Source organism: Argiope bruennichi, chromosome 6 (assembly GCF_947563725.1).
Source record: "Argiope bruennichi chromosome 6, qqArgBrue1.1, whole genome shotgun sequence".
NCBI lineage: Eukaryota > Metazoa > Arthropoda > Arachnida > Araneae > Araneidae > Argiope > Argiope bruennichi.
The window spans coordinates 115,643,690-115,711,768 of NC_079156.1; the positions used below are offsets into that span (position 1 = coordinate 115,643,690).

Here is a 68,079-nt window from a genome sequence, read left to right on the forward strand (position 1 = left end):
GCGGAAAGCAACTTCCTACGTTCCAGCCGGGTTTAAAGTAGTTTTCGGAAAGCAACTTCCTACGTTCCAGTCGGTTTTCAAGCGACACGTTGAAGCGACTTTCTACGTTCCAGCCGGTTGAAGGGTTAAAATGAGACCAGTTTCATGAAATTCAAAATCGAAATGACCCCAAAATTTTTCATTCTGAATTCCGAAAAAACCGTACAAGCTACAATCTGTCGAATTTACCATAACATCGGCTTTAGAATGAGACAACCATAAACCATATAAGTGTTTTATTTCAGGAGAAATTAAACACTTATATGGTTCATGGTGTTTTCGTTTTCAATTCATCATAGAAATACTCTCGTGGAGCCGAGGAAGAATATCGACTATCATCCCAAATAATCGCACACTTAACTCCACTATATTTGCTACAGTTCACCAGACACTAAGGAAGACTAGTTCATTTAGTAAGATGTTTGAAAAAAGTAAGCTAAGGAACTTACTTAAGTAAGGTAAGTTAGGACTTTTATCTAAAGTATTCGACACTTTAGATAAAAATCCAAATGTGAGTTCCTTACAATTTCTAGTGAAGTTGGAATTTCACAGTTATAGTAATGAATATAACGGCTATAATTGTGAAACTATAATTTCACAATTATAGAATTTCACAAAGTATAGTAATGAAAATCTCGCAAGAAAGTTTTTTTTTACACAGGTGCAAGAATTAAGGAGGTAAGACTTTCAAAAGTGAGTAACGTTTTGCCGTTGGCTATCATAAACAAATATCGAAAAAAGGTATTTCCTGATAATGATACATGGACAAGTGAGTTACTTTTTACTCGAGATGGCATTTCCAGTTAGCACATTTGGTATCATTACGCATACAGAATCCTCATATAGCGCGAAACTCTTCGCTCCAGACACGATTCAGCTTATATGTTTGGCTTGGAATGATTGACGATTTCATAATTCGTCCATACTTTTCCAGGGTCATTTGACTAGTAATGCATATTTGCAATTTTTTTAACGTCCTCTACCAGAATTACTTAATGTCATTCCAGCACCCAAATGACGGGAAATAATTCTCCATTGATCATCCATATACATTCTTCAATGTGTATGGGTGATGTTCAATATGGATGGGTGATGTGTTCTTCAGCGTGTTTGGTGTCATTATACATTCTACAACGGCAGCTCAGGATTTCCTTAATGAGCATTATCCAAGATGAGATAGTCGTAGAGGCAAATTTTTTGGCAACCTACATCGCCGTATAAGACTCCAATGGATTTCTTTCCTTGAGGTTTTCTCAAATAAGAAGTTTACCACACAGAAGTTGCTAGTTTAGAAGACATAAGAACTCAGCTCGATGAGGAGATATTAACACTTAAGGGTGAGCTATTAATTAAAAAAAAAGCTGTTAAATCTACTCGGAAAAGAGCAAAAGCATGCATTAGGTGACAACCAATTTCGACAGACTCTTTAAATTCATTGCATTGTTTTAAGTTCAATATCTTTTTTGTATTTTTAAATATTTCTTTGTGAAAAGTCATACTACTTTTTTCTTATTGTACTTTTTTTACCATTCTCAATAAAAGTGCTGTTTTTCTTATTTCACTTTAAGCCTTTTTTTTTTTTTTTGCTCCTAAATTAAACAGCAGGATGAAGGTAAATAGTAAATTAAAATCAGGAGTGACAATGGTATTTCTTAAGTTTCTTTTTTGACCAAAGCCGATTATGGTGCCAACAAAGGAATGTTTCCCGAAATAAAATACTTATATGGTTTATGGTGGACTTATTCGAAAGCCGATGGTATGGAAAAACTTTTGGTTAATTAGACAAATTGTAGATTGTTTGAGTTTTTCGGAATTCAGAATTAAAAAGTTTGGCGAAATTTCGATTTTGAACTTCGCCAACATTTCAGGGTTTATTACTCGGCTTTAAATCCATGCATTTTCATGAAACTAGTGCCATTTTAAAGGATTGCAACTGTTATTTCAGAATATATGCTTACTTTGACCGAGGTTGTGCCCATTTTTTTTAAATTTGAATTTTTTTCACAATTTTGAGCAAAGTTTATTTGTATTAACTTACAAACGGCTGATGATGAGACAGAATTGCTATTGTTTTATGATCCTCTTGGGTTCTTCTATCATGCTCTTTCGTTAGTCAGAATTGATCAAACTCACACTGTATATATAAAAAAATCCATATTATACATTATTTTCAAAATATTAAAAAACTAATTGTCTTCAGTAAAGTGAGCATTTTGTTTTTATATATTTTAAGCTTTTATAAGTACATCCTTTAAATTTATACTACTTTATTGCAAGATTTATGAAATTAATTTTTTAGAATATTTCACCAATTGGTTTGAAATGCAAGAATCAAGTAGTTAATTAATTTTAACTAAGCTCTGTCAATATTCAAATTGTATATTGCCATTACTCATTCACAAGTGTACAAAATTTTAAATCTCTTAAGCGAAAATTTATTTCAAATTTCAATCTTTCAAATATGAAAGGTTAAATAAAATTGTTTTAAAATAAAATAGATCGTTCTTCTTATTTTCATTTCATGGATCATTCTTCATATTCATGGAATAATAATAATTTAGGTGACTTATTATAGTTAAACAGGAGGGTTTTGAATGATACTTATATAAGAAAGAAACTGATGTTACGCAATTTGATCCACAGAGAAAAAGATCTGGAGGTCTCACCTCGAAGTTGGATAATTGTTATTGCATAAGAACTTTTTTCTCATAGATTTTAAATTTATAAAACTAATCACTCCTTATTTTTAATTAAAATTTCTTTTTCAAATGAGCTTATGTTATATTTATTAATATTTTTGAGCGATAATATTTTTGCCATGTAATAAGTGAATTGTTTTCAATTATTTTTTTCTTCAATAAAATAGGACAACATTATTTGGGTTGTTTGTTATTTATTACATGATTACTCTGTAATACTAAATATATGTATTTTATTTTGTTAGAATTTGTAAAAAAATTCTGAAATTAATTTTCACTCTAAAAATAACTTGGGTAAAATTAAATTAGAATAGCCAAACCTGATATATGAGAATGATTAAAGCTAGTATAAATACAGAATAAAATTGATTAGAAGTGATCCAAATTGGAATAAAATATTTTAAAACTCATACATTGCAGTTTAAAATCTACTGATATATATTATAATTAATAGAAAGTGAAAATTTATAATCAATAATAGAACCTAATATAAAATGCAATTCAACCACTGTAAAATTTCAAATTTGTTCTTTAAGTAGTTTAAAATAAGCATTTACCTTACATATGAACTTTAAAAAAATCATTTATGGTGGAATAGAATTTTTTTAAATAATTTGATGAAATTTCATTATGAAGGGTAAATGTAATTTAACTAATCTGAAATATGGTAGTAATGTATCTGAATTTCACTAGTACATAACAAGCAGGGATGGAATTTTTTGTTTTTTATATAAGAAGGGAAAAATAAATGAAAAAAAAATAATTTCAGATAACAATTTATTAGGGAATATTATCTCAAAACTGAAATGGCAGAGCAAAGTCAATATAATAAATGCAGTTGCTTTGTTGACTTCCGCATCATGACGTCACGAAGAAAGATGACGTCACTGTCCCGCATAATAGGTCCAAGTCGCCAGTAACAACAGAGATGGCGCTACTGTCTATGGTAAAGTGACCATTCGTACTGATTTTACCAGTACAGTACTGGTTTTCAGGGCATAAGTCCTGGTTAGTCATTAAACAAAACCAGTACACGAAAAGTACTGGTTTTAGATTAGAAAACATTAAAACAAAAAAGTAATAAAATAAAAATAATAAAATTAGAACTGGCAACCCTGATAATTCCATGTGATATCGTCAGGTGTGCAATGAGCAGGACCGCTACAACGTCATACAAGCCAGTGGTGGTCTGATGTACTAACTACTGTGATGTACCTACCTTATTATTATCATGGCGGCAAAACGACGAAAGTGCGTATTTAATGATGATTTAAAATTAAAATATACATTTATTAAAGAAAGTAATAATATTGATCCTAGTGAAGTATATTGTGAAAATGTATAAGTACGTTTTCTATTGCAAATAGTGGAAAAAGCGACATTGAAAACCACATAAAAACAGTTAAACACAAACGAGCAGTGTCAACAGCAATTGCAAGTTCGAGTATGACATCATATTTTAAGAAAAAAGAATTTGAAACTGCAGCTGAAGGTTTGTGGGCATATCATACAGTTATGCATAATCAATCTTTTCGATTAATGGACTGTACCTGTAAACATATTAAGGCATATTTCGATGCTAAATTCATATGCTCTAGGACCAAATGCGAAGCTATAATCACCTATGTACTTGTCCGTTATACAAATCAAATACTGGATGAAGATTTGAGAAACGTAAGTTTTATATCAGTGTATTCAGACGCCTCAAATCACAAAGAAATTAAACTTATTCCTTTACTTGTCAGATATTTTTCATACAAGAATGGAATACAGGTAAAAATTATTGAAGTAAAGGATTTGCCAGGAGAAAAGTCTGACATAATTACCGAATATATTGTAGAGGTCTTAAAAAAACATAATTTAGAAAGCAAGATATTAGGGTTTTGTGCCGACAACACCAACACTAATTTTGGAGGCATGTGAAGAGCCGGGAAAAATAATATTTTTACCAAGCTAAAAGCTACTTTGGACGGACGGGACCTTGTGGGAATTGGTTGCTCAGCGCATCTTTTAAACAATTCTATACAAACCGCAGCGGACTGCCTTCCAATTGATATACAAACTTTAATTACCAAGATTTACTCTTACTTTTACATTTATACTGTGCGCGTCAGTGAATTAAAAGAATTTTGTAGACATAGAATATTAAAAACTTTTGGGTTACAGTGCTACGCGGTGGTTAGCGTTACGACCAGCTATTGAGAGCGTGTTGGAAATATTTCCTGCATTAAAATCGTATTTTGCGTCTAATGAAAAAATTCCGACAATTATTAAAAATTATTTTGAGAATCCTGAAACCGAATCTTGGCTTTTCTTTCTCCATAATGTGTCGTCAATGTTTCATAACACGGTTTTAAAGATAGAATGACAAGATATTTCTATGTTGGAAACAAATATCATTTATAAGGACCTTAGAACCAAAATTGCTGACAGGAGAGCAAGTGTGTTTCTGCCCCTGCAAGTTCGACAAAATTTAAAAAAAGCTAGAAGACGGCTTAGTTAAATCAAATATTTTCAAAGAAAAAGTGGTGGAATTTTACAGCACATGTTTTCAGTATCTGGAAGAATGGGAAGGCCATTTTGAGGGAATCGAGAAGTTTAATTGGATTACATTAAACATGAAACCTACGCATCAAATGGTTCAAGTATGCAGTGACTATTTAATTCAACATTATCCGATAATAAATTTAATTGAGCTCTTAGATGAAATCTGTTTCATTCAGCGCTACACCACAGATGAGAAACTTGGGCATTGGAAGCAAAATTGTGTTTTGGTATCAGATAAGTGGATTGAAATTTTTAAAACCTTTAAAGAAAATGATGTGTCCAATAATATTGTCAGATTGGTAAAGTATTGCCTCTGTATGCCAGTAACTAAAGCACCGACCGAATTTGTTTTTTCTTTATTAAACAATATCTGGAATAGCTAGAAAACCCAATTGAAAGTGGAAACTTTGAAATCCTTGTTGATTGTCAAAAATAATTTAAATGCAACCTGTATGGAATTCTATGAAAATATACAGGAAAACAAAAATTTGTTAAAAGCAATTCACTCCTCAGAAAAATATAAAAAAACAAACTAAATTAAATAACTCCTTATGTTTTATTATGTTATTATATTAGGTATGGCTTATCATGTTATGTTTTTTATGTTTTATTTTTATATTGTAAAATAATATTTTAGTTTTCATATTTCTTGTGTTTAAATAAACGCAACATTTTTTGATATCTAAAAGTTTTTATTTACTTAGGTATACAGGTTGGACGTTGGGTGAATTTTTGATAAAATTTTATAAAATTTGGGCATGGCTGGTCAAAATTCATGTTGTCCTGGTTTCAGGTTAAAAAAATGGTCACCTTAGTCTATGGCCATGTTAAAAAAGTTGCCATTAGTGTCTATGAGTGTGAGACCTCTGGATCTCCTTCTCTGTGGATTGATCCTAGTTAAAATTTGTTTAATTTTTTTGATATCGAATCACTCAGTTACAGCTATCTTCAATCTGCATCTGCCAAAAGTTAAGAACATCGAACCCTTTCAACACAACTTTTATTTGTAAAGTTTTGATCGATATTTAAGAAAAATTCTTTAACCCAATGCATATACTTTTGAAATTTTTATTCTGATTCCTGCTTGAAAATTTGAACTTTTTGTAGGTGTGTGCTACTCTTGACTAGGTTTTTTTTTTTTTTCAATGGTCTTCACTAATCTTCTGTTTTTCTTTCTTTTTTTCTTTTGTCCCTCTAGGGACTTTTCTTTCTTTTTATCTTCTCTTTATTTTCATTTTTTTAAACTCGAAAAAATGAGTCTCTTACGTGATATTTATAAAACCTCCTTAAGGAGAATTTGACACCATAGCTGTTTTAAAAAATGCATTTACATGCTCAGAATATTAGAACTGGGTTTTCTAGATTTAACCAGTTAATTGATTTTGACGAGTAGACTCGTCATGGAAAAGGTACAACATTTTGCGTTATGACGAGTTTATTCGTCATGGGTAATAAATAGTAATATTGCAAAATTTTTACAACACAATTTAGATATGCATCTTCTGAAGTATTCTAAACAGTTAACTGGTTAAATTCTAAACTACAGAATTCGACTGTAAAATCCCAAGAATCATTTAAGTTCTAAAATACAGAATTTAATAAGAAAACTCCAAGAATCTATTCCTTATTCTAACATTGATACTCTGCTTACTAAGCCCCCTCCTCCTGTAAGGTACTTATTGTGTAAGGACCACACAGGCGTGGAGATTCAGAGTGATGGCAGCAAAGATATGGAATTAGCTCCACTCTAATTCTGAAAATGACATCAAAATGTTTTAAGCAAAAAATTGAAACAATTCAGGAATTTTTCTTGGAGAAAATAAAATAATAGTTATTGACGAAAAAATAATGGCGATTTCCATCTGCAAAAATCTAGCAATAAACATAAATGGTCAATTTCTGAGAGAGACAAAGCCATTTAAAAGATATGCAAGTTGAAAAAATTGCTCCAATTGATCTGAAAAATAAATTTAGCGGATTAAGAAATGAATCAGAGAAAATCGTAAAGCCGCATATCCTACCTGTAGTATTTAAAAGAACAGACAACTACAAAGACTCAACATAGATACATAACATTATATGCAAAGCTAAACTAAAAAAGTAATGACGATTTCCCCCATCTTTGCTGTGAAACAGCTGAAGATCATTAACAAAAATATTTTGATGATGAAAAATCTGAATATTACTTAATCTTGAGTAAGGCGGGAAAGAAAACGCATGGAATGTCAATCGTCATCAAAGGCTTACCGATTGACATTCCATGCGACGAGAGAAAAGAGGAATTGATCAAAAAGGGTACATGGTGAACCGTGTAAATCAATTTAAACAATTTAGAGCAAAGGACTTCTTCCTATATTTCTAGTACATTTATTCAATTCTGAAAATTTATAAAACATTTACCACGAAGAAACCATTTTCTATAAATTGTGGTTAAGATCGAGAAATACCTAAGAAAAACCGTGGGTCAATGTTTTTAATGTCAGTCATTTCCTTCTCAGTCTTTTGAGACCGAATTCCAAGATGAAAGTGAGATGTGCTATTTGCGCAAAAAGCCACGATTCACCAACCTGCCCCAGAAAGTAATTAGCCCCCAAAAGAAATGTGCAAATTTCAGAGGCTCTCAGACAGCATCTTATAGAGGCTGTCCTAATTTTCCAAAATTGTATCCAAATAGAGAGATACAACAAGACAAATCATTCGCCACGCTATTAAAAAAAAAAATCCTCTGCAAACTCCTCAAGCAACAAAATTCCACGTCGTACCAACAATTCAAAATGCAACTGAGGATGGCTGCAGTTCACTGATATAAAATATAACTCACAGGATATTTTCAAACTTCTTAATCACCAAAAATCCATTGCTTTAGCTGGCCCCTTATATCAAAAACATAAACAAAAGAAGACAACTTAATAAGAAGAATGACATTAATAAAATCTGATTAAGAGATATCCCCCCAAAACAAATTATTTACAAATTATGTATTTTATACCCATCCCATTACCAGTTAAACATGAATCCCCTCTTGTTTATTGTTTGTTTGTTCCTGAACGCCAAGGGCCTGAAAAATAGAATTAGGGGACTCCGAAACTTTGCCAATAGAATTAACCCAGGCATTATTGCAGTTCAAGAAACACACCATCGCTCCACAGATGTGCTCAAAATTCCAGGCTACATATCTTATTCCAACCCCAGCAGAATTGGTCGAAGCATTAGGGGCACAGGTATCCTCATTAAAAATAACCCACTACCTAGCTCTACCCAACATCAAAGCCATAATACTGAAAATTCAAATCTCGGGCTCGAAACACTCCTCCGACGTCTTTTGTGCATATATGACTCTTCTTTCACTTTAAAAATCGAAACTTTAGTGCAGAGCAATTACTCTACAATAAAGTAATACTACGACCAAACCAATTACTTTAACGTTAAGGCGAAACATCGCTCCTGGAACTGTGAAAGAGCTAACAGACAGGGAAATAACCTCTTCTCCTTTATTAGAAAACTTACAATAAAAATTGTAGACCCAGACCGCCCCACAAGATACTGCAAAACTATTGTATCTGCTATTGGTATCACCTTTATGAGAAATCGGAACTTTGTCATAAAAATAGAAACTCTAATAATTCACCTCCCAATTATGCTCCATATTGATATAAATCAAATAAATGAACAAGAAATCTACAGAGACCGTCCGAATCTAAAGCAGTGCAGAAAATACCGCATTGCTAATGATAATTACCCTTACGAAATTAACTCAGCCCAGGAAACTGAAACGGAAACCAAACGTCTTACTGAAGAAATGATTAACACATTTCAAACAATGATGAAACAAGTGAAAATATTGTTTGTCAACGGATTCTAAAACCCTTTATTTTTGGCGCATGTGTTAGGATGGGTTTAATACGTCAAATAGGGGTGAGAGGAAAGATGAAAGGAGGAGATGTTTGCATTTAACAATAAAGTAAATTCAAATTACTGCGTTTCAGTATCCTGAGATGACCACTCACTAAGGGATAGGACGAGGAACAATGTGCGCATTTCCGGAAATTACCATATTGTTATATGTAAAAATCTCCTTTCATCTTTTCTCTCACCCCTATTTTGTCAAATTAAATACATCCTAACGCATGCGCAAAAGCAGGAGAGTTTTATGAATCCGTTGATAAACAATACTCACGGACTTAGTGGCGTATAAACACTACATTTGCATAGCTCATAATATTGTCAGAAAAAAAATACTAATTCCCCATAGAATATTTCAAAGCAATTTTTATTTATGGCAAGGAACATAAACCTTAAATTACAATGAATAAATAGAAGATTTTTTTGTTCTTAAAATTTGCTAATTCATTTTTTTACGAAATAATAATGATTTTTTTTAATGTTAAAATGCTTCGTATTTTATATGTTATTGAATTTTTGACAATATTTTGAGATGAACAATGGGGAAAAATCGAAAGTTTACTCTATTAAAGCATTTTATTTTCATTTAAAGAATTTCTGTAAATATGAAACGTCTTAATAAAATCATTAAGGAACTTTTTCTTAAAAATATTATTATTTTAAAAAATATATTTTGTCACTTGAATTAGCCATATAAGAAAACAGTAACGCAATTTTGAATTTGAATAAAATAATAAGTCAGAAACCACCCGACATTCACATACAAGTGAAAAAAAATTGAATGAAAAAGCATGTAATAGAAAAGAAATCAAAATCAAAGAATGACGAAATATTCTGGAATTGCACTCATCATTCCGCTTCTCATCCCTTAATGAAATAGAATCGTCAAAAAGTAGTAGTCTCAGGATACTGAAACGAAAAGTATCTGTCATTGAAATCCCATCCGAAATTAGTCCACTCTCAATTAGTCATTTCTGAGTCCATTCTCAAAAAATAGACTCAGAAAAAAAACCTAGCAGAGAACAAGAAATCATATGGACAAAAAGACAACAGAGCGAGAGAAAAAAAACTTAAAAAATATGTTGGAATATCATAAAAATAAATTTTGGAAATATAAAATCGAAATTGTAGCCACAGAAGACCAATCAGTATGGCAGTGGACTAGATATTTGACAGACAATAAATTCAAAACGCATCCCCTTTGTCAACATTATTGCTTACAGCGACGAAGAATTAGCCTGTGAACTCCAAAACCGATGCACCACCCAAGTATTTCGAACAAAAATAATGATAAAACAGTAAAAAGAACAGTCAGGCGGTTTTTTTCAAATGAACTGAAAAAAAAAAAAACTTTGAAAACCGTGTTTTCCATATGAATTAACAGATGTCATAAAAACTATTAAGAAAAATAAAATCTGAGTGAAGGTGGGATCAGCAATAAAATGACAAAAAAAAAAAAAAAAAAAAAAAAAATGAAATCTGCTATTTTAAATTTCATGTTATCATGTGAGAACATTATTATTTTTAAGTCATTGTTTCTCTTAATCAATTTAAGTCATTAACCAGTTTAAACCGGTTTGGTACAATCACATGACTATCAGATTAAACATGCGTCGATATTTAGAAAATGATGGTGGTTTTTTCCCGTCTCAAAATTGTTCAAGCTCTAAAACTTTATCTCGAGGGCATTATTTTTTAAAATTTGGTTTGGAATAATCACGTGACTATTGTTTTGCGCAGTCGTCAATTTCTAGAAAAGCGAAGGGTTTTTTTTTGTTTTTTTTTTTTCATTTCAAAATCGAGCACCAAGACTTTTATCAGCTACAAAAATTGAAAATTTAATATATATATATATATTTATATCTATATATACATAATTTTCGACTCGCTGTTTCACGTTCATTCCCATTTTCTTATCTGTGCTTCTTTGGGCGATAATTTCTTAAGACCCTGCCCTTTATTGGCCAGACAGAAGAATCAGGTACATGGCGAACATTCGAGTCAAGTTGTAGCTTTTGCTGGTTTTGATAAGTTGCCAAATGTGACAATCTTTATCATTTTCTAATAACCCTAAATGCGAAAAATTGATTCCACAAATGCGACAAATCGTCAATTTTCTGCCCGCGCATTTTGTGACTTCAAAAACCTCAAACCAAAACAACATCATATTTTCACGTGATAAAAAACACTTCCCAATTAAAATGTTCTTTAAAATTACCAAATTAATCAATGCAATTATTTTCCCAGCTGCTTGACAATTGCCGGGCTTATGGATCATAAAACTGATCCAAAAGCCCGGCAATTGTCAAACACCCACATAACCCAACATAATCTACCGATCAATCTTCTCTTTTCACTCAACAAAGTGGCAGGAAAAATCATTCTAAATGGATTTAAATCAATTGTGGAAAACCAACTTACCCCCTATCATTTTGGATTAAAAAATAATAATTAAACTATTGCCCAACTTAGTAGGGATTGCAACCCTACTCTGGAGTAGGACAAGATAAAATCACGTGACTTGTGATTAGAATTTTGCATTCGCTGTAACCGTATTCACCATTCTTCATTATATTTCAATGTTAGATTATTTCTCTCTTTAAACTATTAAATTTTAAAGTTTATTTAAGCCATGGATCACTTTTGCTGTGCAGTTGGATGCATAGAAAATTCTTCTAAGGATAGTTTGTATCATTTCATGTACAATAAACATATCCATTTTAAATGAAATTAAAATTATATTACTTGGAAAACACTCAATGATTTCGATGCTATAACTGAATAATATATCATAGTTTGGTTTAGTTATTGTATTTAATTTAGTTAACTTATTATTAAGCTCCATTTAAACTGATATAACTATGTTATATTGTGCTACTTGCTTTATTTTATTCTCGAATGTGTTGCATGTGATTTTTTTTCGCCAATAGAAGTGTGTATATATATAAACATTATAGACCGATTAACAATTGTGTAATTATTTTAATGCAAATAAAGTTCCGTATTACTTCCAATATGTAGCACCTTTTTTTTTATCATAAATATTCGAATTATGTTATACCATGAAGGATATTAAATCATCATTGTGAATGAAATAGTCAAATTGAAACGTATATTTTATTGAGAATATTATATAGTAAAATTTCATAAATGTTCAAATTATCATTGCATGTGTTTATAAATTTTAAATAATATCTGAAAAGAAACTAGTGGATATTGTAAAGATAACAAAATATTAAAGAAAGAAATGCTATCTTTACAGATAAAAATTTTGTCTGAATGTCGACATTTATTAATAACTTACGGTATGCGCGTACCCTAAAATCACAGTTTTGGTAGGAATTTGAATTTCTTTATTATTTTGTATTGAAGTCAACACATTTAAGAGATTACAAAATTGATCTCTTTTGCGGTAGTTAGAAGCAAAGTTACTGGCAAAATTGTAAACCAGATGTGAATTTTTTTAACTGATACTAAGCCATAGAAATATTAAAAAGGTGTCTGAATATCAATTTGAGTTCTTACGCTGAAGAATTGTCAAAATATAACTCTAGTTTACCTTATTTTATTTTAAAATTACCTTTTTTACGTTATAATTCATCTCTAAATTTTGAAAAGCAATTTTTGTGTGGCATGTTTACTTTATAGGACAATTTTCTTTACCGATGCTCCGCCAAAAGAAAAACTTACATTAAAATCCTTTTTTTTTTAAGTCTTAAGTCACTTTTATAATCTGTTTTTATAAAAGTAATTTTTTATCTATTTGAGATAATGATAGAAAGTATTTGAACATGTAATATAAAATTAAAAGGCATTTTTAGGTAAATAAAAGAATTAAAATTTGTACTTAATGAATAAAATCCAGCCCTTTAATATTAATAAAAAATTAAAGTAAAAAAGTAAACATAATATAAATCAACATATTCGGTTACTGATGTTATGAAAAAGAAACTATCATTTGCGAAATCACTGTGTTTAATTTTCGAAAAACGATAATCTCAAAACAAGAAGAAGGAAAAAAAAAAAAAAAAAACTTTTTTAGGAAATGCTATGTCGACCAGACCCAATGTTGGGAAGCAAAAGGTTGCACGACAATATTTGAGTACGCCAAGATTTGCGATATGGCAGCAAAAAAAGGTATTCTTACTCTAAGATTCCTCACATATTGGGTGCGCTTGTTTCGAGAAGAAATGAGCGCCTGGTTACCTTCATTTATATCTCAGATCTATGGTCTAGATACTGGAGCAAAACCGTTTGGCAAAGTATAGACTAATGGACTCATATATAAGCTCATCCAGATGGGAGTTCCGGAAGCCCTCACTAAGCTGCTTGCAACATATCTTATCAACAGACAATATCAAATAAAAATGGGGAAAGCACTTTTCAAATCCTTACCTATTCAAACTGATGTAGTCCAGGCTTGTTGCTCCATAGAAAATTATTTGTCTTAATACTTTCTCGTATGCAAAGTATAAATAGAAAAGGTGTTGTACTTTTCCAAAAAAAAAAAAGAAAAAATTTAACTCGAGATTTTGATTAATCTCAATATTTTAAAACCTCTCTGAGTTTGGAAAATACATTCTTGGCATTATATCTGTTTGTTTGTCTATGACAAATAAACTCAAAAACGCTTTTAGCTTGATGGATGAAATTATGTATATGATTACCCTAAATGTATAGATGTTCATCTTATTTTGTGTCTGTCTAGCCGGATGCACAAATATAAGTTAACATGATAATGACGAAATGAAGATGTTAAAATTCGGTTCAAAGATTTAACATCCAAGTTATAGATATCTATCAAATTTAGAAAAAAAAAATCAGTCAAGGAGTTGACTGTTAGTGTGATTTTCATTTTAAACACAACGACTTAAATAAATCAAATTTGGTATATGATTTTGAGACAACAGTTGTAGTTTCTATCAAATTTTGGTTTCGATCGGTTTGAAAAAAAAAAAAAATTTGTCTGAAGCACAAATAAAATTTTTGGCTACTATTAACCGCCTACGGGGATAAATTGTGAAAAATCGCCAAGGATCAAACGATAGATTCAGTTAAAATTGCTAAATTCACGCCAAGGATCAATATTTTGTAATTATTGTTCACCAATGCCATGTACGTTTTAGGGAGACCAGCAGATTACTATTTTTATGTCTAGATGGAAAAGGATAAAACGGAAACAAGACGGGAAAAAAAAGAAAGAAAAAAAAAAGCGAAAATTCGATAAAATGTTTAGATATTTGACCAGACGCGGAAGCTGCCTGTTTCTGTTATCAGGGGCAACCTGAAGTGTTTTCGTTTTGAACATCTACATTAACTGATCGATATTATTCATTAATCTTCTAAGAGAAGTTGGTTAAAAATGTTGTTTTGTTGGACATTTTCAATGAGCTAAGTAAGTAGATTGAAATGCTTAAATTTTTTTCTGATCGAAGTTTTTAACATTTTATGTGTAGTGAATGTTTTTGTAAAATATTAAATAAATCACAGGCGATTTTAAAAAATATTACAGTTAGAATTTAATGATTATTTTACTCATTGCCATATAAAGAAGTATTCCCAGTAGTATTCTTGATGCAGTTGATAAAGCATGAAACTGTTAATGGATGTTTGTTAGCTATTCAATGCTGGCTAAAGTAAACTAAGCACATTGTTATTTTTGAGTTATAAAATTATTATTTTTCAGTTATTAAATATCTACACTACTCTGGCTCTTTCTTATAAAATTCTAGATTAGAATATACGTTAACATTTTGAAGGGCGGTAGGATGACGCTTATCCCATCAATTTTAAGAATTTTTTTTAATTAATTTGTTCTTGTCATTTTATCGCAAAAAATTATTTTGATGAATATCCGGATGTTTCATATATTTTTCAAAAAAAAAAAAAAAATAGCTGATAATTAATTAGAAAATTTTAAAAATGATTTTAAATCGACCCCTTTTCAAACTATGAAATTCTTTTCACTTTCTTGTCTACTAAGTATAGAGAAAATATAGCCGTGTTTCAACGACCCGTGAATCTTCAGGCGAGGCACTTTCCCCTGTTTCCCCTCTCTTGTCTAGTTTACCGACAAATTGTCGGTAAACTGGACAAACATCAAAGCACCCCAGTAAACCGCAAGAGAGGGTAAAGGGGAGGACACATGCCTCGTCTGCAGGCGCACAGGTCGTAGGAACGCGGCTTATTATAACCCTCAAAAAATTCGAATTCCATGGTTTGAGCTCCCCGAGTTCGACAAACACATTTTTGGCATTATGTCTGTCTGTCTGTCACAAAGACAACTTCAAAACGCGTTAAGCTAGACGGATGAAATTTGGTATATGGTCTATACACCATATTTGTAAATTCTATTAAACTCTTAGCAAAATCCCTTCAGTAGCAATCTGTCAATTCGAATATAAGTTAGCGCGATAACTACAGAATGAAGAGAGCTAGTTAGATAAAATTTGGTGCACAGATTTAACATCTTCTCTGTAAATACCGTTCAAACTTGGAATTAAATTCAGGAAAAGCTTTACTGTTTGTCAGCACTTTCATAAGCATTTTCACGAACTCAATTTTGTCTGTAATTTCACAAATATATGAAACTTGATATGTTATTTTGTGTCTTCAAATTGTCATTCTGTGCCAAATTTTGGTTTCAATAAATTGGAAAAAGTGTCTAAAAACAAATTCGATTTTTGGGTACTATTTAACCGTATGCCAGGGATTAATCGCTAAAAATCGCATGTTGTTGTCCCGTCTAGACAATTACTTGCCATGGACCTAATAGCATTTTTCAGCCTTTCTACGCATGCGCTACTTACTGGCCGAGTCTAAAACCGGCATTAGTTGAGCAGGGAGAAAATAAATATTTAACAAATGATTTGTCTTCTTCAAGAATATTAAAAAATATATCAATCAAATCTAGATTTGTATTCAATACAAATGTTATAGTATATAAAATTTTGAATTAAGTCTTGTAAGTTTCATTTTCATCGGATTAAATTTCGGCAGCTTAGGGAATGAGTTGACGGATAATTTTGATGAGAATGCCCTTGAATGTGGTCGAATATTAAAAATTTCAACTTTTTCACTTTATATCTAAAAGATTTCTAAATTCATATTTGTCAAAGATTTAATGAATTTTAGATATATTCTTTTCTATTATAAACCAATAATATAATAACAGATAACTCTTTAATTATGATAAAGTTGAATGTTTGTGTGTATGCCTGTCTGTGTGGTGATGCATGAACAAGCTACATTGTTTTTCTAGAAATACCAAATTTTGCATATATATTCTTTGGAAGGTGAGAATGTGCACCTCAGAATTTTTTTTTTGAAATTTTAATTAATTAAAAATTAATATTTTCTGAAACTCCAAGTTCTCAATTGTCTTAAAATAATGATTTTCAGGATTTCATAACTCTGTTAGATTTTGCCACAAAAGACAATTTTTTTTTAAATTTAAAAATTATTGTGAAGAATATTTCATTGAATGTGATTCCCTACAATCGAAAGTCTGCATAAAATTTAGACTTCAGAATTATTTCAGACGCGTTTTTATGACTGAAACAAAATAAAACCTTATTATTTATCTCTAAAAACTGAATTCAAGGATGAATCAAGGACATATTTGTTGACTAATTCTTTATGATTATGTAAACTATGAAAGTTATTCTATAGTGCATACAAAACTTCAATGCTGAATGATTCTGCTTTCTATACTTATATATTTAAAAACATGTTTTGTTTCAGCAAGAAAAAAAAAGTATTAATTGTTGTTTAATGACTTCCGTTTCAATTTAAAGTTCAAATTTTATGATAGCTGACAGAAAGTATAACGATACCACAATGCAATGAAAAGAACAACTAAGGCTTCTGTAATAGCATGAGTTAGAAAAATTTATCTATTTAAATTATTCTATCAAAATTTGCAACTAAAAAATATTTTGCTGAAGAAGCTATTAAAAGACCAAATTACATAAGATATTGAAAAAATTTAGGGAGCATTAATCTCTGCGAAACAGCTGGTGGCCAAAGGCGGCTAATTTTGAATAAAAATGTTTAGCTTTATCAAAAAAGTTTTTGTATTAGTTAAAGTTTAATTACTTCCATTTTTCTAAATTAATTTTTAGCTGAGATGACAAAAACTATGTAAATTCTTAACACATTAATAAAAAAAAAAATGTAAACATTTTAAAATAGTACGAATATCATGTTTATAAAAATTTGAAGTTTAAATATATATTTTGCTGATGAAATCATTGAGAGGAAATTACATTCGATTTTTAATTGAAAAGCTTAGCAAGCATTAATACCGGCGAATCAGCCAAGTCACCAAGACAACTAGTCATTATGAAAATTGTTTTCTAGTTTTAGATAACTTGATTCCCCCCCCCCCCTCTCGAGCTCTGATTTCAATTTTTGTTTCAGTTTGAACCTTCGATTGACTCAGAGGCCGCGGTGGCCTGGTGATAAGGTTCCGGCTTCGAAACCCGAGAGTTTCAGGTTCGAGACCCGTTTCCATCGAATAATCGTCGTGTAACCGGGTATGGTGCTCGTTAAATCCGTCGGAGCCAAACGTCCGTCCACTGGTTTGGGGTTGAAGTTTGGAAAAAGGGGTGACAGTTCAAGTGTCGTCCCCGATCTGCAACTGCTTTTCAAAATTACGAGATCCATCCCAAAATAGCCGTGGTGTTACTTTAAAACGGGGCATTAATATAACTGAACTAAACTTTGATTGATTTAATAATTGATATTATGACAGCAATTTTAAATTTATACTGTATAATCTTTAAATCCATACATGATGAGATTTTTAGATAATGTTTGAGGGAGACAAATTTCAGCTCTGTATACAAAATCAGAAAAAATTCAGAAATAAAACTTTCCGAAAGTTTATGCTTGTGAGACATACAAGGCTAATCTAATTTAACTTTTACTATTTATGTTGCATTCTTTTAAGATGGTTTTCTAATTGACTTCATTATTTTATCATTATTATTTTTGAAGTTGAACGATCACAAGAAAAAGATCAAGTTCTTAATTAGGGATAACACACTGTATCATTCATAATTCATAAATATAACGTCATAACAATTTTGCTTTTTTATTTCTCTTTTGAAATAATTGAATGTTTCACACATTAATCCAAAGTATATTACTATGATACGAAAAATGTCCATAAGTTTTTCACTTTACTTTTAAGTGGTGAGCGAAGTGGAGTATTGCGGATCTGCATTCCTGTATTCAGACTTATTTTGTAACCCATATATATTTTTCTCACGTTCAGAATTAAAAAAAAAAAAAATTTTAAAAAAAATAAGAAGAAGAACAAAAATTAGAATACACATTAACTTGAAATTCCATACATCACTAACTATTTTTAAATTAATTAAGAAATTTGCTTAATTTTCAGTTCTCTATTATTCAATTTCATAATAAATTAAGCTAATCCAAAGAACCAGCAAAAAGAAATTTGCCATTTATTTTATGCACTGAATAAAAATTCGAATCAATTTCCTCTTTAGGTACTATTCCTAAAATACAATTAGCGCATTTAGAACTGAAAAAAACATATTTATTGAACAAACATAAAAACAAATGATTTTATAAAAATTCCTTTTGAACACAAAATATTCTTATAATTTTCTTTCATATTTCTATGCATTAGTTGATTATGAATGGCATCAATTTGAAATACAAAGGAATACCATCTTCTAAAACGTATCTTTAAAAATAAAAAGAAAAAACGATTCCTATAGAACAATTGTTCTGATTCCTAACTTTGGACTTAAAATCTGATGATGACAATACCACTCATTTGACATATTTTAAAAAAAATCATTTTTTCACCTTCTACGATTTAATTTTTCAACGTCATATAATTTTAATCTCTTAACAGTTTTTTGTAATTATCACCAAAAAAGTACCAATTCATTTTAATTAAGAATATTTTCCAAAATGTATTTATTTATTTTCATTTCAAATTACATAACGCAACATAACAAACACGATAAATTTCATTCTAGAATATGATCTTGTTATTTAAAATTAATTTTAGCATAGAATTGATTATAGTAATCTATTGCTATAACTAATGTTTTTCTATTTAGCTAACTTTTTTAATAATATTTCTGTTATTATTATTAGAGATAAAAGATATCATTATTAAATAATGAAGACTCCATTTCTTTTATCGATAACTTATAATGAGAATTTACATTAGATTTTTTTTTTAAAAAAAGAACTCTTTTTTCAGATATTTCGATGACGGAAAATAAATGAAAAGCCAATAATGTATGCAATTACAGTTTTCAGTTATTAAACATCTGTTATATATAACATCTAACATATTATTAAACATCTGTTTCCTTAAAAATATATTATACTAAATATTTTTGGACGGAATTTTCTTAGAGGTTATCAATAACATTGAAAGGAAATAAATTTTCGTTTAGATCTCTTGAGTCACTTTAGATGGCGCAAGCGCAGAAAGGCCGTACGATTTGTGATACGCGTACTACAATTCTGTGATGTTTGTGCAATTTAAAGTGATCTTCTAGAACATGCGCAGTGTAGCTATATGCGTCATTTGGCCTTCATATCGGGAGAGTTTACAACGACATAAGTCAAATAGAAATACTTTCATTAAAAATTAAATCTAATTTGTTCTAAGAACAGAAAAAAAGTGAACGGACCCTCATTTTTCCTTCTCAAATGACGGATTATCTGCAAAGAACAACAATGACCATAAAACCGTAAGTTATATTTTTAAAGTACCATGAACATGTAGTTAGATATTGTTTAGAAACATATCTTTTAGATATATTTTTCGTAGAAGAAACTTCTATTCTTTATAAGCCTTAAAATGGCTAATCTGGGTCTGTCTAGGTTTAAGAATTATTCCCGCTTGCTAAAGTTGAATTAATTTGGAGCGATTTCTCGCAAAATGTAATCATGCTAATTGTTTATTGCAACCATAAAAACCATTTATTACCATTTCTTACGGCAATTCTTGATGACAGACTTTCGATGTGCATTTTAACGATTGGCACGAGTTTGTTTTGTTTGACGTGAAACCGGACACTAATACTGATTCTTGACCTATATATTTATTTTGACAGCAATCTGTCAAGTGTAATGTCGGGAAGTATATGGAGAATAGAAGAACCCGATCTAATGAAAATGAAACAAATGATAAAACTTGAATTTATAGTATTATAATTTAATCAAAATTCGGCTAAACATTGAAAAGCTAATCAAGGTAAGTTTAGTACCACATGCTAATATACTAATTGAATTCGATAAAAAAAAACAAAAAAAAAAAAACACTTTCGATTTTTGTCTATCCATACGTTTGCTTGAAAAGTGTTAAAACTAGCTCATGATTAGTGATTTAGTCATTGATTGCTTGTGATTTTCATCAAAAGATTCACCTGTGTAGCATGTTCATACTTACTTGCTTTTGAGTAGAATTTTAAGAAATGTTTGTTAATTTATCAGAAATATGGTCACAATCTGCATTTCTCCTCATTATATATATATTTAACTGAAAATTCTCATTCTCAGGATATCTAAAAACAAACAAAAAAAATCATGCAGCTTTTAAAGTAATATTGATCCAGGTTTTAAAATTAATACTTTCATATCACTGAAACATAAATTTAGTATGATACTTGTTTATCCAAGAGGGAAGGAGTTTGAAAATAGTTAATTTATTTGTTACTTGAATATTTTTTCATAATTTCTCAAGAGAAGGTTAAACTAAACTGTTAACGTCATAAGATGTGTGTAAGATTTTTTAAACTTGGAAATTTATTTAGTTTTGAAAATTCTGCTCAAAAACTGTATTTTCTTATATATATAACTATTAACTAATCCAAATGTATTGTTTCTAAAGTATTTTAAAAATGCATCTTGAGCAAGTTTTAAAATAATAGTTTCATATTGAAACAAATGAGTTTTTTTTTTTTTTATCATCAAATCATAGTTAAGTTATTCTCGCTGGTTCTCTCATGATAAACCTACTTATTTGCATGTAATTTTTATTCTTCCTGGATTTAATTCTACTTTTAGATGAAAATTTGAAACTTTAAATATTTTTAATTAATATATATATTTACATACCTGAACACATTTCTTAGTGCATGTCCCCTGCATAGTACTTTCCTAGATTTGCTGATTTTCTGAACAGACATGCATCATTTGTTTTTAACCATGTCTCATTTTGAGTTAGAGTAATTGATTTATTATCCTAACTTAGTTTCATTGCTTATACTTTTTTGTTTGCCTTATACTTGGGTATGATACTTCCATACAGTTGTGTTAAGATGTCACATAACTACACAAACATCAACATTTCAATATCAATATACAATTTAATTACAAGTGAGAGTACTATAATCACAATCCTATTGTGTATCATATAATGCTTATAAATGTATTTATTAATGCCTTTAGAATTTACCGGCAGGTATTTAAGACCTGCTAAGACATTAAAGTTTATAATAGATAGGAGTTCCCATTTATTAGCTTTTTCATACCTTTTATTTTAAGGATTTTAGATCTGATTAGAGTTTATATAGTGAAATTCTCTGCAGTGGTCATAAAAATTCTGTTTTAGACCATTATAAAATGTACTATTCTGGATAAGTTTTATTAATGAAAACTTATTTTAAAGACAGTAAATATATTTGAAAGTGAATGCCCCTATTTTCAGTGTTTATTCCTTTCAATCATAAAGCACAAATATTCAAATATAAATTTTAGGAGGGATAACTGTTGTTGATATTTTATTTATATATTTTGTCACATACATATTTATCTACTTAAGAAAAATCTGGAATTCTAATTTCTTGTAAAAATAAGTTAGAGGCTATGATATGCAATTATAATTTTTTTTTTTTTTTTTTTTTTTTTTTTTTACATATGATAAAGTAGTTTAAAGTTATTACTGATTCTGCATCTCATGAAACATCAGTCCTATCTTCATAAGGTAAAGGTTTTTATCTTCATTATACTAACTAGCCTTTACTACTCCTTGATCAGAAATGATAGGAGGATTAGAAAGCTATTGTATTATTAATATGCAGTTAAACTGGGCTATCTAGTCTCATTTGACTTAAATAATTTGATACTCTAATAATGAGTCCCAGTATCACTATATGTAATTGATTATTTTTCTTTTTGTTTGATGAATTCTATAGAAATTTTGCAGGAAAACTTCATTTGTTATTGATGATGTAAGTTCAAAATGTGTAGCTCTGATCTCTAAAATTACAGCATCTTTGATTCTATTTTCTGGAAGTAAGGCAGTGAGCTTGGTTGCATTTCTTTTAGCGTGTCTTAAGTAAATAACATTTTAATAATATTAATCAAACTGTTGTTCCTCGCATTCAAAAGTCCCATAATCAAGTAGAATATTCCATTAATAGATTTTTGGCTATTTAATGACAAGATAGTAAAATTATTGGATTCTTGAATTCTGAATCCTTCCAATATATTATTTTTGTCTCCATTTTCGTAATTCTTTCCTCTTCTTTTTAAGTTGCTGAAGAATTTAGTTTATTTCTATTGATTTAAGACTAAAATATTCATTTAATAATTCATAGATCTGATAATTTTATTTCTTTATGCTTTAATTTACTTCTAAATAAAAATGTGGATCTGTCCATAAGATTTTATAATAACTCTAAAATTGTAATATTACTAATTCAAATTATATCTTTTTTGCTTTGTTTATATTGCTGCAGCAATTACAACAGCAGGTGGATGATTTTTTTTTTCATTTCATCTATGATTGTTGAAAATAGATTTTATAAGAGGCCAGTTTTCTTCTATATTTTGAAGTTATGTGGGTTCTTCCCATTTACTGTACGAGAGCTGGTGAGTAGATAAAGGGATTTTTACAAATACAATATGCAGGTCTTTCCATGCGTTATTACATCATTAGTGAAGCATATTTTGTATTTTCTAGCAGTGATAATATGTTAATATTCTCAAATAATAATTGGTCATTGTATTTGCTCCATCTTATACCTCATCATAACTTTTGATTGTTTTTATTTCATCATTAGATGAAAACAACAAAATGATCTTCAAACACAAAAAATGATCTTCTAGCAACCCTAATGCTACTTTTTATAATGGTTGAGTTGTACATGCACTACAACCATTTTATGAAAAATGTTAAATTAAAAATAATAAAAAATATCTATTAAAATTTTACTTTATTTACTACTAATAAGAAATTTCAATGTTATTTTTAATGTGGATATAAACAGAAAATATTTATTCTTTTGCAATTTTTAACTGCTGGCATTCGCTTTAAGAAATCGTCTAGTTCTTACTTTTAAGAAATCATCTGAATTTTTACTTTAAAAATCTTCTGCAATGGAATTCCTTGCAGTTCTTATAATTCTTTTTGTGCTTTGACTGCTCCCTTGATAATTCATTATGTCGCTAATTGTTCAAGAATGGATATCTGGTGAATAAGATGGCAGGAAGTATTTTGAATCTGCGGAATGGATGAAGGGTGAGTGGAATTTTTTTTGTCTTTTATGAGTTGATCAAGTTGATAAAAGCATGCTTGTTTGAAATTTTGCATGGAGAATTTTTGATTGCTTCTTCCACCCTTCTTTCTTTTCTTTTGATTATGTACTGTTCCTGTTATCCACACAGTCCTTATGTTCAATGTTTTAGTGAATCTACTAGGTTCCTGCTAGTAAAGTCATAGGGTGTTTTTTTTTTTTTTTTAAGTTAAAAAATCCTGCCCGGTGCCTTCTTCAGATGTCAAAGGCATCATATGCTCTAAATTTTGCTCTCTACGCAACAGATTGCCACAGCCAGTTTGAAAAACTTATTTCAAAATTTTTAAGATAAATAGCAATAGTGATCCCAAAGGTTTAAAAAAAAAAAAAAAATCTGATGAAACAATGCTTATTAGTAAAGATCATAATTTTAATGCAGAAAGTGGTAACCATAACTGTTTTGTGTAAGTGTTTATTTATTTTGTCCCCTATCTTTATTGGCAACTTGGCATCCTTGGCGCAACAAGGGACGCACTAAACTACCCTTTTACCGCTTTATTTCTTAAGAAAATTATCCATAACTCTTTTCATTTACTTTGCAAATCCAACTTTAAACAGAATATTATTGGCTTTTTTTATTGAATAATAGAAGTTTTCAATGAATAAAAATGTTCAATTAATCAATTTTTTAAAGACTTTTTTTACCATTTATCTGGGACATAATTTTTTTTTCCTTCTCATACTCTAAGTAAAAAAGCTAATAAACTTACTAGCTCAAAATTTATCTTGTGCAATTCATTTTTTTATTATGAGATATTAGTTTTACCTGTCAATCAAAAGAATACTTTCTTTCAAGATTTGATTTTGCATTCATTTTTCATTAATATAGTAACTATTTATTGTTGCATTGCTTGAAAAATATGATTATTTATACCTTTATTATTAAGTAAGTGCAATAGTGATATATTTAGTAAACTTGTATTATACATCTAGTGGCCAGTGCGGTTAATTGGTTATTAATAATAATTGATAATCATTCATTCTGATTAAACTTTTAATCTTTAAAACTTTAAAATAAGTTTTTATGAATATGCGACAACCACTATTTATAACAAAAGATTCAACAAATTCATCTTAACTGAGCTGACTACTTAAACATGCATAGGGTATTCAAAAAAATGGAACAAAAGATTATTTTTCTAAATTTTGCTCCTACATATACTTTAAATTACAAAGTTTTGTTAAATAAAGTTGGGCATTGTATGAAAACTCTTGTCTTCTGTAGAAATTGATAAGAGCAGTTAAAATTTAAATTTTATTTTGCCACCATATTGTAAATTAGTAAAATATTTTTTCTTTTATTCATCTATGCATTCAAAGTATTGTATATCTTCCCATAAAACTAGCAGGGATTGGCTTATTTTTAAATTTAGATGATGACATTTATTTCAAAAATATGAAGTTATTGAATATAGAAAAATTGCTGCATGCAAATATTTGTCCAGTTTTGAATGAAAGTTGTTAATTATTCATTTGTAGTGTTGCATATTTCAACAAATTCAACTTTGACTTCACAAAGAGAAGAGAAAGTGAGTTTTTAAGATATTTCAAATAAATAGTTTTCCCAAGGATCCATGCCTGGTTTCTTCTGGTTTTCTATTATAAAATCTCTTAATGATACACTGAAAACCATGTCGCCTATTTTAATGCACAAAACAATTTTAGTATGGTTGATAAACCGAAACATATCAAGAAATGCTTTTCTGGTGACCTTACTGAAGTTTCGTCTGCTGATCAGGCCGGCAAAATTATGCAATTACAAAACATCTCAAGTCATGAACTTCAGTCTCCTCACATAATTGTCTGGACATTTCAAGTGGCATTATCCCTCAAAGATATTTGCAAAGCAATTCTGAACCTTCAATATTAAAAACTTGAAACCCCAAAATGTCGGTGCAGTGGAAAAAATTAAAATTAAATAAGATGAAAAGATCCTCCCAATAATGCACATTAAATTAACAAGTAATCAGTATGTCATTCCCAAATCAATTAAGATTACATATGGCAATTGTCCAGTTTGACCTGTAATTCCAAATCTGTTACATTGCTGTAAATGTCAGAAATTTGTCATACTGTACAAAATTGCTTTGGTAAGCAGACATTTGTTTAGTGCTCAGAAATTGGTTATAGCAGTAAAATATGTTCAGCATTGTCTATAAAGTGCTTTAATTGTAATGTCAGTCATTCTGCTTTCTCTAAAACCTGTCTGTGTTAGATTCTAGAGCTAGAAATTCAAAATGTCAGAATAACTCATAATATACTATTTGTCAAAGCCTGTAAAAGAATCACCAGTAAAATTCCAATAAATGGTTAATCTTATTCATCTGCTCTTAAAACTTCCATCAGATATGCAGACTGAAATATCTCCTGTCTGGGAATATAATAATGAAATATTTCTTATTTAACAGGGGATGATATTATTTCTTTCTATCCTAACACATACAAACTACGGGGCTTGCTGATTATTTCATCTTACTAATACAAATTCTTTAACTATCCCAAGTAGTATGTTTCCATTTATCAAGATTCCATCATATCATTTCAGACTTTGTCATTTTTTAATGCAATCTCTTAATAACAGATTTCTTTTCCTGGTCTACTTTCAAACTATTGTTTTTACAAAAAGGTAAAAATTCTTTTTCTTCAAAAAAGGAAAAGAGAGAGAGAGAGCAAAAGAGGGCTGAATTTGATGCCACTGAGTAACCCCATTAATGCTGGAAAAGCAAATGATTCTCTTGAGGCACATTCATTTGAGAATGGTTCAGTGTCTGAGTGTGTTACTCCACCACTCTCAAAAGAGCAGTTTTCATTCTCCCCTCCCTCTTTACCTTTTATTTCTTATTTCAGCTTCCATTATATTGGTACATTTGTTTCTTAGAATTGGTGTGGAATGAATTTTTGAAAAATTCTGATCTCGGAGATATTAATTTTTACCAACTTGATTGCAAAAAGTATTTTTAAAATCTGTCATATTTTTACTCTATTTTTGCTATGTTCTCCCTAAAGCAAATATTGCCGATAAAGCTTCAGGAGGAGTTGCATTCCTCATTTCAAGTTCCTATGCCTTCATGTCCCTTAAGCAGTTGCATCCCAAATTCACACACACACTGTTTGATTACAGTTTGCAGCCTTTACCTAACATCAAACACATATATTGAACAATCTAATCTAAATAACATAGTTTTCCAACTCCAAGAAGCTTTCATTATTGTAAGTGATTTCATTGGGCACAATCATCTTTGGGGTGACATCATGACATCATGGGGTGAAATGATGACATCAACAATAGAGGTTGTCGAATATAGCATCCCAAAAATTTATTGACAACTTTTTATCAATCTTTTTTTTTTAATTTTACTATAGAAGAAGATGTGAAACCATTTCAAAATAATTTTTTATTTTAAATATTATTAAAACAATATAAAAATAGCAAACAAAAATAATACCATATAATCACAGAGTTTACAATAAAAATTGAAAGTGAAAATTTATTGCCTCAAAAGTTTATGGACAGCTCATTTTTTTTTCCGTTATTGTTCAAATTTTTGAGCTGTTTTTTAATCACTTCAAAACTTCGATGAGGCCTACTCAAAATAAGAGTTTTAAGGAATTCTCTCTTTAGAGGAAGCCAGCTTCATTCAATTTGCAACTTTAGATTTTGAACTTTTGCAAATTTATGCGTATTAGCATAAACGTTTCTTAGCTAATATTACCTAGAGGTTCTCTATCGAGTTGAGGTCAAGATGTAGGGCTGACCTGTCTATAACAGTTACTTGGTTTTGTCAACTATTGCATTGTTTACATATGAATGAAGCAATTGCCTTGTTAATATATTCATTTGTCCCTACCTAGCAACTCTTCAAATGGATGTCAGTATACTTCGAAGGTATTCTGTAATCTTTGGAATGTTGATGACCTTTTAAAAAAGCAGTATCACTAATTCTATTATAAGAAAATGTTTCCTACACCATGAGTGAACTCTATCCTGCAGGAAAAGTTCATGGTTCTTTGTGAATATCGTGCCTGGAATATACTCAATATTCGGAGCCATTTAAATTGAACTTCTTTTTGTCAATCTCTCAATACTCAACCATTCATCTGTCCAATTCATATGATTTCAAGCCCACTGAACATAAGTATATTTATGACATTTAGTCATCTTTGGACAATGACTCATTTTGCAATGATCAAGCAATTTACTTAAACCTGCAGCCATCTATGTACTGTGGATTTTGATACTGGGAGAATTGCTTTTCTTGAAATTGACTGCACAGATGGGCTGTAGGTTCAATCTAATTTGAAACTCTCTCTCTTTTGCTATTTAGTTGTTTTCTTTGAATTGTCCAGAATGTGATTTTGTTTCGGAATTGTCACCTGTTGATAGAATTTGGTAAATATCAAACCTGCTGCTTCCAATTTTTCTTCTAATATCTACAACTTGTATTTCATGAGCTTTCAAATTATAGATTTGCTAAATGTGTTTTTTGTCTGCATTTTGAAAGGCACCTTTACAATGAATCAAAAAAGGAAAGACAGCTTTGCTTTTATATTCAGAAATTATTGTATAACAAGTACATAACTGTGGAATATGCAAATTTGGCTGTAAGTATTTAAATCAACTTTTAACACTGATTGTATATTTTTGGAACAGCATTTTTTTAAAAAAAATTATATTAAATTTACAACTACTTATAGTTCTAGCATTTTATTATTTGTATTACCATAATACATATTTGTATAATTTATTTTGTCTTTCAACCCTTTTAATTAGTTTTAAAATCCAAACGAAAATGGTTGTATATAAACTTTTGGAACATACTGTAGAACAGTTTTTGGCTGATCATAATCTTTGTCTATTTAACAATGATGAGCAAATTTATTTTCATTCATCAACACAAATTTTTTATGTATTTGATCTAGGAATATATTCTTCCTTTTTCTGCCACTTTTTTATGGCACAAATACATACACACATTGATCTAGCACAAATACATACATTGATCTAGGTATACGTAGTGTTTTTGCATAATAGTGACCCTTTTCTCTTAATATTACATGACAATAGACATCAGACATCTACAACTCCCAATTCTTCTTTATATGAATTTTATGCAGAATACTAAACTGAATTCATTTCATTAGCCAATATTATTGAGGAAATGGTTTAAAAAACATTTTTATAGACACAGCAGTTGTCCTGCTTGTTTAGGTTATGATAATAAATAATAACTGCAGCAAATGCTTCAATCTCTTAAAATTTCTTAAAAATTTAGAAAGCAATACAAAGTATGATGGGATAATGATTGCCAAGTGGCTTATGAGATCTAAAGAAAAGCTTTGCTTTGAAAATGCAAGATGTAGTAAACATGATATGCCAGCTCCATGAACACTTCACTTTCCAACAAGTAACTTTGAAACAGAGCAAGAAAAATATTTGAGAAATAGGGTTCTGATTTTACTTGAGAAACACCTGTAAGTTCTTTAAAAAAATATACCTAACTAGATGGCTTTGGCTTTCACTCCGACAAATAGTAATTGTTACAAAATTCCATTTCAAAATCATTACATTTTAATGAAAAAAAATATATATATATAAATATTCTAAACTGCTACAGATATATCATATATAAATTTTTTTTGATGGATTAAAAGATTTGTATGCATTTTGTATATTTTTTTTTCAAAAATGATATAAATAGAAATCACTTTTGATTAGTATTTCTCAAATTTGTATCAAAAGTTTGTCTCTAACAACTATTTGATTTTTTTTATTTGTGCCTTATTTAAATTAAATACAGAATATTTTCTGGATAGCTTTAGCATAAAACTTGTAAACTCATGGTATAAAACTTGTTTTCCAAACATTAAAAAAAATATTTTTATGATACATTTTATATTCAAGAACTGTCCATATGTAATAATGTTTGTGAAATTATTTGTAATGTTTAAATCACATCATTTCCAAAATATTTTATATATTATCATTTAAGTGTAATTGCATTTTCAATTTTAATATTCCTCTGTGTAGATGGTCAAATAAAATAATAATAATGACAAGTCCTTGCTTTTTAAAAGGAGGGGAGGGGAGGGGGACAAGACACAGTTTTGGCATTGGCCTTGGGTGCATTTTTATGTAGGCATGTCACTGGTAACACATCATGGAGCATTAATCATTTATTTCTACTTCACATCTATAGAGCAGTAATTTCATTGAAACTTGATTATGGGTGTTGTGCTTATGTAAGATTCAGTATTCTCCAGAATCTAGATACTATTTGTTATGCAGCTCTTGGATTGTGTTCTGAAGTGTGTGTATCTAAAATGTATTCAGCCTTCTCTACACATTAGATGGCACATAATGTCTCAAATAATATTTTAAAATCTTATCAAATCTTTATCATCCCTTTTATAATCTTAATCAAAGCTGGTTTTTACAATGCCTTCAGGCTACTATATTATCACTTTTATTCTTTGAGAGAATGTCTCTTATAGTTTCAGAACTACATCTAGAGAAAGTGCACGTAGTTTCTTGGCAGTCATTTCTGTTACCATCCTAGAAATCTGATGGTATCCAATATTCCAATTGTTTTCTACATTTTGACAAACAAAACACAGTAGATATCATTAATCAGCAAATTTTTGCTTATCATCAAAAATACTATCAGTTTAAACCAGCTTTTGCAGATAATTTTAAAAGATCGTATTTCTTATGCTTGTATTGTTTTAAATTCTGCAATAGCTGATAGAATTGTTTCATTTTTACAGTAGAAGTAACTCTTATTTTAAAAACTGTATTGTTTATTTAAAATTGTTCTACAGACAACTATGTAATATTTACACTTTGCTCTGGATTCCCTTTCATCTTCATTGCTCAACCATACTTTGCTTTTCAATATTTTAGACTTCTATGACAAAATTTCCTGTAAAGACTTAGATTATTTTATGGGAATTTTCACAAATGGAAAGTTTTAGAGATGAAAAATGTAACATAGCAGCTAGATTAGCTGCTACTTTCTTACCATCACAGATATCTTTTAGACTACAAGAAACTAAGCATCAATTTTAATTTAGATTGATTGGCCATATCTAATTCATCTACCAATATCTGCTGCAGGGGGAAGCCAACATCATTTTGTTCAATTTGTAACTATTTTATTCTGTTTTACACATTCTTGTAGAATGTTCATGATTTGCTTCTTGAGTCTAATATTTTTTCAGGTGTCTTTGCCTGATTTAGGCAAGTTGCTTTCCAAATCTCATAATGGTAAACTTTCTAGTATTATTTTTAAAAATATAGGTTTTATTTATAATCATCTAAATATTAGTTAAACTTTAAGTATTGTACAGTACCTTACCTCATCGCTTCATACTTTCATGACTTTTTGTACATTTTTAGATATATGGATTTTGTTGACATTCCTTGTGTCGTTTTTGCTATAAATTGATATAAATATTTTAATACCCTGAGTGTAGTGTAAATTAACCAAAGATGGCTTTTGTTGCATAAAACCCAAATAAACTGAAACCCATTTTGTACAATGGTATGCTGAATACCTAGTGACTGATATATTCAGTTGGTTTTGAATTTCATTATTTTTGCACATGTAGTTGCAATTAGATGGTGCTCCTCCTAACGACATATCTCTTCCTATAAGATGAGGGTCGTAGACAGGAGTTCCTTATAAGTGGGTTAGCTTATAAGGTTCTATTTGACTCCAAATTTGATGGCTTATTCTCTTGTATTTATAGAGTTATGTTCTTTGTATTTAATATATTTTCTGTAAAAATCAAATAACATTTGCTGATTAATTCAGAAAGCTTGTCTTGATATTACAAATGCTGAACTCTGTATATGTATCTAAATTGCCCGTTTTGAATAAGATTCTGTAGCATTTCAATTAATATAGCTTTTGACACTTAAAAAATTACTCAAGAGTTAATAAATGCACAATAATTTTCTGATTTCATCCTTTTAATATAACTTATTTTGTTAAAATTAGGTTGAAAATTTGAGGTTGAAATTTTATGTAAAGGTTAAATTATAAATGATTTTTAAAAAAAATGCACATTGAGACTATAGAAGCCATATAAAAATGGAATCTTTTAAACTTTTTACTGTCAACTTTTTTTAGAAGACAGCTGTTTTCATAGAATTGTCTATCTTATTTAATGAAACTTTTTTAGTGGAAGTACAGTGACTCAAAATGAAAATGATTCATGTGCGTTATAAAATTTCATTTTCATTTAATCACTCAGAAATAAGTTATAAGTAAATTCTTTTTACACAAAATAATCTACTAATTTACAGAATATAATTATATTTAAACAAAAATAAAATATCATTTCTAGTAAATTCATAATAAACCAGTAAACTAACAAAAAAAGTAAAGTTTTACAGTCAAAATGAAAATAATCCACCTAAATTGAATAACCAAAAAAATATTAAAGATAATAATAATATTTTGTGACTAGTCCTTTTGCAAGTCTATTTGGTATCTGAGGATATTTTATGCTATTCTTCAAAGATGATATTCTTTAACTGTTCCTTATTAGAAATTTGACTTTTCTGATTTTGTCTTCCTGTGCATCTCAAAAATTTTCAATTACATTTAAATCCTTAGATTGTGGAGGCGTATCAGTTACTTTCAGGCAGTGATACAGTAGCCATTCTTGAACGATTCTTGATTTCTACGTGGGATCATTGTCTTAATCAAACTAAAAAGATTGTCCAATGCTCAATGTTTTTACACTTTCCTTTAGATTATCCTTATGTATCTATGTTTTCTTATACGAAGACAAATAGTGTCAGCACAAATAGATTTTCCAAGTTATTTTTCCACTTGTCCAGTTAAATTTGGTGCTCATAATTAGGGGATTTCTTGCGAATCTGTTTAACAGTCCAGCATTCATCTGTTGTAGAAAAAGCCTTTTTGCAACTTTTTCTCACTTTATTTGCAATCCGATTTTCACGGCAAAAATGTTCAATGATATGTTGAACTGTAGAAGAACTATTATTATTTTTGCAATTTTTTTTTGTTTGCTTTTACCAAGTTTAAAATGGTGAATTACAAATTCACCTTCTTTGATAAATAATATGATGCAACATCGAATTGAATTCACTAAATAAGTATCAGCAAATGTGGAAACACAAAATATATCTTCTTAAAACACGATTATGATTTGAATGAATCGTTATTTGTGAGTGAATAGAAACAATTCAAAGGAAGCATCTGCTGCATCAATTTCATTTTGACTGCTATTTTTCTAGTTTTCTCTTATTTTATTGTTATCAAAAAAAAGAAGAAAAAAAAAAGCATCATTGTTAAACCAATACAATAATTTAAAATCTAAAAAAAAAAAAATGTTTTTTTACATAAACTTTATAACAAATTAATTTTAATAGATGAATTATTATTATTTTTTTGAAATATAATTGTTTTGGTGGATCATTTTTATTATAAGTCGCTGTATGTGTCTAATTGCAATTTTTAAGGAAATAGACGCTTGTAAATAATTAACAGGGTGCATAGCGTCATGAAGAGTGCTTAAAAAGGTGCTTAAATTTGGAAACTGTTTTTAAGCACCTTAAAAGTGCTTAATTTTCTGAAAAGGTCCTTAAAAAGTGCTTTAATTTTCTCATGAAGACGAAAAAAGTTTTTCATTCTAAGTTGAATATGACAATTTGAAATCCTAATCGTAAAGGCTCGTTTATCGGATGTATCCAAAAAGAAAACCAACAAAAGGAAAGAACTCTAGGAAGTATTCCAGATTCAAGCACATATTAAAATAACGCTTAGTGATTCATTTTTTCGCCCTTTCCGATTTAAAAAATTTTTTTTACTCCTTTTTTTTTTTTTTTTTTAATCCCCTATTGCATTGCCGTTTATTAAAATACAGGAATAGTTGTCTGGTAGAGGCTGTATGAGATGTGTACTATGCCATACTTATTGGGAATCGAATCACTTTTAATGTCAATTACACTTTTTAATGTTTTAGATGTTGAAAAATTTATTTAAGTTATGCCAGGTAAGTATATATTTAAACTTTTATGTGTTGTTAAAGAAGAATATGCGATATGGCCCAATCAACGGAAAATATGAAAATAGCACGATGAATTTGATACGCCAAAACGATATATCGGACTTGGAAAAAGCTTCTTTAAAAACATTAATATATTCGATCACCATTCTCGTTAATATCTCGTTTTTGAGCAATCACTTGAGCGACCTACTATAGGTATTCAACTGTCTACTGTATTGAATAGAAATTAATTGTGGTATGCAATTACATTAGTCAGTCACATAAAATCTAATACGATGAAAATTTTACTCAAAGCCTTAATATCTTACGCGGTATTTTTTGTATCTTCCCATCCATTTGAACATTTTTATTTGTTGAACTAATCTTGCCAAATTTGTTTTGACTAAGAAAAATCGAAACTGCTGAATCATGGTACTTAAATATTTTTAGAGAAATAAAAACAAAGTTTTTAACAATTTTTTTTCAAGTTTTAGGTTTTACCATTTTATACTGATTATTATTATTTTTTCGTTTTATAACTCCTATAGAAATCTCCCCCCACCCCCAATGAAATCATTCTTTATGTATCTTGTCCTTCGCAGCGCCCAGCATTAAAGCCATTGAAGTTAGGAGCATGAAATTTGGGAAGTTATTTTTTGGGCATTAGAAGCACACTAGGAACGGATTTCACAAACTTTTAATTCAAAGTTTAATTAAAAAATAGAATTTTAATGTGTTTTCGTCATAACTTCATAGCATATTATCGCGTAAAAATTACTTTAACACCGTTTTAAAGGTTAAAAATAATTAATGAATAAAAAAAAAGTTGTTTGGTTGAATGTAATTTTTTTCAGTAATTTCTGAGAAATTACATTTTACAATTTAGACATAGTTTATAACAAAATTTTTTATTATAATGTAATTCAAAATGATGTCGCTTCTTTGAATCACATTATTCTGCAGCTGTTAAAATTGTATTAAAAGAAGAAGAAGAAGAAGAAAAAGTGCTTTCTTTGCTTTTATTTAAACAAAAATTTTAAAGCATGTTCCTTGAATAAAATTCTTCATTTGATACGTTTACATTTTGAAGCAATGCGATATATTGTCTCGCGCTGGCTTTAAGAAACACTTTTTTAAAAAAGGGCTTCAATTGCTATTTTTACTTTCTTTATAGAAAATTTAGAGAAAATATTGCAATCGTTAAAAAATACGAACTTGTGATTTTAACGAATTTCCATATTTCATCATACTTCCTTGAATTCGAAAACACATCTTCGGAAATTGTCTGTCTGTGACAAAGATAACACAAAAACACTTTCAACTAGATAGATAGAATTTGGTCTACATTCTTAACTCCAAACTTGTAGATTTCGATGAAATTTTCATCAACATCCTTTCAGAGGAAATCTGTTTTTATGTCCAACTGTTCGAATATAAATTAGCATGATAACTTCAAAACGAAGAAAGCGAGGTAGTTAAAATTTGGTACATAGATTTAATATTTGTTATTTAAACATTGGAAGAATTTTGAGCCAAACCCAACAAGTACAAGTACAACAAGTCGGTCTGTACTTTCAGAAATATGTAAACGCGATATCAAAAATATAGTGACTGAAATACAGGATGGTTGTGATTAAAATCCCCTTATAAACAACATTCTACAACGTAAACGGATTGCAGCGACATTTGGTATATAGGCTATACACAAAATGCGTTCTTGGAATTTCAAAAAAAAAAAAAAAAAAAAGTTCCAAAATGTCTACTAAAGGGCGCTTTTTCTGGAAAAACATCAAATTTAACACAATATACGCCTAAAACGGAATACAGAAACAATATTAACAATCCAGAACAAAAATTATGAGTAATAAAATATAAAACCAGGAAAAGTTAACAGTTCTGGAAAAAAAAAAAAAAAAAAAATGTCGAGATTTGCATATTTTGCGAAGAAGAGGAAGCTTTATGCGAAACAGGATAAGAAAAGTTTGCAGTCGTTGTCATGTTTTATGGCGATGTTTCCGACTGTAATGATGACGGTATCTTGTTGCGACATTAATAATTTAAAGAACTTCGTAAATTTTCATGTGCGAAGCATCACAGCTATTAGTTATGGTTTGCTCTTGAACACACTGTCTGTCCATCTACTTGAAATTTCGCAGGTGAATAAGGGTGGTCGCATGGAGCACCTTTCCCTACATCATCCTGGACACGATTGACAACTGCTCCTCTTGTGCAAATTCGCCTTAACCTGTTCTTGTTTCAGCAAACTCAGCTGGTTTTCTCAAACAGCGAACTGTTATTTTTCCTTTACCTTTACTCAATATGGTTCGCTGACAAGGTGCGCAAAAACTAGTCAATAAATGTTAATGTTGTTTCTGTATTCCGTTTTGGTCGATTATTGTGTTAATGTTTTTCCGGAAAACGCGCCCTCTAGTGGACATTTTGGAACTAAAAGTTTTTCTCCGAAATTCCGGGAGCGCATCTCGTACATAGTCTATATACAAATTTCGTTGCAATCCGTTCACCCGTTTGCGTAGTATGTTGCTGGAAGTTTAATTATAACCACCGTGTATATCAGATTTGGTATATAATAATGTGATTATTAATTTTGAATCAAATTTTTGTTTTAATCAATTGGGAAGAATGTATCTAAAACCCAAATTCGCTTTTTGGATACTTTCAACAGCACGCCATTAATGTCAAAACACTTACTAATAATCACATGATAGAATCAGTAAAAATATTTAATTTATACCTTGTGTTAATATTCCGTAACTATTGTGCGCCACTGCCACATAAGGCGAGAAAGTTTTGGGGAAATTTTCTAGCTGATTTATTTCCGTTTTGCTTCTAAGTACATAACTTTTTTTTGTTGATTTTATGAATTTGTTTCCGTTATTTATTAAAACTATGACCTGTTAAAGCATTTTCATTTCTTCGTAAAATTATATATATATAGCGTTTCTTCTGTTTTTAAGGAAGAAGTTTTGCTTATAGGTTAAAAAGTGGGTTTTCATTAAATTTTAAAAACATTAATCGTTAAAAAAAAAAAAAAAAGACTTTTACTATACTTTAGAAATAAGAGGCAATAAGACAAATTCGTTTTTAGTCTGATCATTTGTGAACGCTTCTATTATTTTCTATCGAAAAATGATTTTAAAAATTTATTTAGAAAATGGCACTGCTCTATCATCAGTTTTATGGAAGTTTTGCCGTAGATGATAGACAAGGAATGCTATCGTTCTTAGCTTTATAAGATTGCAAATAAAATTACTTAATAGAATGAAATTGTGCAGGAAGAAATTTATTCTTTCAGTCCCAGTCATGTTGATCTTAATTGTTGTTGCTTGTATAAAAAACAAATACAAGATTTGTGTTCATGCTGAGCTTCTATATCACTATCGACATTTTCAGAAATGTTGTATTTGTCTAATATTTTATTTTAATTTTAAGAAATGTTGAAAAAGCTCACAGATCTTTATTGATATCTTGTTTTATTTGTTGATATTAGTTGACAATTTTTTAGTATTAATAGTTTTTTTTTTTTTCATTTTTATGGTAATTTCTACGCTTTTGTCAAATCCAAAAAGGCATAATTTTACAATAGCAGATGTTGTGCAATACAGAAATAAATATTAAAATTTTGAAAATAAATATTTAATATTAATGTTTCAGAAATTTTTTCAATGAAAACTATGCATTATTATAAAACAGAAGAAAAAAAAAATACTGTGCTTGGAAAATATGCAGCTTACATATTCTACTTATACAAAGGTGCTTCATTTTTGGGGCTGAAGTGCTTAAAAGTACTTAATTTTTTCTGCACTTTCTCACTACACATCCTGTAATTTGAAAGAAATATAAAAACAGTTTTACTATTGAATTTGTATGGTATTCAGGATACTTAGTCATCGCCAGAGCTGCTGTTATTGAGAGAAAGTGGAAATCAATTCAGAGCTTGGCTGAGTTCAGTTGAGTTGCTGTCTCTGTTCCTTCTGTTGTGTAATTAACGTAACTGATTTGTTTGTATGTCTTATTGTGAGTAAAAATGGTTCTATCTAAATTAGTAAAGATAAGAAAAATGTCGAAATGCCCTGTTTTTAGGAAATTTAGTGATTTACTTGAAGTTGAACTCCCTACTTATGAATTTGTTATGAAGTGCTATTGTATATTAGACAAAACTTCAAAATTGCTTCTGAGAAGGATCTTCTATAAGTGAAATATATGACACCTTAGTTTCCAAAATAGAACATATATGGCTTCTATTCCCGTTGTTTTTGGTAAAAGAATTTTACAACTGATAAAAGCTTATTATGCAAAATACAGAAATTTATTAAAGTCTAAAAGCAGAAGAGCCTCGAATAAGTTTGATTCCAGTCTCACTAAATTTAGAGAAAAAGCTAAACTTTTATTTGATAATGCTGCTTGTAAGTGTGTGAATTTTAATAATTGTACTTTTATGAAAGAAGAAAAAGTACCATTTATAGAATAAGATTCTAAACGATGAATGCTCTAACAGGAAAATGGTTATTGGATAATACTGATATAGCTACCACAAGCGCTTTGAGGAAGAAAAAAGCAAAAAAAAAAAAAAAAAAAAAAAAATGTAAAGAACTACAGAAAATAGTTAAGTTTAAGCAAGAACGGACAAAAATACTAGTATGTCAGAAGCGGTTACTGCTGACAATGATAGTGTTAAAGAACAACAGTGATCTTTACAAGAAGAGGCAAACCAACGAGATCCTTTAATATCCAAGAAGAGAGAAAACTACCAGGCCAAACTGAACGAAGAGAAAAACACTCAAATGCATATTAAATTGCCTTCTAAAGACATCTAAAGCTGAACAAAATTGTATAGTGAACCCAGTTATGGCTTTCCCCTCTTCCTTGTCACTCGGAAACAGTGGAAATAGCTGTGGTACTGGTGACTGAATCGTCTCAAAATGTCTGTTGTTCAATCGCAAAAGAAAAATACATAAGAGCAAAAATTGACTCGCATGTAATTTAATACAAAATGCCAAATTTACATATCCAAATTTAAAACAAAAAAAAAAATCCAGTTTAATGTGGCAATGAAATAGAAACAAGCACTTTACAGCTGTATAATTTAGTCTTTGAAAGGATACAGAAGTAAGAAACATAAAATTTGACATTAAAAAATATTTATTATTAATATTATATTTTGTAATTAATAATTTTTTACAATTGTAATGTTTATATATATATATATATATATATATATATATATATATATATATATATATACATATATAAACTTAAAACCATCTTTTGTAGCATTATATGTACGAAAAATACATAAAAAATATTTTATCGAAGTTTATATATTTTTTCAATATTTTTACAATTTTAAGCTCTTTGCTGTCCCTTAAGACATTGTAGTATTGTAATCATTAAAAAAACTTTTTTTTTGAACCTAATAGGCAACTTTCCCCTCTATTATCAAATTAAAATTTAAAAAAAATTAAGGCCATTTTTGCTTTACCCTAATGTCCATGCTATATTCTTTTTCTCTTTTTATATTTCTGGCAGATAACTGTCAGACCTATTTATTTACCATTATTTTTTGTCTGTTTCAGGGAAATGAGTAAAACTCATGAACTGATCCAATTGCTGAGAAGTTTGAAAACTGCAAAATTTGTCCCACGCTCTGAGTTTCTGAAGACAATTTGTCTGGTAGACAGTGTTTTAGAGACTCTGTTCAAAATTGAAATCACAAAAACTGAACTGAGTACAAGTGACAGAAATGTAATCGGTCCGTTGATTGCAGACTTGTTAAACGCTATTGGTGCATGGGTGTCGTTCAGTGTCGATCAGATTGATGAAGCTCATTTAGAGGATTTTAAAATAAAAAGATCTGGACTAGAATTTCTTTTAGAGAGATATCAAGAGCTACCAGATGGTAAAGAAAACTATCTGAAGGATGCCTTTGAAACCTTCAAAGTCACAGAGGATATAGAAGGTTGGGATGAACAGTTCAAAAATGTGAGCAGTTCGTATGATCCTAATGTCATTTATACTACACCTGATGAACGAATCCTTAATGATAAAGAAACAGAACAATTGCCATCAAGCCACTGGTGGTGGCAATATTAGAATGTGATTCAAAATCCAAAGACATAAAAATAGGAACTAATCATTCAAAAGTCGATAAATCAAAAATCAAATGAACTTTTAATAGTTCTAACTATTTGCAAAATGTCAATAAAGTTTGCAGATTTTCATGAATATTGAATCCTTACTTCTTAGTATTAGAGTCAATATTAAAGTCTGTTATACATTTTTCTTGTGACTGAGAATTTGGATCACGATAATCATGTTGGACTGGGATGCATCAGATATTAAAACCTGGAAGGAAGAAGCATGGATGCTGCAACAAGATATATTCCTTCATTTGGGTGATAAAGAATGGGATGCATGGGACATATCAGACACTGTTATTCTTTATCGTAAAATTGGATATGGTTTGTACTCCCTTCCAGAAAATACTCCTGAAGAAAATAATCCAACAGGCTATAATGAAGAACAAATTCATAAAATAAAATGTGTAGCTGATTTCATTTTGAAAAATGCTAAAAACGATAAGATGATTAATTTTGCCTGTATTTTTGTTTTTGTGAAAATTTATGAGGAACGTTATTTTACTCCTGTGTTTAAAGTCAAAGGAAAACAGAACCAAACCATATTTGTTGATTCAGATTGTCGAATTTATAAAAACTGGCAAGATTATCTGAATTCGAACCATTTACCCAAATGCTTGTATTGCTATCCCCGTGATGGTTTATATCAAGGAGATATGAACAAAGTTTTAGTTGACTTTCGTACATCTCCTATATGCAGTCTAAAGAATGATAGCACATTGACAATGGAGAATTTTTCTCCAACTTCAATGATGCCAGCTTCTTTATTTACTCTACCAATAGCTATTTCAAACCTAACTGAGGTGCAGACAACTTCAGCAAATACTGAAGTGTATCTTGTTACTCAGCAAAATGTAAATATAGGAAATAGTCAAAGTAGAAACCCCAAGGAATCAAAAGCAAGTACAAATTGGCTTGAATTTCTAGGCTGTGCTTTAAGCATTGCCCAAAATTGTTTGGGTACAAATATTGCGCGATCAACTGCAGCTGGCAATGTACCAACTAAAGTAATGAGACTTGCACATGATGTTGTCACTGTTGGTAGTTTGACTGTGAATGGTCTGGTAACTTTGAATAATTTAATTTCGCTAGTTGATAAAGCATCTAAAGGTTCCCTGACATCTCTCGATACCTTCCGTTTTTCGGCATCTCTCCTCTTCTTTTCAAATAGTCTTTTACATGCAGATACAGCTGAAGAACTCATAGAGACCATCCAACAACATGTTCTAAACCAACATTGTGAAGATCTAACAGCACAACAGATTGAGGAACTTTTTAGACTGTTGGAAGTTATTGGAAATACAGAAATGCATAAAAATGCCAATAGGATCAAAGCGCTTAAGCATATTCCTGATAAACAAGCTTTTTTTGAAAGTTTAGTGAACTTGAGGAGTGATCTTGAAGATCACGAGGTAAAGTTTTCATTTAAAGAACTCGGTCTTATTAATATCAATAATGAGCTTCACATTGCTCCCACTAAACTTCTTCAAATCTCAGAAGCTGATCGGCAAATGATTCTGGAGGCTACACAAAAATTAAAGGATTCCACTGAGAAAGATACTGTATATTGGAAAAAAATTGAAAAGACATTACAAAATAATCGCATTAAAATGGAATTCCAGAGGCGCATAGCTATTCAACAGTTAAAACTAGCATTCAATACACATAGTCTTAATACAGTAAAAATTGGAAATGAACAGATTTTTAAGGACATGACACCATATGAACTGGACAGGCTTGCTACAGTGATGATGACATCTGGTAAAAATTATGATCCTAAAATTTTGAAAATTGTGAATGAATTTGCTAAGAGGCGTTGCTGTAAGACTGTCTATGATTATTGTAATTATTTGGAAATTACTGTAAAATATCTGGAGGAATTGAAAAATAAAAAAGAAGGCGATTACCAGGAAGCTTTGGCTGATGCTCAGAGTAAGGGAAACGTTAATACTAATACATTTAATCGTAACTATGGAATTGAGGGGAAAAGAGCAGTTCATTTCAGAAATCAAGTCTACAACGATTTTGATGCTAATTGGGAGGAGAGTTTCAAAGATTTAGATAAGCTGTATGCTAAGTTGGAAAATAGGGTTCTACCATTGAATGAAAACATAGAACCTAAGTTTGCTCTCAATAGCTCTGCTATTTATCATTATTATAAGCACTCTAAATTTAATTCTAAGGATTTGACTGCAGAGGAATACTTTAACATTGCTTCAGAGTTAGTAAATGAACCTATAAATCAACGTTCAGCTCAGCTGAATCAGCAGGGAAATCGAACTATGATTGTCCTTACTAACCCTATCAATGGTGGTAAAGGAATTGTGGTTGAAGCATTAGGAGATGGTTCACGATATATGGTCACTTTTTTTTATGATGAAAAAGTTATACAACAAGCACAAAGTGGTAACACAAAAGAATAATATACAACTACCATAAAATTTTAACTCTTAGCGCTCTGAAAAGTAATTCGATGCATAAATATTTGCTAAATAAGAGGACTTCTTTATTGCTCCAAAGAATTAATATATATAAATTTTTTTAAGGTGAATTTTTCCGGAAAATTAATATACATATTTTTACCACTCTTAAGTATTATTACCAGTAAAAATTTAAGAAAATAATTAAATAAAACAACAAAATGATGCACTGCCTTGAATGGTGCCTGAGAGGAGACATCCGAGTGCTAAGGGTTAATAGTTTGGTTTTGGATAGAATTATATTTCATGCTTGCAATGGACCTTTTTGTATATTTTTGTCTCCCTCTCTCTTTATATATATATATGCAAAATATTTTTTGAGAAAGCAGACATGGAGTTCTTTAACAATTTTTATTTGCGACGATTTAATAAAATAATTCAGTTTTTATCTGTTGTCAAGATTTCTTTTTAAAAACCATGATAAGTGCATTACAGAGAATTGAATAGAAAAGTTGGAGAAAAAGGGCTATGAAAAAGTATTCTGTATGTATGTATATAGTTTTAGAAAAGAATTTGCCGACATTGTATTTTTGTTCAGTGGGAATAATAACAGTCTGCATAATTCAGAAATTTCAAGTTACAGTGAAACCCGAGTTTCAGTGATTACAAAATTATTTTCAGAACTCAGATTTATTTGAAATTATATAACTGTAAAAAAAAATTCCAGTTTTTATTTATATATAAGAAATATGTTTTGGTAATGAGTCAATTTTTGAAGTGATTTATTAAATTTTTCAAGTTTTATGTAAATTCTGAATATTGTTTATTTTATAATTTATTTCTTTACAAATATTATTTAAAATATTCTTATTTTAAGGTTTAGACCAGGGTTATTTAATTTTTTTTTTTTGAGTAACTAGGATTGAGTATTGACCTATAGCTAGATTTCAACAATTAGATTGTGAAATCCTTCTCATCAGCACACATGATCACTGGACATTTTTTCCAATCCATAATAAGCAATTGGAGATTGATTATATGTTGTTCTTGAACCTGATTTGTTTTAATTTATTAACATCACATTTATATTTCATTTTGATAAATATATATTATAATATGAATTTTTAAAAAAATAAGAAGGATATCAATTAACCAAATTTCATTTTATTGGAAATTTTCTAAATAATGTAAGAAAACTTAACTGCTTAAGATAAAAGTTAAAGTGAGTACAAATAATGACCATTTGAGAGAAGAAAAAAAAAAAGTACATGCATGCTTGCCAGCTAACTAATAGTCTGTTCGATTCTGAACTATAAATTTTTAAAATTAAAAGGTAGAAAAAAGGAATTAATTTTAAAAGCCTAGATTAAGCAGTATGGCAACTTCTCCACTATAAGACTGCTGCAGAAGCAGAAATCTGTGGTGGCAAACTCTATAAAGATGAAAAAAATTCTAAATATTTTAAAATTTGAATATTTGGTTATTAATGCTTAGTAATAAAGTAAATATTTAGTGTGCAAAAGTATATTAAAAATATTTCCAAATGAAATTTACAAACCAACATGGATGCTATGAAATCAAAATAAATTTCTGTAACAGTTCGGCAATTGCTAACAAAATTCGTATAGTATAATTAAACTTGGATTTTAAGAGGTTAAAAATTGATAATTATCGTTAGAATGCATTGAAAAACTGACTCAAACTTGTAAAACTGTTTGGAATGTATTTTTTAAAAACAGTAAAAGGTGAAGATTTTTAAAGATTCTGTATGCATACAAAAACATGTTAAATATTAACAATAAACAAATATACGTGCATTTGGAAATTTATTAAATAAGTAATAATTTATAAATTTATTAAAATCTATTAACCAAGTGGGTGCTTGTTTCAAATAAGAGAATGATATTTGTTAATGCATTCTGTTTAGATAACTTTTTTTATGTGTATTAGAATATCAGTAACAAATTATTACATAGCTTATTTTTGAAAATATATGTTCAGTGGGCAGAAATCGTCGACACATTTGTCCAAAAATTACATTATGGACATTATTTTTTCTAAATAGAGAGTATATTCTAAGCAAATCAAAGTAGTCTAATATATGTCAATACCACTTTTAATAAATCTTGCCATTTGGTTTCCTTTGTATGGCATTATAGAAGATTGTGTAGAAATCAGTCTTTTAAGGAGAAATAATTTTGAATGGATTGATTTTTTATAAAAGGATGCAAATAATAATGGCGAGTACTTAGAATAATAAAGCATACTTAAATAAAATAAAGCATAGTTTAGAAATGTATATAGTTTGTGTGGAATGATTTTTCTGAAAAATCTGGTGTATTAAAATCAAAAATTACTTCAGAATGCTTAATAATCTGATGTTGGCTAGAAAAATGGATATTAATATTAGAATTAATTATTTAAGACAATTCTTTGACCACAGGAGTACTGGATTAAATTTTTTTTGTCATCAAAATGAGCATCATATTTTATTTTTGTAATGACGATTTATAAATTTATAATGATTGCAAAAGTTAAAGAACAAATATGCTGGAAGATATTTAGTTATTAAATGAGAGGAATTTAAATTACATTCAGGAACTTGTTCCATTTGTTTTGACTACAAAATTAAATTTAAGAAAAATTTACATTTAAGCCAAGATATTTTTTGCAAAATTGATTGGCATGTTCAACTTTACAATTAGTGGGTGGTAAGCTAAATTTAAAGATTTTTGTCATTGCAGTTTCTTAAAGACTACTTTTCTTTATCTGTAAAATGTAAGTGCAGCATTTCTGTCTTATGATTTTTCAGTTACTTGAATTTGGAAAAATTATTTTAAAATACTAAGAGAACTTTCAGAAGTTCACTTTTGATGAAAAAGCCAAAACATGCTTTTCTGTGTTGGAAATTCCAAATTTAGTAAATTACATTATAGTTGCAAAACAATTTTTTTTTTATATTGATAAATTTGTTCTCATTGAATGTACCTAGTTTTTTTTTTAACAAAAAATACTATAATCAAATAAATTAATGCAACCCCCCCCACAAACATTAAATAAAAAAATTTTACATTAAATTTGAGTTTAAATGGGTATTGACTCATTACTAGAACTACCTGTGTGCCAGTTTCATGGCTACAGATATGATAAATTTTTATACATTGGAGACTCGTACATTGAATACAATTGAAACTAGCACATTGAATACATATGAGACTAGCACATTGAATACAGTGGAGACTTGCACACTAGAACTCCCTTTTTTATTATGCTCTAGTACACGAGTATAGTACATTATAGTTAGTATCACCAGCAGAAATGCCTTCAGATGATTTACTTGTTAGATGTATTTGATACGACAAACTAAATCTATTTTGCCATCTTTCTTATTAAATGGGCATTCCGATAGCATTTCTATCAATATGTCAGATGGCATTAGCATAAGATTTAATATAAGAGATTTTAACCAAAACCATTTATTGTTATTCCAGTTTTGTGCATATTATTGTTAATCTATGTAATCCAAGTTATTACAAATAAACTTAGATAACTTACACAAATATTAACAGCTCTTTCTTTTTTTTAAACATATTAATAGCCTTTTTTGTATAGCAACATAATATTGTTTTTGTTGATTAAATCTACTTATTAATACATTCCTAATTCTTTATATATTCTCAGGTTCTTAATCACTGTTCCATAACTTATCATTCTGGACTTATTTTCTTCTATGTTTTAGATGTATCTTGCTCTCTTCATATTCATGCTTCTTGTTGATTGTTCTTTTTGTCTTGCATTCTGTATTCAGACTCATTTTTCAATTTGTTGCCATTATCATTGCTATTTGATTATTGGTTCCATCTTTGCTCTTTTCGTATTATCTTAATATGTTTGGTTATATTATTTTCATGTGAGAACATGATATTGTTTTGGCTTGAGGTTTTTGAAGCCTCAAAATGCGCAGATAATAAATTGGCAATTTATTTATTGGCGAAAATATTACAGCACAAAATTGATTTTTACATCATATTGAAGTTTAAAAAATAATCGTTTCAATGATACTAATGTTTTGATCTATAAATTAAATTTCTATTTTTAATGAATTTTTAAAAATATAATTAAATCATATTTTTCAACAATTAATTTCACTGAATAAAAATAAAATTTAATCTGCACGAGCATCGCAAAAAATTAGCTTTTATTAACTTGTTGCCATCACATTTACAAAAACTCTGATTAAAAAATAAATTAATTACTACTGCAAATTAAATCTAGGAAAATGTAATTTTCAGCACGTGATTGTATGAAATGAAATAAATAGAAAATGTGATAATTTGATAGAAATGTGATAACAAATGGGCGATTTTTCGCTTTTGAGGCATCAATTTTTCGCTTTTAGGGTTATTAGAAAATAATGCAGAAGGTTGTCACATTTGGTGATTTATCGCCAACTAAAGTTACAACTTGATTTCCAAATTATTCATTCTCTGAATTCTTACGAATTGCCTTAATTAATTTAAGTCATTAACCAGTTTAAACCGGTTTGAAACATGATGCCAATGCGTCGATATTTAGAAAAACGATGTTTTTTTCCTCATCTTAAAATCGGTCGAGCTGCAAAACTTTGTTTGCCAGTTAGAAGAATTGAAAATGAAAGTTTAAAAAAATTATTAAATATATGTATATACCGAGAGAGAGAGAGGGATAGCGACCGATAGAGAAGTCTCGTGATTGTTTCAAACCGGTTTAAACTGGTTAATGACTAATTAATTAAGGCAAATAATGACTTAAAAAATAATGTTCTCACATGATAACTTGAAATTTGCGATCGTAGATTTCATTTTTTTTTTTTTTTTTTTTTTTTTTAATTTTGAATTGGGTATTCTACAGCTGATCCTTTCCCTTTTTATCTTACTCTTATTTTGTTGGTATTTGCTCAAAGCTTGTTGTCGTTTTGTAGTTAAAATGTGTTTTTGAATTTCTGTTAAAATATTTCTTGTTTTCTCTCAAAAATACTTTGAATTAGACATCAAATTTGATATATTCCCTTTACACCAAATTTATAGTACCAAATTTTGAACGAATGCCACAGATTTGGCATCTAAAATGTAGATTCCTGTCAGATTTTTTTATCAAATTCATTATTGTTTGATCGTCTGTATTTATGCATATATGCAAATGATAGCTCAAAAATGCAAGGACTTAGTTAAATGAAATTTGGTACACAGTTTTAGCACCTAAAAGACAAATTTATATTATATTTTGAGGGAAACCCATCTTAGGTTTGATTGTGTATCAATCTGGACATTCTCAACTCAAATTATATATATAATATAACGCAATGACTTAGGTAAATGAAATGTGGTGTATGATTTTGTTCTTAAAATTGTAGTTTCGTGTCTAGGGAAAGCAACATATTGGTTTCCTTATTATGTCATCTTCGAACTATGTATTAGGGTGGCCCAAAAGTTTCTTTCTTATCGCGCTATGAATGCCCTTATTTGGCTCTGCTTGTGCAAACATCCAGGTTTATCTATTAGCTGTCATCGGTTTCAGTCATCCCAGAGCTCTAAACTGTCGCAAAGCCGGGACTACACCCCCAAAAAAGTTCTTTTCTCCCTTTGGTGGAATTGAATTGATGTAATTTTCTACCATCTCCTTCCTCAAGTTGAAACAATAAATTCTATGAATACTGTCATCAGTTGAAAGCTGTCATAGCAAAAAAACCCCGGCCAGAATTGAACCGATGAGGCGTTGTTTTTCATCATGTCAACTCGAGACCACATATTGCATTACTCTTAAGAGAAAAGTTCTTAAGGTTTGATTGGGGTGTTTAACTGCATCCTATATACTCTCCAGATTTCTCTCCATCTGATTATTACTTCTTTCTGTCCTAGAAAAAAATCTCTTCACGATAAGCGCTTTAAATCTATCAGCGAAATAAAAGCGCACCTCGAGGATTATTTCTTGTCAAAAACATAACAGTTTTGGGAAGAAGGCATAATGAGGCTTCCTGAGAGATGGAATAAGATAATAGAGTAAAAGGTTCCTTATATAACAAAATAAATAATATCTTAAAGAGTAATATTATGTGTTTCATATTAGAAATAAAAGACACTTATGGGACGCTCTAACAAATAATCGTAGTGTAATTTTTCTATTCATCTAACTTTCTTAGTATTTATATTACTTTCGCGGTAATGTGACTTTTCTTTTTTCGCAATGTGAACAATAATCGAAGATAACACCACAATTCAATATTTGATGAAACAATGAAAGTTTGAATCTCATGCAAACATTGTGAATTATTGTTACTAATTAGGCAAATAAATAAATAAAGATTGCCGAAGTTTAGAAAAATTTTGTATGATTATAAGTTATTATTTTTAGAATGATTATTTTTAAAAAATCTTACGATAATGGAGAAATATTATTTTCTTCTGTAGCCGCTCTTGTAATACTAACCATGATTGACTGATGTCGTCGGAGACAGTGCCCTCTAATGCCTGGTAGCCAAAGTCGGCCTTTATAAAAGTGCCTAGGTGTGAAAAACCATTCGAATTCCACAATTTTTTGTAAAATGAAAAAAAAAAAATTACAAACATGAATATATTACTATTGTGTGTTTATTTATTACGTGATATATATATATTTTGCTATTTATTATTATTATTTTTTTTTTTTGATGCTTAGTATAGCAAGTGCATTTAAGCTCGCATGCCAGACCAAAGATAATTCTTTGTTAGTTTTAATTTTCTGAAAAAGGGCTAAGTATTAGCTATGGTAACTGGCAGCGTAAAGAAAAAATTTAATAATGTTAATACTTTTAGAAATAATTCATTATAATTTAGTAGGTATTGCAATATGTCTTGTGTTCTATTTACATCCCTTTCATTCAAAATCTAACCCCATAGCAAACCAATTTCTTGGTTTCATCTATATCTAAAACTTCACAAAGTTTATGGAGCATCTTTCAAATTCATGTTTTTCTGTTTCAAAGTTTTTATATCAATGATTAATTTGAAATACTTTTAAATCTATCTTCTATCTCTATAATAACATTATCAATTACAGTGTTAGAAAAATAGCTTTGAAATTATTCTACCGGGTTTTCTGTAACTTCGGGATAGCTCGGAATATAATTTTTACTTTTTCGATTTTTTTTTTTTTTTTTTTTTTTTTTTTTTTTTGGAAAATGTTCCGAAATATTCAAATTATGTTTTATCACTTTTGCTACAATAAGGAAAAAAAAAAAGTTACATTTTGGGTTTTTAGGTTTAATTTTATTGATTAAATTAAAAGCGAAGTCAAGAGCAATTGTTTTTGCTTGAAATAGTTTATTGATAGTGTTAATTTTGGACAATATTGCATACCCTTTTAATAAGCATAAAATAAATGGTATTTCTTATATTGAATCAAATTGACTTTTAGTTTCGGATACCGTTGTATTTTCATTATTTGCGTCAAAAAATTCTTCTAGGGCATTGCAAATTTTTCCAACTGTGTATACATTGCTTTAACCGAATCTATATTTTGGTCCGTAAAGAATGCCGCATAATTGTTTAAGAGTAATGTTTAAATGCTTTTGTAGAATTTCCCATCTTTTTATGTACGCAAAAAATAAATAATATAAACTTTGCAATATCAAAAAATAAAAACATATTTTTGCAATATATACTTCTTGAAGCAGTATCACAAATCAGTTAATTAAAAGAGTATGATAGGCCAGGCACACGCATAAATTGTATGAGGATTTAGAGCAATTATTCTAGATTGTACTCCTTTATATTTCCATTTCATGTTGCTACCTTTGTCGTACGCCTGTCCTCTACAATTCATATCTAAATCTAGCTCATTTAATCCTTTCAATATTTTTGCTAGTTCTCCAGTCACATCAGTTATTTTAATAAACCCTATAAATGACTGATTCCTAGTTATTTTTTTTTTTTTCAAAATTTACATACTTAACAATGGCTGGCTGAAGTTTGATCCTTATGGGAAATATCAGGAGTATAATCCTGAAGTACTTCATTTTTGTTAAGTACTTCATATCATAACGCAGGAATCATTTTATTCTTGTGATCTATATGCTAAATGATGCACAGTTCTATTTTTCGAACTTTTTTATGCCGTTTATATGATCCATTAGCACAGAGTCGTATTTACTAAATAATATAATTAAACTTAAAAAAAATTTTCGTTATTAGGATTTCCTATTATTTTCATTGGTTCCACGAAGTGGAAGATTAATGCATGATAAAAATAGAACCACATCTCTAATTCTTTAAAATAGTCATTTAAGTCGTTCCGTTTCTTTATTTATATTAACTTGATTTTTTTATAAATATAAGCCATTAAAAGAATTAAAGTGACAAATAAATCGCACATGATCTTTAGTTACAGTTGACAGCTTTCTCCAGTTATTATAGCCACCTAAAAATCGTGTAGATTGTTAATTTTCTAATCTCTTGGAAAACAGTGTACAACAAAATCAAAATACCGAGTCTTTGGTTTTTAACCCTTTCTAGGGCCGTGGGAAGTATGCTTCCCACCAAATTTATCAATCTTCGTATGAATTTATGTAGGTTGGCATAAGTTCTGACAAATTTTTTTTAGAAAGACAGAAACTTTGATGCTTTAGTTCTTTATTTTACACAAAATGTTGTGTATTGATTTGATAATTATTAATTAACCAAATTAATTAATTAATCAAATTAAATTTATCTAATAAGCTAAATGAATCCCTTTTCTTATTCTAATTTCAAGCCTCAAATTATTTTAACATAATATGACTAGAAAAAAAAATGGCCCTTTAAAGGGTTAAATAAATTAACCAGCTGCGAAGTTGGGTTTCACTATTTGGCTTTTTTTAAAAGTAATACATAGTGGAAAATGATCTAACTTTAGTATTCTTAGTAAAGACTCCTTTTTGTTATACTGGTCAGATTTTAACACAAAACATTCCAAATTTATCAGTTATAATACTTGGTCATGAATCTGGAGCACTTATATTCATTTGATCATATTTGTTGTAGCCATTTTCGTCGTTATTTTCTGATTTGATCATATTTGTATAAACATACGGTTCTTCAAAAAATTGCACAGGTTTTATATTTTCATTGCAAGATTGTGTATTTTGTGCTGAACTTTTTCTCTCCTATTGGAGCTACTATTGTAACTTCTGTAGTCGAAACAATTTCATTGTCAGAATTACTTCATAGACAAGAAAACAAATCTACTTGCGACTTCTTGAAATTTAGCTTTCCTTTTTTCTTTTCTACTTTTTTTTTTTTTTTTTTTGACACCCAGGGGGATATTTTTTTGGCATGGACATGTTTAAATCTAACAATATTAAATATTTCGTGGTATGAATTATCAAAATACTATATGCAATCTAACCGAGTATGTGAGGTAAATGATCATAAATCTGCTTACCTTATGTTTATAATATGTTGCACATTTGTAGACTGTAATATATCTGTAAATTTCGTATATTTCCAAACCCGTCGATTGTTCCAGTTAAATTTCTTCCCCTCTTTTTTCCATGTTGCTATAATTGTTCGAAATATTATTTTAGTCCTAGATCAAATTTGGGACAAATTTTGTGCTGCATGCTTTGAACCATGCTCTTATATATATTAAAATTATTCCAAAATTTTACATATAAATTGTTTCTGTGTAACGTAACCTGTAAATAATAAATTCCAAAGTAAATATTTGCGGCATAAATATTGTGTGTTCGGCAGCTCTAGGTCCAATTGTCTGGCTTACAGAACGCCAACACACGCACATTTGTCACTATTAATAGCAGTATCTTACAGCGTTTTATAAAATCCCATCAGTTCCAAAGCAGAATAGGCGCTTCAGTAGGAAAATGCAATAAATAGAATATGTATGTGTAATGGGAAAAAATAAATTTGCGATATCTGAGGATATTGATAGTTATTAAAATAAAGACACCTGTAAATAAGAGTGCCATTTAAGAATGCACTTTGTAAGCATTAAAATATAATCCTAACAGCTAGTTTTATTTTATATAAAAAAAATATATATATGCCATGACAGTATGAGGTAGCTTTAGTAAAGTTGTATTCGTCTTGGATTTTTGTCAAAAGCGTAAAATACCATACGCCTGACAGACTTTCAAAGAGGCCTTATTATAGGAGCCTATCTAGCCGCAACATCCCAGCTTTTAGACGTTTCTAGATGTATAGGATTTAAAGTGATGGCAGCGTGGCAATGCAATCTCGGCAAAGCAAAATAATGGACAGAAAGAGAAGCTGAATGACAGAATTCGGCGGATATTGAAGCGTATTGTAACGTCTAAAAAGGAAACAGTAGAAGCCAAATTAACTGCTGAGCTCAATCAGCACCTTGATTCTCTAGTGTCAATAATTACATTTAGTAGTCACTTTCATAAACATAATATTTATGACAGAGCAGAAATTCCCAAACCACTTGTCACACATGCTAATGCCACACGTTGTGTATAGTGGTGCCATGCCTACAGTTTTTTCTATTATCAAACCTAATCGATTGATACATGAAAATGAGTTAAGTTGGGTTCACACGAGGCCATCTATTGCGCACAATGGGAAGTCACGCCTACTAGGAACATCACGCGACCCCCTACAGGACAGTGGCAAATGATCGTCTCATCGGGACAACTATTTGGTATTGTCCCATTGCAGTCTTCAAAGAAATTTCGAAAAATTGTTTTCTTCAAAGCAATTTTTCGAAATTCTAATTCAAGATTCCACTTATCTGGAAATATTATTATGCACAACTACTGGATACACCATTTTAAAATTCAAGAAATCACTATTTCGATAATATAGATTGTTGTGCAATTTTTCTCCGCATTTAATAATTAAAAAAAATATCTCTAGATGTGATTTGCTATTGTTTTTTACATTCTTGAAATTGAAAACAAACCTACTTCATTGTTCTATTTGGAAATTAACCGGTTAACTGCGGAAAAGTCCCACTAGGCCATTCTTTTTAAAGTCAAGCGAAGACGCATATACGCATTGAATGCAATACAAATAGTTGTATATTAAATTTTGAAAAAAAAAATCGTTATAAAGTGAATAAAATTTCATTTTTTATTAGATAAAAAATTACAAATCGGCCGCGCCGAATGACCTGTATACACGTCAATCCAATTGATTGATGAACTAGTTGAGATTCTGAAATTACATTGCACTCCCGAGTATCCTATTCGCTACTATCCGTCTTAGTTTCCTTTTATCGTAATTAAATAAGGAAGGCAAGGCCTTCCAACCTTGCCAAGGTATTGGAAGCGGGCGTCTGCTATGATCTCTTCTATATGTTGTGGGTAAAATACAAGTTGGGACAGGAAAAGAGCAGCGTGTTGCTCGTTGTTCATTGTTTCATCAGTGTAACGGACCTCAATTTTTGCTGCTGCTCCTGATTATAATTGCTCAGCATCTACAGAATTCGTAATAAATTCTTGAAATCTGGAGTGCAGTATGCCAGTGCCACTTTTCTTACTCGACACGTTACCTGCAGCTGCTTCAGTGATTCAAGGGGCCGCGACTGTGTTTACATACTATGCGGCTTCAGATAAATGGAGGGCTTAGCATTCAATAAGTGTGGAAATACGTATTGTAACAGTCAGTTTTGGTATAAAAACTTTGTCTTCTGGTACTGGTGCGCAAAGAAATGAGTTCATAAAACCCCAGACTTTTAAAATTAAATCCAGTCACCTCCGTTACTATAGAACTAGAATTCCTGCCTATCCGGTTTTTTGTTATCCGGCCTGACCTTTCGCCATATTAGGCCGGATGCTCTGAAGTGTACTACTGTATATATATATATAATATACGATTCGTGATTATAAATATTTAAGCAAATATTAAAATTTGTATTAGTTTACAATATTAACGGTTTATTTCATTTGAATAACGAAAGAGTATAATATGCCTGTTTGTGTTTGCTTTGTCTGATTTTTTTTTTTTTTTTTTTTTTTACCAATATTAAGAACTATACATGATAATTTCTAAACATTGTTTCGCGAATGATTTGCAAAGGAAAATCCACGGATCGTTCTTAAAAGAATTCTAACATCTCGACACATTGTTTTAGTGGGTTTTACAAAGAGAAATGCATCAGTTTATTTAAATTTAAATATTTGGGAATTAAAAATATGTTTGTTGTAAACCAAAATTAAGATTTTTTTTAATGAAACACAAAGGATAACTCAGAATTTAATTTTTAAAATGTTTAAATTTTGAAATGTTGAGAAATTAAAGAATGTAGAAATCCTATTCAAAAGCATATTTTAAAAAAATAATAAGAATTATTTTTTAAAATCAAATTTGAGTCAGTAGTTATTAATATAAAATTTAAACTGATTGTTTTGAATTTTAGTATCAAATCGATGACAGCAAGCTTTCACAAGAATATTTGAATTACGTTGCTATTAAAAAAACAAAACAAAACAAACCTTGCATTAGCATTTTTACTGAATCTATTGTGTCATCCTTGGCGAGTGAAACAAAAAGTGGACACAAAACTACACTTATAGTCACAAAACCTCCCACCAAATTTGATATATATATATAAATCAATTCGTTTACATGTTTCTAAAAGGATTTTACATTAATCTTGTTTATCAAATGCTATAAGATTTGTTTATATTACAGCAATTTTCTGCCTTAACACAAGTGATATTACACTTTTCTTAGCAACACAAATTTATTATATCTTACTGATTAAAGTATTATTATTTGCACATATACAATTACATTCCGATTTAAATTTAAACTCATTTCTCTCCTACGAACACTCTTACCGATATCAGCCACACACTCCCGCGCAACTGTTCCTCTCTCTTCACTTCATCTTCTTTCAGTCATACGGCCGGAACTGCTACGTGGAGGTTAGAGGCATGACATTTATTAATAAAAAAAATCTTTTTAGGATTTGATTGTGAATATCAGATAATAAATTAGTGTGCTGAATTTAATTATTTGAATTCAGGGAATTTCGAGATAAGTGAACATATCAAGGTATTAAAAAGACTTCACTTTTGTTTCTAGGAAGTATTTATGTTAGTTTTGAGAAATAAGAGGAAAGAAAAGGTATTATTTTCTTAAATGCAATTAATTTATCCTATGATTTACCACCTCCTGATAGTGGCGCTCAGAGCACTTACTCTGCTTGTCCCCATTCTAGTTACACCACTGCATAGAGGTGGATCTGTCATGATATAGACAGCTGTGTCCTGATTTTTCAGCTGATTCAATTATAGCCCTGAAAGGAAGGATCACTAGGGAAAAATATAGAGAAGTTTTAGCAGCTCAGGTCCATCCTTTGTTGCAAACTTTGTTTCCTGCAGAAGACGAAATTTTCCAGGATGATAATGCTCCTATTTATGCAAAGGAACTTGCCCAATTGTGGTTTGATGAATGCGAAAACGATGTAAAAATTTCCTTTGATCTTGCACAATTCCTCCATCTCAGTATAATCGAACCGTTATGGTCTGTTTTAGAGAGTTTATTTATTTGCGGTGTTACCATTATTTTGATAACCATCTGTAGACACGTTATTCTAGAATAAGGACCGTATTGGAAATTCAAAATGTCATTTGTTGGGGGGAAGGGAGGGGTATTTAAACATCTAGTCCGAAAAATCAATGTATGATCAGGCTTTGAGTTTGCTTCATCTTTCTTTATAGTATTTTCATTTCATTTCATTTCTTTATAGTATTTCTTTTTATTTCTTACTAGATCAACTATAACGTGCACAGGAAAAGCAGACTTATTATCGTCACAATGCACGTATGTATAAACGTTATAATTTTGTAAAATATTTTTTAAATTAATTTACATTTAAAGAAATAAGTGTATAGGAAACTTATATAACGGGAAAGATAATTTTTAAATTTTAAAATGATTCATAAATGGTTTTTGTGTAATATTATACTTTAAATCCAATGAATAAAATGTTCACATTTGGATTAATTTTGAATGAAAATTTAACAGAAATTTTAAATAAGTTTTTTTCAGGGATGATCCGGAATTTTGGAGCTTTTTGTTTTCATAATCCGAAATTTCTTTTTTGTTCTATCCGAAATTTCTATTTTGTTCTATCCGAAATTTCTATTTTGTTCCATCCGAAATTTCTATTTTGTTCTATCCAAAATTTCTATTCCAACTTGTATAAAATAATCCGTATTTCATTTAGTTACTAAAAAATGAAATTGATTTCAGTGGTTATTTACTGATGAAGTTGGTGTAATTACTGATATCATTGTCTGCATTCCAAATTTTTTTTCCGTCTTCAACTTCTTTTAATATATTGTAATAATAATAATAAACGTTCCGAGAATTAATCTGACATTCAGCCGTAAATCTGGTTACTTGATTGAATGTCTTAACAATCAGTAGTATTTTGCGTTTGTTCACACGTATGATACTGACTAATAGCTAATTTTATTGTTAATAGAATGTTATGTATTAATTTTGCTAAGTCAATTTGTTTTCTAAAAATTTTCCTACTATTAAATTAAAACTCAATTACCTTGGCGTATATGATATGACTTAAGCCATTCTGAGCCACAAATTTCATTAAAAATTTAAATTTTCAGAATATGTTCTTCCTGTTATTCGACGAAGATTTTGCTGCATGTGTGAAAGTTCGTCGTAGCTATCCCCATATGTTATAAGTAAAATAGACTAGTAACTCGTATAAATTTTTTTTCATTCGGTGTTATTTCAAATCAAGTGCATCTAACTGGTGTGCAATGCTTTTGTTATTTCTATGGCATTCTTGTAAAACTTCCATCTTCGTGATTCAAGGAAATAATATTTTCTTGATAATCTGTTGTTGTTACTTATGCGTCATAGACAAGCCCGCTGATGAAGTCAATGATTTAAACCGAGTTTGTGCAGTAGCTTCTGAGGGTAAAGGCCTCTGTGAACTCGAGTGCCAAAGTCTGAATTCTAGCTCATATAAAGATCGATCATTCCCACAATCGTTTGCACAATCGCTTTTTACAGGGGGTTGGGGCTCTTTCACACAACTCTGAGATAGAATATAGGTGGAAGAATAACCATGCCCGAACCGGGGCTCCAACCTGGGACGCTCAGATCACGGGAATGCACGCTACTCTTAGGCCAGGACGCCGATTGATGATCTGTTGTTGTATTAGATTTTTATTTTCTTGACATTTATTTCCACTTAAATTATTTTTAACTTAAATATTCATGTTTAAAAAATGCAAATTTATTTCTCCCCTGTAATTTTGGTGCGTGATCTGAAATCAACAGTTTGTTTAAATTTACTTTTCGTTGCATGAATATTTAGTGTAATTTTTGTCATCTAATAAACATTTTTTTTTTTTTTTTTTTTTTTTTTTTAGCTAAAGACAGTCTCCCGATGCACCTGTCTGACGAGGCTATGCCCTATCCGAGACCGGAGTCGCGATCAACTGCAGAATCCCGTCGGAAACGGCGTGGAAATCTCCCGAAAGAATCCGTACGGATCTTGCTAATGTGGCTGTATGAGAACCGTTACAGTGCATATCCATCTGAGAAAGAGAAAGCCAAATTAGCTGAAGATGCCAAACTCACTCAACTTCAAGTCAGCAACTGGTTCATTAATGCCCGCCGGCGCATCCTACCTGATATCATCCGCAAGGAGGGCCATGATCCTGTTAATTACACTATCACGCGGAAGAGTACTGTCAATTTTTCCAGGTCTTTACCTACCTCCACTATCACCAGCAGCAGATCGAGTAGTCACAGTCGGTCCATGGACTCCAACAGCAGCCTGATATCGTTGACTGACGACAGCGTCATTAACGTAGACGTTGACAGCGAGGACTCTGACAACAGTACTACGTCCATTGCTTCGTCTCAGGAGACCTGTTCTCTGAAACTGACCAGGCAGAGGACGCATGAGCAAGAACTGCTCATCCGGCCTCCCAAAACTGATCTTCAGCGTACTGTGATGCGTAGTCTGCCCTCTGTGAATGGAGAGACGTCGCATCCAAGTTCTTTTGATAGCAACTCCAAGGCACTATATTCATCAAAAGAGGACTCTTCATGGACTTCCTCCAACGCTCTACCCTCTTCAGGTGATAATTCGCTTACTCGCCTTTACATTTTGGTTAATGTTGCTTGCAAAGTTCGAGACCAAGAACTCCGAGCAAAATCTTCCAGTGTCGATTTATGAGAGGTTATTTTCTTCACAGCTTTTGTTTCATGGAGAGCAAACTTCAGAAACTTTCACATGTCGGTTATCTTTAGTTCACTCTTCCCATTTTTTAAAGATTTTATTTCTTCTCCCATATTGGAAGTTCTTATTAGTCATATTGTATCTAATTCATAATTTTAAGTTGGCAAAGTGTCTGGAGAGGTTGTTTTGATGTAAATATATTCATACATAACTCAATACATTTTTTTTTTTTCTTTCTTTCTCTTTTTTTTTTTTTTTTTTTTTTTAGGGATTGCCCTCTTGTACCAATTTTTATAATTTAATCATGGTACTTTTATAATTTGATTGCGAGTGATATGATTTCTGTAACTTTGAGAACGAGCATACTGAACTCTTCTGCAAGTTGAGAATATTCGAGACCAGTTACGTCTGAAATCTAGGGTTTTGGTCTACTATGGACTTTATTGCATAACTTAAACCTTGAGACATCTTTCATCAAGATAATTTGGATTTCTTTAGTAAAGAGATGGAAAATGATTGATTTTCGAACTCTTTTTGAATTGTGGCTATTTTTATATGCCATGCACACTTTATTTTTCATTTAATATTAAATCAATTTTAAAATGTTTTAGAAAAAAAAAATTTTGAATAGCCCTGGTTAACTTTATTTTTTGTCGGTTTGACTTAAAATATATGGGCTTTTACCTATGTTGTCAATGTTTGCTGAAAAAATAAATTCTATCCACGGTTTACTGCTTAGGAAGAACATGTTATCTTATTTCTACTCTATTTCATATTCATTCTTCTTATTTCATTATTAGTAGTTCAATACACTTAAAAAAACAATACTCTGCATATTGAAAATACTGGTTTTCATAATGATGAATACCCATATTAAGATGTAATTTGAAATAGATGCACCTGTGGGTAATGATGTTAAAGAGATTTAAAAATTTTCTTTTGCATAAATGACAGGGAAGGTGTCATAATATTGTTACCTAAAGCTTGCTTTTTACGTTACAGTAAAAAACACTACTTTTAAAAAGTGAATTCTTTTGCACAATAATGTTTTTCTTGTATGTCTTTGTTCGCTTATAAGCAGCAGCAGCAGCAGATCGCCAGCTGTAAGTAATATGGGACTTGGGAGTTCATTTAAAACTTTTTATTTTTAAGGATGGCAAAGGACTATTATTATGGCAAAGAACATCTGTATCACTCCAGAAATACTCTATCTGAATGTGTATATTATATATTTAGGATTTTTTTTATCAGTGAAATGATGTTGTTAATTTGCCAATGCAAGGGCTTTCCCTTTTGCAAATAAAAATTAATTTCCATGAATTGTTCATGGCTAAAGAGACTAAATTATATATTATTTAAATAAATAAATAAAAAAAACAGTTATTTTTCTAAAGTCTAAAATCAAAATGACTATTTTCCCAGAAAAATCCATAGTTCTAAGTATTATATCATTCCTGTATATTGTCTTTTAATAGGAACTAGGATTTTTTTTTGTCACTTTTATGGGTATAAATTGATGCATTTGTAGTTCATCATGCTCTTAATTTGTTTATTTTTATATGAAAATCAATGTTTTACATAACATGAAACATTTTCTTTATTAATCCTGACACCATTACTTTAGATTTAATGCCTTTTTGTGTGGATGTTTTTTTTAATTGCATTTTTTTTTTCCTAAGTAAAACTGAAATACTTTTTAATAAATTGTTCTATCTTATATTTGGTTATTCAATTAGAATTCATATCTTGAATTGCAACCAGATTTATCAGTTTCTTCATAAATACCATAATCGTTATTGGACTTTGTGCCTAATAACAATTTAATACCTACTGTATATCTTGTCATTGTTTTTAGCTGAGAGTGTCATTGTCCTCATTAGCTGAGAGTGAAAGCATTTGTTTCAAGATGCAATTATGTGTAAATTTCCTTGTACGAATTTTGTGTAATTTTCCTTGTACAAATAAAATGCAACTGTGTGTACGAATTTTTTATCTTTATTTTGAAACATACTTATTTATCTTTTTATTTTTATTTTGTACGTATTCACAAGTAATTTTTTTTTCCTGGAAAGACTTGTTACATCAGATTCATTTGAAGTTATTCAACGATTTTTTGTTTGATTATAAAACTTATTTATAAAATAATAATTATATAGTTTGATTATAGAACTCAAGCATTTTATAATAATTAATATCATTAAAAAAATCTAAAATGCAAGCTGGTGAATGAGAAATAATATCTTTTTAAGTTTTTGGATGAAAAGATTTTTCTGATGAGAAATGATAAATCTTCTCGCATCTAATGTACCTTAAAAATGCAGTACAAATCAAAATTATTTCCACACCTGTCCTGTCTCATGATTATTATTTAGAATATTTTTTAAATGATGCTACTTCTTTGTTTAAAATATAGAAAGTGTGATTTTTATAATACATTCCTACATAAAACAAAAATACAGTGCGTTTAAAAAGTCTGCCACATATGTTTTAGGTTGCAAAGGTGAACTTTTTCGAATAAGTCTTTGCCTGTAATCTGTAATAATACGTTGGTCTTTATATACAGAATTTTGATTGCTAAATTTGACAATGCTGTAGGTATATATATCTAACTGTAAAATGTATCTGATGATCTGTTTTTTGAGATATATTTGCCATTCACACAGTAGTTACAGCTTATGCTTTTATTTGCAAAAAAAGTTCAAAATGTTCTTGTGATTGTTTTATACATTTAAGAAATGTATAGCAAAATTTCCTTGTACTATGCAGTGTTACCAATGCAACTTCTATTTCTTGTAACCTTTTTTTTTATTTCATAATCAAATAATCAGAAATTTTAATGTTTGATTCTGAAAGTAACTACTTATATTGAAATAGTATAATACTGCTTGTAGAATGTAGTATAAAAATGTTCAAGTATAGAGCTGTATAGCAGAAGTCGCTGTTATTGATAAGATGGAAACAAAATTGACAAAAAAAAGAGACTACTCTGGATTTGCATTATTATTCCATTTTTTTTTAACTTTGTAAAAAAAAAATGACAAAAATGACCCCACCTTTCCTATAGAATTAGAAAATTCATTCCTTAGAGTCTAATTCATTTACTCCGTAATTTAAAATGGACAGTAAGTTAGTCCAAATAATAATATGAAAATTTAGTTTAAATTGCAAAATTGCATATCGTTTCGATTTTGAAACTCTTGAAATTTTTGTTAATATATGGACATTGTACGAAAACTTCACTTTTAAGAAAGTAGTGGAATAAATATAAGGAAGCATCAAGTTATATTATCTGAAAATAGTCGGTTTTAAGTAAAATTTAATATGCCTAAATTCTTTGTATCATAGAACTTCTTATCTAAATTTTGTAAACTGTAAGAGTTTATGCACAGTTTAAAAGTGTAAAAGCAAAGGAGAGGTTTTGGAATATTCTTATTTAAATTTTGTAATGATGTGAAAGTGTAAGAGTTTTATGCACAGTTTTAATGTGTAAAAGCAAAGGAGAGGTATTGAAATATTAGACCTGGTATGCAACGAAATCAGTTTTGTTAGTTTAAACAGTACAGAACAAAATATTCAATCTAGAATATTATCTCGTAAAAAAAAAATGTTTTTTAAATGTAAAAATAAACCATATTTATATTATAAAAATGTGTAAGAATAAGAAACGGAAACGAATTGATAAGTTCAATAGGACCATAATTTCGATGGTCGTTTGAGTATGATTCTTTAATGAAGTCATTTTCTGCTTATTGTTGAATCTAAAATTAACGCGATACTCTCGGAGGGAAAATTGTTGACAGTTATACATGAAAAATCTTTGTTTATAATCTATTGTCCAGTTGAACTTTTTTATTAAAAAACAATTGAGGGTCTTACTATAAAAAATAAGTAGCTTCTATTATTCAAGTTTGCAGAAGGCAGTAAAAAACGTTTGAAAATTTCAAATTGTGCGAAGATTTTCCTTTTGATCAATCTTCTTAATTGTTCCTACATATTATAACAGTATTTTCACTAAAAAATATTTTTTCCTGATGACGTGGCACATGTTGGAATGTTAAGACTACCTCTTTCTTGCAACCAAATAGATGGTCTGTCTACTTCTATGAAAAATATTTCACAATAAAAATGCAGTTTACTATAATATTATTTTATTTAAAGTAAACTAATAAAATATCTATAGAACTCGGCTTTAAAAATAAAAAATCATATTCCCATTTATCATCACACTCTCCCTCTGTAACGTCGGACTCATTTGCTGAGTCCTCGGGTTGTAGGCCATCGTAGAACTACATATCATATTGTGGGACGTATTTGCGAGCTAATTCCATTACCTGTTTATGTTTTAGGCTTGTAAATGGAAAGAAGTGGGAGTAAGATGGCTGAATCTTGTTTAACAATGATGGAGTAATGTTTTGGATGTTGAATATTCTTACTGTCTCCATACAGAGTAGTCCAACACTCTCTATACATAATTTGTTTCGTGCATTAATTTAGAATTTTTCATAAGTAAAAACTCTGTATTTCGTTCTAAAATACATTTGTTACCATTAGAAATGATGTAAGGAGTTTTCAGGAAGAAACCTTTTAATAGATCAACAAAATTGAAAATCATTCCTTGGGTAACTTGAGTAGCAACAAACTTTTTACTTGTCTTGTCTATGATACCAGTATACTCTTTCTAATTTCCTTGTACGTTTTTCAGTGTTTTCGAAGGCACGATCGATGGGGAAAAATGCGGTAGCTCCAGAAGCTACCTCTATATTGCAACAAACTAATGAGACAAACAGGTCCATCGTTCGAGTAACGCGAGAACTAACGATTGGAGCTACATCTTTCTGGTGTCAAGCGAGCAAGTTTTTTTTTTTTTTTTTTTTTTAACCACATGATAGTACATGTAGCTCCAAATTCCCCTAGCTTGGAGCTACATCTTTCTCTTGTCAAGCGAGCAAGTTTTTTTTTTTTTTTTTTTTTTTTTTTTAACCACATGATAGTACATGTAGCTCCAAATTCCCCTAGCTTGGAGCTACATCCTTTTTGTAGCAAAACCTTCAATTGCTACAAATTATCAAATTTTAGAAGCCTCAGTTTTTTATTCCTGTTTCATCTACACAAAAAGAAAGAAAACATTTTAGCAGTTATTAAGTATAAAATATTAATGTAACTTATAGACATCCGAAATGACTTCCCCTACATCGTGAAATAAAGTGGAATTTCAATTCTGAATTCAACATTTTCCAAATTGGCATTGATGCTTGTGGATATAATAAAATTTTTTATTCTTACTCCTAATTTTGTTGTCCAGAACTTCCAATAAAAGTCTTGTTCAATGGTTGTTACTTTCAGAAACAAATACATCTTAGAAGTGATCTAATATTCTTTTTTTATGAACAGAATATACATGAAACACATATTTTACGATATAATGTTTTCAGTTTGGCTTGTTGACATTTAATACTTGATTTTAAAAATTTCTTTGTATTAAAAAATTATTATGTATAATGCGAAAACCTGTCGACATGTCTCAGCATTGTACATTTAATTTTGTAATAGATTTGTAAAAATTATTCTGTTATGTTTTGAGTGAGAAAATATCTTGATTTCTATTTAATGAAACCTGCATTTTCATTAATGTAAATGTAATGTTTGTAAATAAATGTTTTCAATTCGGATGTTATTGGAAGAGTGCTAGTTTTCAAGTAAATCTGAATGTGTAGTACATATTATATTGTTACGGAACTTCAATTCCATTAAGTCCGTAATGTCACCGGGTTCACTTGTAGTGGGTGTATGGTGTGAAAACAATCATCAGGCCTCAATAACGAACGACGAATTTTATTAAATATGAATACACAGACAACAAATATACAGCCGAGACGAATACAAACAATACACAACAATACATCTCAACAAACAGTAGCCAATAAATGGTAATCGTATCGGTAGTAATAACAACCACATCATACAAAGCGGCCAGACAAAATTCAGCAGGAGGAGGGAATCTTCATAGCTTCTCTGTATGGTCTCTCCAAACGCTTCCATTGTCTCTTCGCTTTAGCTGTATCCAACTGCCGACTCACTACTACACGATTGGCTACTCCAGACACGACTGGATGCTGCTTCCATAATAAACACCAGGACTCGGCACACAGCTCAATTCAGTAATCGTTTGAGCTCCACACAACGCTTGCTCTTCGCTGGACTGATCCAACTATTTGCCGTTGACTCTTTCCACGATTGTGTTCAACTTAGACTGCCGGCCTTTTCTAGTCCTGGAGCTGGGCAGAGAAGGTTCTGGAACAATCAGGTATATCTCGGTTTCCATTAGCACTATCATCAAAATTCTGGAAAATTCCAGTATTATCTATTTTGTCGCCAAAGTTGCCAAATTCGCCGCCAAGCGCTGGGATCACTGATTTGGCATCCGATCAGCATTCAACAAAGCTGATCGTAAAACGGTCTTTCTAGTGATTGAACTAACCGTTTGGGAAGCAACATTACAGATTTGTAACATTATTTGTCTGTATTATGATGTGATAACAACAAATGCAATTATTATGTCCGTTTAAAAAGAACAATGTTTTATTTATCAGCGTGTCAGAAATAGATCGATACGCCTTGATGTTTCATCTTATACATAGAAAGTGTATTGAATTTTACAGTTATTTGTAGGTGGTTTTTTTTTCTAAGTATTATGTATTTAAATTTGCATTCTAAAGTTAACAGATGTTTTGATGCACACATAATTGCATAAATTGGATGTAAAAAAACGATTAATGAAAGCACTTGCATAACTTTGATGTAGTCAACTAATATAGAATCAAACTTGGATTGTACCTGGCTTTGATGAGAAATAATCTGGATAAATATAATTTTTGTAGAACATTTATTATTGACTGATATATGAAAAATGACAATGAATTCTGAAATACAGCTTTTGTTCCTTTTAGAAATCTTAGTTCCTTGAGCAGAGCCGGCCTTCTCTATGAAGGGGCCCGGGTGCAAAAACCCATTTGGGACCCAAAATTTTTTGGAAAGTAAATAAAACTTACAAAATTACAAACACGGATATATATTACTATTTCATGTTTATTTAATGCGTGATTTTGTTCTTGCTATTAATTACTTCAGGAAAATTACAATTTTTTGCAATTTCTTCTTGGCTGCTTTGTATAATAGCAAGTGCATTTAAGTGTTATGCAAACGTGCTTGACCGAAAACAATTTTTTATTAATTTTAACTTGCTGAAAGAGCACTCAACATTTATTATTGTAACTGGCAAGTAAAGAAAAGTTTTAACACAGTTAATACATTTAGAAATAACTCGTCATAATTATTATTTAGTATCCATTATGTGTTGTGTGTTATTTACATCTCTTTCACTCAAAATCAAATCCCATAGCAAAACAATATCATGGATTAGGTTTCATCTACATCTTTGTTATAAAACGTTACAAAGTTTTGGAACATTTTTTTTTAAATTTATGTTTTTATAAAGTTTTTATATCGGTGATTAATTTGAAATACTTTTAAATCTATCTTCTATCTGTGCAATAACAGTGTCTATTACATAGTTAAAAAAATAACATCTAAATTCCTCAAAAGTTTTTCTTAGCTTCATCTTCTGCTATATCGGAAAATGTTCTGAAATATTTAAATCACTTGCTATCTCTTTTGCTTCGTCTAAAAATGAGTTAAATTTTGTCTTAAATTTTAAATTTCAGTTTTAATTTTATTGACTAAATTAAAAGCCCAGTCGAAAACAATTGTTTTGTTTGAAATAACTTATTGATAGTGCTAATTCTGGACAATATTCCAAACCATACCATAGATTGTACACCTTTATATTTTTCTTTCATGTTATTACCGTTGTCATATGCCAATATCATATATCAATTCATAATATCCAAATCCGGCTCGATCTTTTCAATATAGCTTTAGCTAATCTTTCTCCAATCACATCAGTTATTTCGATAAACCATATAAATGACTCATTTACACTTAATATTTTCTCTTCAAAATTTACATATCTAATAGAGACTTAATTTTGTTTTTTATGGGAAATATCGGAAGCAGAATGCATTTGGATATTCTAATATGTGGCTACTTCTTTATCGTCTTCCAATTTCTTCCTCTCTTTTTTCCATCCCGCTATTACCGTTCAGAACATTATTTTCATTCTGGATCATGCTGGGGGCCCTTCAATCGCAGCGCCACGGTGCATAGCATCCGCCACATTTCCCATATGGCCGGCCCTGTCTTTGAGCATTTGTGCTGGTTTTTTGCAATGGTTAAGCAACTGAAAATCATGATTTTTTTTTTAATCCTTCATATTGGGTGGTGTGGCGCTGAAACTAGATATTAGATGTTTGCTGTGTGGAATAGTTTGAAAGTATAGAGGAAAAGGACTACCGTTTCAATCCTTTTAGACGATCAACCCCTTGGAGTCATTCTGTATTTGTATTATGTAGTCATTTGTTTCAGCAATGGATGATGCTTTTACTTAATGTGTAAAGAAGCAAGTGGGTAAGGTGCCTTATATGACCAAAGCGTGTTATAGTTGAACCTCTGCGTTCCTAGCAGTGTAGTGTTTCCTAGCGTTCCTAAATTTTCCAAGTGTTTTTTTTTTCTCTTTTTTTTTAGTCATGCTATATATCTGCCCAAAAAGTGCCTATTCAGGACTTAGTATGACATCACTGTACATTCGATGCCTCATTCGGTCGGCTTCAATCACAGGAAAATTGCTTGTGGTAAGAAATGTATTGTCTTTGTACAATGCTACCACTTAGTGGTGAAATGCTAGTGTACATAATAAAGATTATGGTCTTATTGTTTACTTTTGTTTATTTATCAAATTTTACCATTTTTCTATTTAACTGCAAGAAATGAGCGATTTGCTTTACCGTAGAGCTGTTTTTAAAAATATACCTTATAATGTTTTGTACATTGTTACCCCAGTAATTAATAGGGCTGGGCGATGACGGAACTTCATCATAGCGATATATCGTTCAACACATATCGATATTTATTTGTAGCTATTATAAGTTATAAATAGCCTCTCTTCACATTTTGACTGATCACAACGACTCCAAATAAAAGGAAGTTTCAATTTATATAATAAAAATATTTGTTTTCTTTTGAACAAAAATAGTTAGAAAATAATTTTTAAACCCTTTTGATAAAGTGTACCAATGTGAAAACAATGTCTGCATGTTACAATTTATGACATTGCGTTTAAAATGAGTATTTTTATATATTAGAATGTGACAATATTTATAGTAACAAAAATTCTGCATGAAGGACAATTAGAATAAAGTGCAACATAAAAAACACTAGCCGGTATTGTTTGACAACAGATTCTAAAACCGTCCGCGCTTTTGCGCATGCGTTAGGATGAGTTTAATTGTCAAAATAGGGGTGAGAAGAAAGATGAAAGGAAGGGTTGTTTATATTTAACAATAATATGAACTCGGATTACTGGCAAACTGAATTAAAATATTCTATTTAAATATAA

At 29.9% G+C, this 68,079-nt stretch overlaps 2 protein-coding genes across 5 annotated transcripts; both read left to right on the forward strand.

The window, feature by feature from the left end:
• Positions 1 to 14,450: 14,450 nt before the first annotated feature.
• LOC129971115 (uncharacterized) lies at positions 14,451 to 42,810 on the forward strand. Of its 2 annotated transcripts, none has more exons than XM_056084601.1 (2): positions 14,451 to 14,583; positions 39,382 to 42,810. In XM_056084601.1, the coding sequence occupies exon 2, from the start codon at positions 40,119 to 40,121 to the stop codon at positions 42,363 to 42,365; it is 2,247 nt and encodes a 748-aa protein (XP_055940576.1). In that variant the 5' UTR covers positions 14,451 to 14,583; positions 39,382 to 40,118; the 3' UTR covers positions 42,366 to 42,810. The 2 variants fall into 2 exon arrangements, with proteins under 2 accessions (XP_055940576.1, XP_055940575.1); XM_056084600.1 differs by lacking the exon at positions 14,451 to 14,583 and adding an exon at positions 19,707 to 19,936.
• LOC129971116 (homeobox protein AKR-like) lies at positions 20,095 to 60,553 on the forward strand. 3 transcript variants are annotated; one of them, XM_056084604.1, is made up of 3 exons: positions 20,095 to 20,442; positions 56,117 to 56,167; positions 57,751 to 60,553. In XM_056084604.1, the coding sequence occupies exon 3, from the start codon at positions 57,768 to 57,770 to the stop codon at positions 58,563 to 58,565; it is 798 nt and encodes a 265-aa protein (XP_055940579.1). In that variant the 5' UTR covers positions 20,095 to 20,442; positions 56,117 to 56,167; positions 57,751 to 57,767; the 3' UTR covers positions 58,566 to 60,553. The 3 variants fall into 3 exon arrangements, with proteins under 3 accessions (XP_055940579.1, XP_055940577.1, XP_055940580.1); XM_056084602.1 differs by lacking the exon at positions 20,095 to 20,442 and adding an exon at positions 48,809 to 48,904; XM_056084605.1 differs by lacking the exons at positions 20,095 to 20,442; positions 56,117 to 56,167 and adding an exon at positions 48,820 to 48,904.
• The last annotated feature ends 7,526 nt before the right edge of the window (positions 60,554 to 68,079 follow it).

Bases quoted from the DNA above. Each gene is read 5' to 3' on its own strand.
- LOC129971115 (XM_056084601.1), top strand. From the start codon at position 40,119: ATGTTGGACTGGGATGCATCAGATATTAAAACCTGGAAGGAAGAAGCA.
- LOC129971116 (XM_056084604.1), top strand. From the start codon at position 57,768: ATGCACCTGTCTGACGAGGCTATGCCCTATCCGAGACCGGAGTCGCGA.